At 34.4% G+C, this 71786-nt stretch overlaps 1 long non-coding RNA gene across 3 annotated transcripts; it reads left to right on the top strand.

Annotated features, from left to right (window-relative positions):
* Window positions 1-21786: 21786 nt before the first annotated feature.
* LOC149774063 (uncharacterized) lies at window positions 21787-48737 on the top strand. Of its 3 annotated transcripts, none has more exons than XR_016417042.1 (4): window positions 21787-22548; window positions 39110-39146; window positions 45312-45388; window positions 46711-48737. It is a non-coding gene; the product is annotated as an uncharacterized LOC149774063 (long non-coding RNA). The 3 variants fall into 3 exon arrangements; XR_016417041.1 differs by lacking the exon at window positions 21787-22548 and adding an exon at window positions 32591-34097; XR_016417040.1 differs by lacking the exons at window positions 21787-22548; window positions 39110-39146 and having other exon boundaries at window positions 45220-45388.
* Window positions 48738-71786: the final 23049 nt, after the last annotated feature.

Raw genomic sequence — 71786 nt, 5'->3', positions numbered from 1 at the left:
ATCGAACTGTTATGATAAAACGCACGTGCTCATCGAGTATACTTCTCCAGGTGTATACGCTAACAGTACCCCTCGAAAGCTTTACTGCATGCAACTCAATAACATTGTTATGCTGTGCCCAGCGGGTCTATATCAGCGTCACGAGTTGTCGAAAGCTTCCCATTTTCGCCAAAACTAACGCGAATTCCGCCCTGTCAATAGTTTTGTCTGTAATGACCATCCGCTATGGTGTACTTTTTTATATTTTTTCTGCTTTGCCCCTCCCCGAGAACTCCGGAATAAACACATATTAATTGATGCGATAGTAAGGAACATACTTTGCTGGCATTGCTTTCTATCGATTTAGCTCCCGCGGTAAATCTGATTGGTGTGACTCCAAATTAGGCTTGTTTGTGATTCGCGCGATGCAAAGGTAAACGGCATATGCGACGACACGCATACACGTATGTATTTAGCGATTACTGTGAGTTTTGGTAATTTCATCTTGCAACTTGTATTCCGCTTGAATTATTTTTCTCTGTTCACAAATGTGACGGTCCATCACGCTTCTTCTATTAACGATTCCAAACTGGCATTGAGTTGTTATTATCACAAATGAGCAATCGGTACTATCGGTTTCTATCTGACCAAACCGTAGATTATAGTTTAGTGTATATGAGGGTTGATCAATGCCCTTCTCAAGGAATTATTCATTGACATGCGGCACAAAAACACTTTCCATATTATCATGCTTTCCCAGTTGATCTAAGGAACCGTCAATGAATCTGCAACATCGTCAGCGAGTGGCTCTTCAGTATTCATCACACACATATAATGGTAAATCCTAAAAATACACCACGCGGATGGCTAAGTACCCGACGTTAAGTACTCCACACATGTTAATCGCTGTCTATCAATTGTATTGATGTTGTAAGTGTAAAAAAAGTTCTGGAACATTGCATTTTCATTCTAAACGCAACATTGATGCATGAAGACGCTATAGACAATTGACTTACCGGCATCTATATTCGGTTAAGATGAAGCAGCAGAGAGGGTGAACAGACCACTTAGGGGAATGGTCACCCTTGTGTTTGACCAAAAAAAAATAGTGACCCTTCATAGAGGTCAATTACCACGTCTACGATTATTGTTTGTCCCAAACAGAATTGTAGACGCCCCTCTCTGCTGCTATCAATATTGGGAATCATCATCTGAATCATGGGAATCTTCATCTGTTTCATCTTCATCTGAATCTTCGGAATTTGTTCTATGTTTCAAGTAATATTCAAGTTCTGATGGTGGTTTTTCTATTTTTGGATTTATGTTCTTTCTGTGTTTATAATATATCATCAAACTTCTGTATTCCTCTTCTGCTGATATTAATTAAATTATTATGTTATAATAAAATGGTACATCCAGAATCTCATACTGCAAGAACAGCTCGAGAACGATTAGAAGCAATTAAAAAATTTCTTCCTGTCAAAGACTCATTTAGAAAAAATCTACAAGCGCAGCAAGAAGCAAAAGTTGAGTATGAAGAGGACACTAAAAAACTGTTTAAGCCCGTCACTGCAGCTACTGAGAAAGTTGCAACTGTCATCAAAGAAGATCTTCTTCCGGTATCAGAAAAAATAGCAAGAAGAACTAAACAGGCAAAGAAGATTTTACGAGACCTTCCAATTGACATAGCCGCAGCTCAACCTCCACCTGTTGGTGAGGAAATACTTGAAGGTATTGAAGAACTTCGTACTGAAGTCGCCGATGTGAGAAAAAAACTTGCATCTAAATCCAAACCAGCAGGAGAAAACGTAGAATTAATTGCAAAATTTAACGAAGGAGTTGTTGAGGAAATTAGAAAAACTGAAAGAGAGAGATTACCTGAAGCAATATTAAATAGTATATCTAATAAATCTAGTATTTTAAAACCCCGTTATGAAAAAAACAAATGATGATAATTTCATTAAATGGATATATCGCGTATATTACAACAAAAAACAAGCTAGAGGTCTAGAATACGAAAGACTTAAAGAAGAAGTAAAAAGACTTTATAGAGAGAGACGGGAACAACTAGAACAAGGAGAGTCCTCCCAGTATCAGCTTCCTCCACCTCTGCAACAAATAGAACAACAACAATCTTCTTCGCCACAGCAAAGGTTGATGTCGGAAATTAAAAAGGCTAAAGAGTCACTTAAATCACCCTCCTCGAAGAAAATTCCTGCACCGAAAATGACATTTACACCGACAGGTTCACCACATGGATTTCGAGAAAGTGACTCACCCCCGGACACCACTGAAGTACTTACTCCGGTAATGCAACCACCACCCCAAGATGAACCTAAAACAGGACGTGGTTTATGTCCTGATAATATCATCAATGACGTGTCACGGTTAGAAGTTCTCATAGGAGGAAAACGTGCCGGAAATAATTCACCAGAAATAACCAATGAAGCAGCTGATATTTGCCAGCGATTATTTCGCGGCGGCATCATGGATATCGGCGTTTACCGAGAACTTATTGTTGAGCTCGTTGATGACTAGTTGTTAGATAAATGGTAAATAAAATAAGATGATTGTGCATGATAATCATCGTAAACCCACACAGGTTAGAGCGGTAAACTCACGATTACCAATCTATAGTGTTATTTACGGAAATGGACTTGGTGATGTCATTCGGGGATTATTCACGAGGATAGCTCCAAAAGTAGCACCTGCTGCAAAACAATTATCGATGAAGGCTATTGATATTGTTCGTGATAAAGCTCCTGGTGCAATTGTCAATGTTGCTGGTAAGGCGTTCTCGGCGATCAAGGAAAGACTAGCACGATTATTGCGACGAAAACAACAACCACCGGTGAAACTGGCAAGTACTGAGGTGATGCCCGCAGATGTTAGTAAAATAATAAATCAGGCTGCAAATCAAAAACTAGCGGCGATATCTGAAGAAGCAGAAAAAAATATAACAGCAAATTTAATAGCAGGAAGTGGTCTTCGTCGACGATGATCATCATTTGAAAAATGGTAACTATAATAAAAATGTTCAGGCGCGAATCAGACCCAGCATTTGATATGGAGGCACCTGTCCTTAAGTACGAGTCGGTACGTGATTATCAATTTTATTCTTATGACGCAAGACTACCAAATCAGCGAGGGAGAATCGAATTACAGGTTCATGATACAAGTAGATATTTCTTGCCAGCTGAGGCGTTTATTGAAGTAGAAGGTAGACTTGTAACGAATGTTGTAGCTAATACGCCATATGCTGCTAATTTGCGTGTTGGTTTTGTCAACAACGGGATCATGGCATTATTTAGTGGCGCCACATATATGATTGATGGAAAAAATATTGAATCAGTTCAGAATGATGTCGACGTTGCTACAACAATAATTGGTCTGGCGAGATATTCTGACGACTTTACAAGATCAGCTGGTCCAACAATGATGTTTGCTAAGGATATTACCAACAACGCTGATCATGTTCAGTATATTAAGTTACGAGCAGAACAAGTTACTGCAGTTAATCCACAACCGATTGATTTTGAACACGAAGACAGACCGGGTGCTGCTTTTGATATTATAAAAAGTGTTAGTGCGACTTACAACCTAGGATTTGCAACACGCCGATCAGCTCTGTCGGGAGATAATAGAAATTTTTCGTGTGCAATTCCATTATCACACATCTTTGGATTCTGCAGAAATGTTAGAAAGGTCATCTTTGGAGCTAAACACACAATTGTGCTCGTAAGAAAAAGTGATGATAATGATGCAATCTGGAGAGGTGCTGGTGTTGCCGAGGGTAAAGTAAATATATCAAAACTTTCACTATGGATGCCAGTAATGACTCCATCTATTACTGAGGAACAAAAATTACTATCTTTTATGGATCAAGGCGGTAAATCATTGCTATCATGGTTAACAGTAACCACAGATGCTGCTCAAAGCAATATTAATGGTTTATTTACATGGCATATAGCATCACAACAGGGTGTTTCTGCACCACGACATATTTTTATTGCATTGCAAAATATTAACCGGATAAATAATCAAGAACAATCACATATGGTATTTGATAACCTTGGAGTTAGTGAAGTATCCTTACGGATAAATGGACATCAAGAACCATCCGAGGATATATTGTTAAATTATGCACAAAATCATGTAGCGCGCGCATATCATCGTTTAATGTCATTCATGGGACGTGATCAAAATATAGATACTGGTTTGCAAATATCACAACTAGATTTTACAGGTCTATATCCGATTTATTATTTTTCACTAGAACATCTTGATTTATCCAAACAATCTGTTGTTGATATACACTTTCGAGCTCATGTTACTAACCCACCAGCTGGTGGTGCCTTTTACAGAGCGATCGCGGTCATACTTAGCGACAAGGCCATGTTACTTGAAGGTGGTAGTGGTCGAATGAGAGTTGTTGATGCACCGGTGGAAAATCTTTAATCGTGTTATTTAGAAAAATATTATTTATATAAAAATGTCGTATAGTCATGTTAATGTTACTCTGACCCCGGGTCAGGTAAAAAAGCTTCAATCAAAAACCGCCAACAAATGAGGAACTAAAATATCACTAAAACGAGATCATATTAGTGGTGGTCCAAACAAATTATCGTTGACAAATAATCAGATTAAACATTTCAATAAAGCCCTAGAATCAAAAACTGGAGTTCAATTCCATCTCTCCCCGAGCGCCATCAAAGACATGGCTAAAACGGGTGGTATATTTCCACTACTTGCGGCCATTCCGGCATTAATAGCTGCAGCTGCTCCAGCCGTAGCAAAAGCGGCCGCGTTAGGTGCTGTTGGAACAGCCGCTGGAATGGCACTAAAGAAAGCAACAGGGCGAGGATACAAAAAAAAAGGGACGCGGTCTAAGATTACCGGGATCTCGTTGGGGGAGAGGCCTAAGGCTTCCAGGGTCATTTCGTTAGACGTTCCATCATCAAATTTCGATTTACTTGATGCTGCTAAAAAATTAAAAATATCTGCATTTAGAGGTGTTTTTATGCGAGATCAATTACCGAAACAACCAAACAAACTAGAAACAGGTATTATTAATCTTGACAAACGTTCCGGACCCGGTACTCATTGGGTATCATACGCGGTTGATCCGCGTGGAATTGTTTATTTTGATTCGTACGGGTTAGCTCCACCTGTTGAATTTATCAAATATGTCGCACCACTCCACGCAACAACCAGAGGTTCCAAAGTTTGGTACTCAACGCTACCCACACAAACAATGACAGATCCACCAATATGTGGCCGTGAAGTAATTAATGTACTCGACGCTATATCAAAATCATCCAGGCCGCCACATAAAGTCGTGCACGATTATACAAGCAACCGATTTGTTGCGCGTAAAGCATTTTAAACAACGGATCTTATTATAATGGTTGACATTTACGGAAGATCTTCTACTAGTAAGAAAATAAAATCCGACGTTGATCTGTCAAAGTATGCGACTAAAGATGACCTCGCTGATATCATGAACCTGGCTGGAGTTGACCCAGATGAAGTTGTTATTTTTCAAGATCGATATGGTAAACTAAAAACCAGCAATATCAAATGGAATGATATAGTCCGGCGAGTACTTGGTGCAGTTACGGATAATATTCCCGTGTTTACTGACGGTGGTAGAATCAGAGATTCAAGTATGTCACTTAAAACCATCAGAGATGAAATTGCAAAAAGTGTTGCTAATCGCGTGAGAAACACCGGTGACACGATGACAGGTGAACTTAGCATGAACGGGAACAAAATAGTAGCTGTAACAGCTCCAAAATCTGACAACGACGTCGCAAACAAACTATACGTCGACGACGTGGATGGAAAACTATCCACGCTGCGGGCCGAGTATGACGTTCACGTAACCGGTTTTACAAGGCTTCGAAGAAATTTTCAGAAAACCGATGATGCCATAAATAAGTTCTTTGGAACTCCTTCTGTCTTCGATATAAAACTCGTTGATATCAAAAGTAACCTAGACACGATCAAACGAACACAACTAGACATCGTAGCGGGAATTCCTGAGATTATCAATAAAACCAATCTGATTAAAATTCCAGCTGAAATAACTCCCGGGCATATCACAAACATCGTATGCACGGTATCATCGGGATTTGCAACATGGTCGCAGCAAAATAATACTATCAAATATACCGCAACAGTCACTGGCGTGTACAGGTTGTCTGTGTTTAGTGCTGCAAAATTTGAAATATTTACAACGTTTTTATGGCGTCATTCCACAGACAGGTTTTCCGGGGTTGTATCTGTTATATTAAATATCGGAGCCGAGGAAATATTTATTCTGGAAGCAGCTGATAGGACATTAACCGCAACATCTTACTGGTGGTGTTTGGAATTTGTAGCTGAAGCACATCAATTGGTTACTGTATAAAAATATATATGGACGGTGCACAATACAGATACAATCAAGCGCGTGAATGGCAGGCGGCGCTAAAAGATCAAGTCGATCAATATACAGTAAAAGTAAAAAAATATCGACGACGATTGGTTATCGTTGATGTGATTGTTTATTCAGTTTCCGCTGTTGTTGCTGGAACCGGTGTAATATTATCAGCGTTGACAACGATGGCACCAGTAGCTGTAACTATCTGTATATCAGCAGCAACAACTATTGCAGGTGTGCTTGGTATCATCACAAAAAAAATATGTACTTGCACGAACGAAAAATTATCCGATTACACAATAAAATTACATACAGCGACGGTAGCATACTCGAAATTATCCTCGTTGTTATCAGCGAGTCTCAGTGATGGAATTATATCTGATTTCAAATTTTCAATGATGACCAAAATATACGATGAAGGTATTAAAGATACAAGTATCAATAATGACAGAATTACTCCAGCAGATCGTGACCAACACAACTCCGCCAAAGATAACGATGATCTCGGTAAGTTCAATTAATCCTGAATTTAGTGTTAATTTTCCTACTGCAATTCCAGTAAAAGAAATAGCACTAGCTCAATTACGGGTATATTACAGCTGGCCAAATATCAGATCAAAATCATTTCATGATACACCAGCAAATAATTCGCTTGTATTTACTAACAACAACAAACCCGATGGAACACCTGACTGGGTTGTTGTTGGAATACCAACCGGCAGTTACCAGATTGAAGAGATCAGTGAGGAATTTGCGCGTAGAATAAAATCAATAACGGGAAAAGAATCAAAAATATCAATTAATGTTCATGAGCCGACGTTGTCCTCGACGGTTGAAATAAACTCGCCTGATTATGCCGTTGATATTTATCAATCTTCAATCAGATCAGTGCTAGGATGGCCTGAAATTCCCCCGGTGCATGAAGGACCACCAGAACCGAAAAAGTCTGATTATGTCACGGATAGACAATCATATCATGAAATTAATCCATCATACGGGGAAAAACTACGTATTTTTAAAAATAAATTAATATTTAGCCATTTTCTCTTTCACGACGATATGGAGGCATGGACTTTTCTAAGTCGGGAGGGGGAAACAGGACATGTTTTGGGTTTTGATCGGAGTGATATTATTAAATATTTTCAGGAAATCAATCAAGAATGTAAAAAACAACTAGATCAACTGAATCAATATTTTAACGAACATATGTTTGACATATCAGCGTCATCGCGTGAAAAAATCATCACGCGTGTGGAAATATTAAATCAGCTTATATCAGATATGGAATATTTTAATAGCCGAATAGTTCAAGCGATGGTTAGTTTAGAATCATTTAAAAAATTTGAGGCATATAAATGGTTAGAAAAATATAAATTAACAGAAGCCGATGTACCAAATTTTAAATTTCCCGGGTATAGTGTAACCGAGTTAAGAAAATCTGTCAGTGATGTCATTGATGAGGTTTTTCCTAAAATACTCCATGCATGGAGAAAACTAGCACCATATCCAACTGTTCTCAGATATGATAATGATCCACACGGCGGCGGAAGACACGTATCCCCGCGGATCGTTAATATAACACCGACGGTCGCGGTCAATCTGGTTTGTGACGTAATCGATGGCAGCTATCAAATAGATCTCGGAAGATCAAATCAGGCTCAACAAGGATACATCCTATACACGTTCACACCACAAGTTCCCCCTGGAAATTTAATCGTGCAAGAACCAACTAATCCCGTGTATTTGCGGTGTCACAATAATATGTTAACACGAATCAATTTTAAACTCACAGACCACCTTAATCGCTTGATTGACATACGTGAAGAAGAGCTTGTAATAAATCTGTATGTAAAGTCGTAAGACTTCCGTCGTAAGGACTTTTGTCGTAGATCTTCATGTAATGGAGGGTTTTTACACGCGAGGATTTCTTAACAGTTAGAAAAACATTTGTAACAGAGATCAGACTCAAATTCGATCAATTTAAAAAAATATTTTATTATTACTGGCACAAATTTGTGTTTGGTACAAATTAATCGGCCCAGGCAACTAAAAAAGCTAGTCGATGAAAGTAAAATTAAAATGTCTATCACAAAAAAAATAATATTTATTAATTTTCCTGATTTTTACTGAAATTGTACAAATTACTTGATTTTGACTACCAACTACCCCCTCAGAAACATAAAAATGCACGAACTACTTGATTTTGACTACCAACTACCCCCTCAGAAACATAAAAATGCACGAACTACTTGATTTTGGCTACCAACTACCCCGTCAAAGTCAAGAAAGTTCTAACCTTGTCAAATTGTTCCTAACAAATTTTGTTTATTATAAATTAATTTTATTTATTAATAATATTATTTTTACTGAGATTTTTTTTTTTTTTTTTACTAAAATACAACGAAATTGCTCAATTTTCCTGATTTTGACTACCAACTACCCCGTCAGAAATCAAGTAATTCGTGCATTTTTCTTTGATTTTGACTACCAACTACCCCGTCAGAATCAAGTAATTCGTGCATTTTTCTTGATTTTAGTAAAAAAAAAATAAATTCATTCAGTAAATAAATAAATTAATTCAGAAATAAATAATTTGTAAAATTAAGAAATTTGTACAATTTTACGTTTTTGATGGGGTAAATGGTAGTCAAATTAAGAAATTTGTACAATTTTATGTTTTTGATGGGGTAAATGGTAGTCAAATTAAGAAATTTGTACAATTTTATGTTTTTGATGGGGTAAATGGTAGTCAAAATTAAGAAATTTGTACAAATTTGTTAAATTTCAGTAAAAAAAAAACAAACTACTAACCCATCAAATTCAGAAATAATATTTCTGATCAAAGATCTCAGTCATCTTCAAAATTACTACTTTGGATCGTTTCACCAGTAACGAGGTTACCTTGGATCGTTTCACCAGTAACGAAGTTACCTTGGATCGTTTCACGATCTAACATTATTTTTCTTAATAGTCTTATGCGAGTACTAATCGTTTTCTTTGCCTCATACTCGTGGGATAATAACGACTTAATTCTTTCTACGGCGGTAGAAAGAGGAACGAACTCCTTCACATGATCATCTTCTATGGTAGCTAGCGACTGAAACATTGCCGATTGAATCCGTTTCATGGCCTGTATTCAGATGATAGTGTGTGTGTACCCATGGTTTTACGTTCTTGTAAAATCTCAAAGTCAGAAACTATTTTTTCAGGATTAAGTTCATCAGATATATTAATTCCATCTTTTTTCAATTTTTTAATAGCGACAATTACATCATTGATATTTTCATGGTTCATTATATAATATATAAATCTTTAAAATAAAAAAAATATCCCTAGAACACCTATCGAGTGTATTAGCGAGTTCGTCGGGATGTTTCAGGGACAGCACAACCAAGAACTCGTAGCTTGCCACCGCAATCTACCAAGTTCATTAGACAAATATTCCCTCTACGAGAGCCCCTAACCCGCCAAACAACGGTCTAGAGGCCCAAGAGGGAGGACAGCACAACCCTCATTAAACTCGTAGCTTGCCACCGCAATCTACCAAGTTTATAGGATATACATATAACATATAACTAACTAAGGACAGCACAAGGACAGTAAACTCGTAGCTTGCCACCGCAATCTACCAAGTTTAGAGGATATACACATAACATATAACTAACTAAGGACAGCATAAACTCGTAGCTTGCCACCGCAATCTACCAAGTTTATCGGATATACATATAACTAACTAAGGACAGCACAAGGACAGCACAGTCCTCATTAAACTCGTAGCTTGCCACCGCAATCTACCAAGTTTAGAGGATATACATATAACATATATACAATGAATGGATATATACAATGAATGAAGAGCCCCTATCGAGTGTATTAGCGAGCTCAGATAATGAATGAAACGACACTAACTAAGGACAGCACAAGGACAGCACAGTCCTCGTTAAACTCGTAGCTTGCCACCGCAATCTACCAAGTTTAGAGGATATACATATAACATATATACAATGAATGAAGAGCCCCTATCGAGTGTATTAGCGAGCTCAGATTATGAATGAAACGGCACTAACTAAGGACAGCACAAACATGTACGCTCAGCAAAATCCCACCCACAATAATTAATCCAGTGGGTGATACGAAAATATGTATCAACCACAAGTCAATATTGTGGTTGGGAATTTGCTGAGCGGGGAGGTTCTTGCGGTTCCCCCCACTATTATAAAAATCGCAATTATGCGCACCACCGACAAATTGTCAGCCATGGGGATTCGATCCTGGAGCGTCACAGTCCAATACCATACTGATCGAGCTATCAAACATTGTTACGAACATATGTTTCGGAAGTTAATATATAGCTAAGAAACCAATATTTACACTAAACAGCGGTTTCTGAATAATAACAGTTTCTGTATTTATAACAGTTTCTGTATTTATAACAGTTTCTGAATAATAACAGTTTCTGTATTTGTAGCGGTTTCTGAATAATAACAGTTTCTGTATTTATAACAGTTTCTGAATAACAGTTTCTGTATTTGTGGCGGTTTTCCTAAGTAGACTGAGAATCAATAAACAACAGTTTCTGTATTTGTAGCGGTTTTCCTAAGTAGACTGAGAATCAATAATAACAGTGGCATTAATGCACCAGTCAAAGAACTTTCCAGAATGTAAGTTCAGTGAACACACAACTGCAGGTCGATTACAATGAGCAACGGTTTCTGTTTCACACACAGCTTCCTACGGATCAATAACATTATCATGTGTTGTATGATGGGGAAATATTTAAAAAACATAAATAATACTTCTACGAGTAATTAGTTACGATGTAATTAGTTACGATGTAATTAGTTAAACTGACTAATTACGATCATAAAAAACCAACCATCTACGAAGAAAACAATATATTACAAAGTAATCTCCCCTTATATAATCAAAAATTCAGTAGTGTATGGAGGACCTACTGTGACATAAATTAAAAAATTAATTCAATGTGGTGATGATAGTTAATAATGTGGTGATGATAGTTAATAATGTGGTGATGATAGTTCATAATGTGGTGATGATAGTTATTGATACTTAAAGATAATTTTCTGTTTATATTTTTTCGAGAAAGTAGATCTGGTTATATTTTCTGCGACGTATTTTACCACACGCGAGTCAATATCAAAATATGTCGCAGCCGCGTTCATAGACTGAAACATAATTTCTTTGCCGGTTTCTATGTTTGTGGAAATTACCGCCCTCTTTCCGATTGTCTTACATCTTCCTGTATTACCACATGCAGAGTTCACGCTTCGAGTGACAACTCGAAGGTTGTGTAGGGAGTTATTTTGAGTGTCCCCGTCAATATGATCAATAACAAGACCGTCTTTGATCATCCCATTATGACACTCATACACAAATCTATGACAGAAATAACCCTTTCCCCCCCCTCGCATGTGAATGTGAACGCTTGATAACCATGATTATTAATATGACCAACTTGTCTCTTCAACTTGCAGTGTCTGATGATACCATTAATATTTGATTCATAGTTTGTTATGACAGGATGTGGGACAAATATATTTTGCTCCATTATAATAATATTATATGTTTAAATCATTGTTTGTCTGAAATCTTGATATATAATCCCTCACGGATTTTATAGCGTTTTCACCGCTATTATTTTTTTTGTCATAATATCTTTTAAGTTCTCTGAACCGTTTCCCGCCGCACTTCCCACATAATTCTGTCTTTCCTCGCACTCCAATACCACACCGTAGACATGGTATTGGTCCTAGACTTCCTCGTCGTATGTTTTGTGAGTGCATCCAACAAAATTCCTTTCTACAGGATTTGTTGCATCGATTTACTGAGCCGATCATCAACCATCTGCATTGGGACATTGTATATATATATAATTTTCTTTATTTAAATATTTGTTTTAATTATATGAACGAGTTTGAGAGATTATCCCAAACTAGGCCTGTTAAGTATAAATTCAACCTTGACAGATTATCTTCTGACTTGCCAGTACGAGATCTGGTTGATCCGAAAAATAAAAGTTTGATCTCGAAAATTCACGACGCCAAGAAAGAATTTTACACGGATGGTGCATCTCATACATGGTCAACGTTCAAGATTATACGAAACACTGACTTTGTCACGGACGCTACAATGCATGACAAGCGAGCGGCAACTATCATTAACTGCATCGCTGAATACGAGGGCAATCAAAAATATTTCTTCAGAGTAAAATTTATTGTATTAACAGAAACAGGTAGTTGGATTATCCGTGACAAATATGATCCTGTCCTTGGCAATAATAAAACTATCATATTAAGTAAAAATTCCAGACCGGGTCTACTGACAGGTATTGATAAACCGTATTATGAACGAGCGTATCCTGTAACAGCGGTTATTTATGGAATCTATGAGATAAATAAAAAACCTAACGTTGATAAACTAGCGCCGATGAAATTTTCAAGGTTAAATTGTGTAGCTGAACGAGTAATAGAACACTTTACAAACGCGATGCGTGGAAATGGATTAACTGATTTAAGGCGTGAAAAAATAAACTCGTGGGCTGATTCAGTTAAGGATACCGGTGCTACAATAAAAGATGTTGCTGAGTTAGGAAAAATATTAAAATTTCCAATAACTGTGGCGACAATAACGGGAGAAGTACTGTATCAGTCGAAATATAAATCGAAAGGAGCTCCAATAAATATTATCGATCATAACGCGCACGCATGGACTAACGCGGTAACAATATTTCCACGTGATCGAACTGTTAGATTTTACTCCCCAGATAATTCTGGGGCAGATAGTATGTTTGATTTTATCAACGAAATAAGTAAAACCGATCCTGTATCGGTATGGTTATTTAAAAGTAATGAGGAGGGTGAATTTGATCAGTTTGTCAAACCGAACGGTGAAATATATCGCACAGAATCCCTCCATGACGAGATGAAAAATCTTGCGACGTTTTTACAGTGCAAGCACGCGGAAAATACTGACAAATTACTAACTAATTGTTTTACCGTTCCATCTGTTGAGGCTCATTTCGCCAGAGGACGAAATTCATGGAAACCAACACGATTTGATTTACTCGAGGACGTACGCGCAAGTTGCGTCGAATATGGACATGGCGGATTATGGAATACCAAATACAATTACAATGATGTTATTTCGGTTGATATGGTTGCATGTTATCCAGGAAGTTTTCTGGGATACGGAGATTGTTCTACGTACTTTGAAAGATTTGGTCACCCTACAAACGAGATGACGCGAGTGGCAATTAATGGACCATTACCTGATTTTGATCTGACTGGATTCGCCTGTATTGAGTCGTTCGAGTTTAACGAAAATCTTCACAAGATTTGTTATGTTTGGTTTGGCAGACATTTTTGTGAAAAACGTTGGGCACCTATAGTTTTGTTGCGATATATGCTAGATTGTATGATACTGACATCGTTGGTGGTCAGTGAGGCAATTATATCATATCATGCACAGACCAAAGTTTGGTTGCCCATGTCAGATTCTGAAGTTATTAGCGAGTTTAAGGAAAAATATCCTGATATTTCCGAAGATGATATTCCTAATAAACTCAAAACCGCAGAAGATCTCGGTAGAAAAATTATAGGTAAATTTACTCAAGGTGGTGCATATGATTATAAAAGACATCACGCACGATTAATTCTAGATGATGCCGAGTACGATTTTATAATCGCTGATACAATGGCGAAAAATACGTTTGTAAATCGAGAGAGTGTTTATTTATCCGACGGAACAAAATTAGGTACGATCGTTAGTTACATAAATGACGTATCCCCGCAATATACTCATCTAAGATCTTCCATGTTGGCTTATGTTTCTATAAATTTATTATCGATGATTAATAGATTTCCTGAGACCGCAGTCAGAGTCGCAACGGACTCGTTTATATTTCAAGTAAATATTTAGAACCTGTTATGAAATTTACAAGTAATGATGAACGATGGGGTTCGTGGAGAATAAAAAAGGAACTATTACACAATTACACAGAATCAGCAGATGTTCCAATGAGAGATGTTTATCGTGAGGGTAATAAAATATCAGAAACGTCAAAGGCGCCATCGTTGAGTGATCCAATAACCAGATATAAGACAGTATATCTCAATGGACCTGGTGGATGCGGCAAAACAACTCGAACGATTAATGTTTTTAGAAATTCAGATATAATCGTGCTGACACCCACACATAGACTTGCACGTGAGATGAAACAGCGGCAAGTACAATCGTGTACGTATCATAGTTTCTTCCGATGGCGCGGAGATACATGGACTCCTGAACGGATGGGAGAAAAATATATACCTAAAATAATTATTTGGGATGAGATATGCACGGTGTCATTGGATACATTAAAAATGTTTCTTTATTGGTTGTTGACGAAAAATACCGCCATAATAATGTGTGGCGATCATGGTCAACCGCCGCCCTTTGTTGGACCATCTCCACATGATTGGTTAAAAAATTTCGTTGATTATTACGAAGAAATAGATGATGATCATAGAGCTCTTGATGCAAATTTGAAGGAGTTTAAAAAATTAATCAGATTACAATCAAACAAAATTCAGTGTGAAATATTACGTGGAGTGATCTCAGAGACATCAATGAGTGATTTTTTGAACTCATGGAGACCCACCGATTTGATCGTAGCAAGTAGAAAAATAATCAGAGACGCTTTACAACAACAGTTATTTCAACTACATAAAGAACAATATTCAGAACTACCCGTTCCGTTATGTTATAGACCATCAGATACACGAAAACAGAATATTAATGTTGATATTCCAGGACCCTTGACAGAGTCAAGGAAACAGAATCTCGTATTAAATGATATTGTCGCCGTTGATATCAGTGTGGTCGAAGATGCATTACGCGCTGACAAATCTCCATGGGTGTTGGGATACGCTATGACAATCCACTCGTCTCAGGGATTAACTATTTCTGACACACGAGTCTGGATTGTAGACGATCGCATCGAGTGGTCAAATTTAGTTTATTTGGCGGTATCGAGGGTCAGAAATATATCTCAATTACGTAGAATCATAATTCCTGAAATCGTTGATAAATTTAACATCATCGATGATGATATAATAAGAAAAAAATTAATCGGATACAAACAATCTGACAAAAAAAATAAACGTGACTTTGATCTTGATGTTGAATTTATTATTGAGTTAAAACAGCAGCAGAACAATCATTGCATCAGTTGTAATTGTATAATGTTATGGCGGTATTCGAGTAATGATTCAAGACAATTTACCGTAGATAGAAAAGATAATAGTCGCGGTCATACACGAGAAAATACCATGTTAACCTGTCTTGAGTGTAATCGACGTAGAGGCGCTGGCACCCTTGGCGCTAGTGCTAGTTAAGTGATCGAAATCACCGAAGTGATCGCGGCGGTAGTTGTGTATCCGCGGAAATTATTTGTAGTTGTTCACGTGTAAATCCACGTTGAGGAGCGGCCGAATCTAATCTGTAGATTGCAGGTCTGGAAACGCCTACATTTCTTCCAGTGGATCTTGTCACGGTAGATATTTTGTGTGTGGTAACACTCCAAATAGGATCAGTCGCTCTCGCTTTACCACCTTCAAGTTCACCAGGCTCATATAAATATCTGACTGTGACATCACCTAATATTTTTTGTTTTCCAGCATCTTTTCGTTGTGTTGGTATATTTATTTTTGTGACCGCGCTAATGGGTTTCATGTTGGTTGTTCGTGTGATCTCATTATTTAATGCAGCTATCACACCTGGTAATCTTGCCACCCATTCGCGAGATCTCTTATCCTGAATAAATTCCCTCGCGTATTGATATCCAAATAACCGTTCAGCAAGTGTTCGATTAAATCGCTCAACAATTGCTTGATCACGATGAATTGCAGTATGACCTCGTCGTATTTTGGTATTATGTTGTTTCATCAACGATGATACTGGACCAAGAAATTCCTTACCAGGATCAACCTGTAGTAGCTGCGGCCATCGCAGACCACCTCGTGGTCCGAGTCCTCGTTGATAAATTCGTTCAAACGCATCGGCTAATTCAGATGATGTTTTCGCTGATAGCGGCTCTGCTTCTTTATATCTACTTGCAACATCAACTACGGTTAGCGCGTATTTGTACGTTTTTCCACGCACAGTATCATGCGGTAAAAACAGAATATCTGCTTGATGAACTTCATTAGGAACACTGACATCGAAATACGCGTACTGAATTTGTTTAGGACGTGGTAGATAAATTTGCCATATTGCTTGTTTAGATAACCACGTTTTAGCAGTAGAATGTTTAACCGCCGCTGCATCAGCGAGTTTACCAATTGCTGCTTTGCCTCTCCAATATCCTCTCGGTGAATAATAAATTGATTCCATTATTAATTACCAGCCCCAATCGCTAATTTACCTTTCATCGAGGATCTTACTAACCAATTAGCTAATGATTCTCTAATATTTTTATTTTTTATAGAATTTAATGAATGAATTAATTTTACATCTGCAATATGCCTATCTTGTAGATTTTGACTTTTATAAGCTACATCATGAGCATGACAAGCTCGATCAATAGCGTTTATTGGTTCCTCGCCTGGTTTTGGTTGATCTTGATCATCGAGCCTGATATCGAGTCGAGTACCAGGACCGCAATAATTATATCCTGGTAGATGTTTTTCTCCGCTGTATTTAGCCCATGGAGCACCTGGAAACTTTGACATCAAATTAGCAATATCACCACCGCGCTTATTAGGTAAAAATGAAAATTTCTTTCTACCGCATATAGAACATTTTCCACCGTACGCTATTTTTTTATTTTTTGTTGTAACCGTGGCTAAATCAGTAGTTGGAGTTTTAACTCTACAGCGTAAACAATATAAATTCATGTTATAACATATATGGATATAATTGATTTCTCAGCAACTCGGCAACGAGAGCCAGTTAAGCATCATCCTGCGCTACCGAATTCCATCAGAATGATTATCATAGGACCATCTGGATCGGGTAAGACGCAATTATTACTTAATCTGATAATGAGATGGTTGAAATGGGATAAGTTGTATTTAGTAGCACCATCCGTTGATGATCAACAATGTTATGATGTACTTAAATATTTCAATGAAAACGCGCGATCACTGGATGAAGATAATGATGTTATAGAGTTTATAACCGATATTGATGAAGCACCATCCGTAGATTCCATAGACGGATTTATTAATAATTTAGTTGTATACGACGATGTGATGCTAGATAAACAATCAAATCCAGCCAGAATATTTTCCCGAGGTAGACATAAAAATACAGACGTGATCTATGTTACTCAACGATATACACAAATACCAAAAGTGATCAGAGACAACTGCAACATTTTAGTTGTGTTTAATGGCGTAGACACACACACGTTGCGAAATATTCATCAAACTTGGTGTGGTGGTGACATGGATATAATTAAATTCAAAAATTTCTTCTCACGAGCGCAAGCTACTCCGCATGGATTTATAACAATAAATTTACATGATCCAAGAACAAGATATCGTGTGGGTATTGATAAAATATTTGGGTAACAGGGGTGATGATAAAATTAAATTGAATTAAACAGATATCATTAATATAATGAACAACTGTGCGTGGCTGCGTCAAGGAACAACAGATAAATGCAACAAAAGGTGCCGTGGAGAATATTGCAAGAAACATAATTATCTTATAAAGAAAAACCCTTATGCTGGTCCACGAAGATGTGTTGGATGTAACAACGGCGTTAGAGGATTATATCAGATTTGCAAAAATTGCGGTGGAGATCGATACAGAAGTTTGATGATATATTATAAACACAGAAAGAACATAAATCCCAAAATAGAAAAACCACCATCAGAACTTGAATATTACTTGAAACATAGAACAAATTCCGAAGATTCAGATGAAGATGAAACAGATGAAGATTCCCATGATTCAGATGATGATTCCCAATATTGATAGCAGCAGAGAGGGGCGTCTACAATTCTGTTTGGGACAAACAATAATCGTAGACGTGGTAATTGACCTCTATGAAGGGTCACTACTTTTTTTGGTCAAACACAAGGGTGACCATTCCCCTAAGTGGTCTGTTCACCCTCTCTGCTGCTGATGAATAGTACGATCCGGAATTGTGCACCTTTTGCATGTGAGGTTTATTTTCATCAAACCCATTCCAGACAGGATAAACATGTCCGTTCTTTTGTATGTCATCGGTTCGTTCATTTGCTTGGTCAGTCAGTGCTTGTATGGGTCTTCCCATTAAATTCAATACTCGTACTAGTGAGGGTAGGGACACTAAAACGTTGGATTTGCCGGATTTTCTAACTTTAGGTCTGTTTTTTTTTTCGATATTTCTATTGATAAACACAAACGACAAACCACAGTCTCTGCTTCATTCGTTCTCAGCTATTTCAGTTAGGTTTTTTCGGGAGGCACCTAGCGGCTTCAGACAACGCTGTCGACGTTTTGAGGTTTACCGATTTCCCTTGAAATACCACAAACGCTGACTGGTCGACGCCAGTAAAAACTCACTTTTCTGCGCTGATTTAAAAACCTGCCTAGATCCATACTAGCGCCACGTCAGGTCGCTCAGTTCGACCGTTCCTAAATGTCAACAAGCAGTGCATACTATTGCAACAAGGAATTATTCCATACGGACTTTTGTTAATCTATTGCTCAAGTTCACCTCTTCTTTTTCAAAAGAAGAACGTCCACTTCATTGCAAGAGAAAATTATTTGTGTATTTGTTTGTGTATATGTTATGTATGTATGTATGCTATGCATGCATGCATGTATGTATGTATGTATGTATGTATGTATGTATGTATGTATGTATGTATGTATGTATGTATGTATGTATGTATGTATGTTTGTATGTACGTATGTATCTATGACTGGCTTTATTTCCTCTTCAACATAGGTTACATCAGATTAATCAAATTCCGAATAATACAAAATCATGAAATACAACCGAAAAGTGAAAAAATACAACGGTACTGTGTCTGCTACCGGATTGACAAAACAAAATATCTCAATACCTGCAATCATGCAAAATTTTAATCAGATTTAAGTAGCTTGCCACTGATCTTTTAATATTTGGTTGATCATGATAATACTTAAAAACTGTATGTATGTCAATATTGTTGTGTGCATACCATTAACTTTCAAATAGTAAAGAAAATGAAATGGAAAACTTATGCATGGGTAAATACATATTTAGTTTTTTCTACATGAGACATGTTTGCATATATATCTATCTATCTATCTATATATATATATATGTATATATATATATATATATATATATATATATATATATATATATATATATATATATATATATATATATATATATATATATATATATATATATATATATATATATATATATATATATATATATATATATACTTCCTCGACTCCATCACGTTTTTTTCACGTAGAGGTCTAAGCGGCAGCACTAATATATTCAGGACGTGCCCTTGTGTTATGTCTGTATGATTAGGATTTGGTCAAAGGATGTTATAATCTAACAGAGTAACAATGCTATTATATATCCGAACGTCATATCCTTTGTAAGACTCAATTACATCCTAAACAAATCATGCCCCATTAACACACGGTTATCACATGTGTATGACTTATAAACTAATATTGTTTAAGTACATAAGGTTAGGGAAGGACGGACGAAAAATCGTAAATAGTGTTAAATTATCCCATATATCGAAAAGATAACATTACTGTATGTGTTACTGTTTGATTGGGTAGTAACAATTTCCCAGTTAATTCTAAAATTCTTGTGCAGGGTGTAGTGTATGTTTTGAAATACATTTTGTTGTGTCAAGTTATTTAATAAGAAAACAAGACAAGATTGTTTCATTGGTCTGCTACTATAATGTTAAGCAATAACACAGAATAGCACACACAACATACAAGTTCAATTTCGTTTCGGAGGACGTTTACCCATTGTTTGCATTACGTGTTTATTGCAAATATTCTACAGCTGAAACTGACAAACACAAAACCAGCAACGTGCAAAAGAAATAAACATCTATAAAAGCTCCCACTCAGTATTGTACAGTTAGGGACTGATATTACATTTCTCAATTATATTGGCTTTAATTTATATTTCAACCACACGTTTACAAACAAAGTTAAGAAAATACTATTTGACTACATTTCCTCTACTGATGTACACAAAAATACGGAAATATGCCAGGAACAAGAGATGGATTGTTTATGAGTATGCAAAATAAGATTTAAAAAAAAAACGGTATTTAGTCCAAAAACGTAGGGAACATCAGCTGAAATCAGCATGCACCTGGATGGAGATAAGTCAGCTAGAGAAAACCATTGTCCTAACATTATATAGAGTGTTGAATCAGCATCTGCTTACATTATCCACCTTCATCTTTCTAGCCACGTCAGTTATAAACCTTCTCTTTCATCAATAGAGTTGTTAATCTTCATAACTATATGCTCTAGGATTTTTTGTTTCCATGTTAGTGGACTACATCATCCACGTTAGTCAATACAGTATAGATTCACATGATGTTCAGGCCTACTGCATTTTACGTACAGGTTTATGATATATAATCTTGTACCTTCTGGTACATTAGGTCGTTATACATTTAATCTGACATATTTCAGAGTTATCTCATATTCCGAATCTCCATGATACGTAAATAAATACAAAGTTAAATATTATAACACTTGCATGTTTTCATGGCTTGAAGTCAGATATTATCAGATTAACATCAGATACACGCACTCTTAAGTACTTAAAATAACACTGCTCCACTCCTCTTACATATCACATTCATCGACTCCATCACGCTGTGTTTCACTTAGAGGCCAAAAATCCAAGACCAACACGTTCAGGACGTGTCCTTGTGCTATGTCTGTACGATTGGGATTTGGTCAAAGGATGAAATAAGCGAAACGGGTAACAGTAATATTTTATATATGAACGTTATTTCCGTTATCGGAGACTCGGTTACATCTTCAATAACCATGTCTCATTAACACATGGTTATCACATGTGTATGGTATTTAAACTAATTTTGATTACGCATATAAAGGTTTGGGAGGAAATGCGGTTTTCTAGAGAAACGGACTAACAACCAGACAGATTGTTTGATTATTCTTATAGATTGCAAAGATGAAAGTGGTGATCTCTACTGTTTGAGATAGGGTCACTGATATTTTTTCAGTTAATAGTTAAAATTTCGAGTATGGCTGAGTGTAGTTCTGAAATACATTGTCAAGGTTTTTAATAAGACAATACAGATTCAGTATCATTTGTCTACTACTATAAATGTAATCAATAACACAAAAGAGGACAATCAACATACAAGTTCAACAGTTCTGGAGGACATATACTCGTTGTTTACATTACGTACTTACGGTGAATGATCGACAGCAAGATCAACAAGCACAGCAATGAAAAATCAAACAACGCACCCACTTAGTCTTTTCCAACTAAGGATTCAAATTACCTTTCTCCAGTACATTATCTAAAAGTTATATTTCGACCACAAACAACGTTAAGACAAAAAATGTATGAATACATTTCAGCTACATAGGTACGTTAACAAACAAATAAAAATATGGAAATATGCCAAGAATAAGAGATGGATTTTGTATATATACGCAAAATATGATTTGCAAATAAATCAGCTAAATAATACCCATGTCCTCTCATTCCATATAGTGTTGAATCAACAGCTGATTACAGTATCAAATATATCGGAAAACCTTCTCCCTAGGGAAAAGGCCAATATGAAAACGTTTGACAACGTTGCATGTTTGTGCTATCGTGCGAATATTTCATTGCTTTACAGAGGGCATTCTCCAGGGTGGATGAATAAATGCATAGTACATAGTGAATTATGTGATATGCCGAAGCAAGAGAAGGAAAACTTAAACTATAATAACGGAAAATAACTTGCTTGTAAAAACAGCACGTATTCAAATTTATATTGTCAAATATGCTTTGTCGGATATATATCTTGTTGGATATATATCTTTTGAAACGAAATAAAACATAAAACAATGTTATTTCAAAGTTTATAATGCCAAGTTTCATATATTCTTTGCAGGACGATTACATCAAGCGATTCGTAAGTACTAATATATCTGAAAGAATTATTCTGATCTGAGTAATTAATTATACATTATATATTATTTAACCCTTTTAGTATTGTTCTATGACATGAACGTGTATTACATAAAATATTATTGGAATTTATATTATATTTTACCACTAGTCCTACTCTTATCTCTTCACGCCTTGTCTACTTTATTTATTGTTTAGAATTAAAGGGCATTAACGTCGTTTCAACTCTATTTAGGTAATCTCAGTGGACTTTGGGGCATAACGATGCGGTAATCTTAACTTTGACTCAAATTATACATGAAGATTATTATAACACATGTATATATTGGCTACAGATAAAGGAATGCTTAGTTGACTATTACAGATAGGAAACGATAGCAGAAAATGCATTCAACATTTTGGGCTTTTACCATTGGCAAAAGTAACGTTCAAGCTGTCGCCTGTTCTCCACGCTGAATGAGAAATAAGTTAAAATGTTATTTCCACTAAAGTTTAATAGTCAGGTCACCAAATTCAGAAGCAGTCGCTTTACTCTTAATTTAGCTTTCTCATAGGCATATTAACTATATATCCTGAATACTATTCACAGTTTGTTGATGTTCCTTTGAAGGTAACACGACGTTAACGTTCGTGTTCCTGGGAACTTTAACCCTAAGTAATGCAATAAGATGGCACAGGCAATATGAGATTGAACGAGGTATTATATCTATGTATAATACATTATATACAACGGCTGGTTTGACCTTATTACTCGGGTTCAATTTGAAAATGTAAGATTTAATAAGAGAAAATAAAACCAAACTGTTTTAAATAGAGATAAAAATGAAACGAAAGTAAATGCATGGTATTGAATTCGTAATTAGTTTTCTTCCATATTAGTTTTGGAACAACATGTTTTACCGAATTAATAATAAGACAGAAGTTAGGTATACTTAGGTCAATAACTGCAATAATGATAGCAGTTGGTATTTAGTTGTGTTTAAATGTCAGTATTACTTTACTTGATGCAACGGAGGGCATTTTTGTGAACTCCTTCTCAACTTTATTTATAGTATGTTTAATGCAGCCCGGTCTAGTATATTTCTCCATCATTTCATGACGGTTATCTATTTGTGCTTATTCTGTATCACCTTAGTTTTCTTGTGGCCCATTTTGAATTTTGAATGGGTGAAGTTTAGAATCGATAACATCTGCAGTGTCTTCATAATTTTCGGATTTCTTAAGCTCTTCGTGTATGCCACGGACAGATTGTATCTTCCACTGTTGTGGTTTCTCTATATTCCTCGTGTACATCTGGAAATGAGTCGTTGTTTATCTAGGTTGTTAATGTTTGTGTTAAATCGTCTTTATCCGTCACTGACATGCTTTCTCTAAAACGGTCCTATAAGCTTTGATAACTTATTTATCCATTACTGTTATGGTTCCTCTAGAATGTTCATGTATGTGTTGAAAAGGTTGCATCCATTACTGTTATGGTGTCTCTAGAATGTTTATGTATGTGTTGCTTGATCCATTAATGCCATGGTACCTCTAGAATGTTCATGTTGGTGTTGAAAAGGCTTTATCCATTAATGTCATGGTTCTTCTAGAATGTTCATGTATGTGTCGAAAAGGCTTTATCCATTGCTGTCATTGTTTATTCATTACTGTCATGGTTCCTCTACAATATTCATGTATGTGTTAAAAAGGCTCTCTCCATTATTGTCATTTTTCCTCTAGAATGTTCATGTATGTGTTGAAAAGGCTTTATCCATTACTGTCATAGTCTTCTATAATGTTCATGTATCTGATGAAAAGGCTTTATCCATTGCTTTCATGGTTCCTCAGGAATGTTCATGTATGTGTTGAAAAGGCTCTGTCCATTAATAGCATGATTCCTCTAGAATGTTCATGTATGTGTTCAAAAAAGACTCTTTCCCTTAATATCATGTTTCCTCTAGACTCTTCATGTATGTGTTGAAAAGGCTGCATCCTTTACTGTCATGGTTCCATTAGAATGTTCATGTATGCTTTGAAAAGGCTTTATCCATTACTGTCATGGTTCCTCTAGAATGTTCATGTATGTGTTGAAAAGGCTTTATCTAATACCATCATAGTTCCTCTAGAATGTTCACGTATGTGTTAAAAAGGCATTAACCATACTGCCATTGTTCCAGTAGAACGTTCATGTATGTTACGAGAAGGCTTCATCCGTTACTGTCATAGTTCCAATAGAATGTTCATGTATGTGTTGAAAAGGCTCTGTCCATTAATAGCATGATTCCTCTAGAATGTTCATGTATGTGTTCAAAAAAGACTCTTTCCCTTAATATCATGTTTCCTCTAGACTCTTCATGTATGTGTTGAAAAGGCTGCATCCTTTACTGTCATGGTTCCATTAGAATGTTCATGTATGCTTTGAAAAGGCTTTATCCATTACTGTCATGGTTCCTCTAGAATGTTCATGTATGTGTTGAAAATGCCCTGTCCATTAATGTCATGGTTCCTCTAGAATGTTCATGTATGCATTCAGAAAGTATCTATTCTTTAATATCATGGTCCCTCTAGAATGTTCATGTATGTGTTGAAAAGGCTTTTTCCATTACCGTCATGTTCTTCTAAAATGTTCATGTATGTGTTGAAAAGGCTTTATCCATTACTGGCAATGGTTCCTCTAGAATGTTCATGCACGTATTTTAAAGGATTTGTCGTCAATGACTATCATATTTTCTGTACATTTTTTCTGTACTTGCAAAAACGTGTGTGTCTGTGTGTGTGTGTGTGTTCTGTTTATGATTTTCAAAGAAGCTTTAACAAATTTTAAATCATAACGCTACGAGGTCTGCAATGTGGCAATTTATAATGATGTATAGAACTGGGGCATCAAGCAACAAGACTTGCTCCTACCCGATCACATTATTCTGACACCAGGCCGACAAACTCTGATGTCAAAAGCTTAATGCTGAGCACGAAGCGAGGTAGATGCCAGTACCATTTTTATAAGTCTTTTGTATTACTCGGCCGCGGTCCGAACCCGCATCCTTCCTTGTCCGGGACGGACGATCTAACCACCTAGCCACCGTAGCGGTCTGTGTATAAAATGCTGAATCCATTACTGTCAAGTTTTCTCTTGATTCTTTCTCAGATAATATATCGGTGTTAAAAGCTTGTAGGTCACTTTTTTACAAATGGCGGTCTTATGTAAACTTTGTGATTTTTCATAAATTCATGTTGTGTTTATACTGATACAAATGTTTATGTCTTGATACTTTTAAGTACACTGTTTAAACTGTTGTTCAGTTATATTGTTGTTGTTGTTGTAGGGTTTAACGCCATTTTTCAGTACACGATAGGCTATACATGGCGGCCAGTATTAATTGTGGAGGAAGAACCTTGAAAAACCCCAGAAAAAAAACACAGACCAACGAGAAGCTACTGGCAAGCTTTCTCACATACCCACATTGGCCGAATCCGAGACTCGAACCCACGCAGACAGAGGTGAGATGGCATTGATCCGTAACGGAGAACGCTTTTAGACCACTCGGCCCCTCGGGGCCCCGTTCAGTTTTATTGTATTCTCTCATAATATATATATATATATATATATATATATATATATATATATATATATATATATATATATATATCCAGTTATATTGTACTCACTCCTAATATATATATATATATATATATATATATATATATATATATATATATATATATATATATATATGTATATATATATAATTGGTTATCCATTATCTCTTATTGAGAATTACTTCAATTACTTCAAATCATGCATATTTTGTTCGTATTTAGAGGTTAAGATTTTACATTAACGTGCTTGATTGAGGGTCGATGTTTTATGATAATTGGCAATATCAATGCAGAGATATTATTTTATGTCAATATCGACATACAGGCTGTGTGAAAACAAAGCCAACTGGCAGGTTTAGATGCTAGCAATACTGGTAACATAGAAACATACGAGTCTTATACAATACAACTATGGCTGATTTACACGTTCGGAATTGAATTAATGCGGTATTTACGACTGTTCATTTCACTTTTTCCACCATTGTATAACCGTCTTGTAGATTAATATGTGGGTATAGTATATATGTTACCTTCGCTAATGTGATTTCTCTGTAAAAGGTTATTTCATTTAGATTCCCTTGTTACGTAATGAAGACTATACTATTATGAATTCATCCCATTTTGTTGGCTATCAGTCAAACTCAAACGTTTAGGCTAACTAGCAGTTACTGAAACAAGCATTACTGGAAGTGAATAAGATTAAATAAGCACATTTGTCCAGCAAAATGAGCAGTTGTTAGTAATTTCAAGCACTTTAAAGGTAAATAAAAATGAAGTAGAAGTCAAACAATGTTAACATTAGTAATTATTCAGCAAAATAAAATAAAATACTTCTTACAAATTGCTTGGCAAACTATTACTTAAAAGTTATCTTTAGTTAGAAAAATAATATGATAATGTTTCAATCTTGCTGATTAAACCAGTTTTTAGATAGCCTCGATGTTTCTAATTAATTTTAATTAACCAAGATATAAGGTTTTTTAGAGCAAATATATAACTTGTGACTAGGTAAGCATATCAATTACGTAATTATTACCAGCTTAAGAAATTCAAATATTTTACTTGTCGACATATAAATACAGGTGTAGATTCCGTTTAGCTCATTCTCTCAGATAATTGCAATATCGATCATATACATAAATAAAAAGGTGAACAATAAGTGATACAAGTTCTAAAGATAAATCACATTGGAGCGTCAGACTCGTAACCTAACGTTTGCTGTTTCTCTTCCTGACCATGCTTGTTGTTTACATCAACAGTCTCTCATCTAGAAGGCGCGTTCCTCAAATAAAATTGTTATGATATAGCCCGTAATGTGTGATAAAAGTGTTTAATCATAAACAAAGCTGCTGATCTATGCCTTTACAAAATTAATTAGTTTCTCATTCACGGATGCAGTTTATATGCCGCATTCTTTAAGTATATAAATCATTATATTTCTGACAGTTATATTGCTAGATATATCTTGAATTGAAATTTGAGCCATGATCTATCCATAACTGCACTACGGACCATTAACCTTATTTACTGAAATAATGAATGCTAAATACTATGAATACTATTGACTTGCCTGACGACTAGAGATGCAGTGAAATAGACAGACAGACAGACAGACAGACAGACAGACAGACAGATAGATAGACAGACAGATAGATAGATAGATAGATAGATAGATAGATAGATAGATAGATAGATAGATAAATAGATAGATAGATAGATAGATAGATAGATAGATAGATAGATAGACATATAGATAGATAGATAGATAGATAGATAGATAGATAGATGGGAAGATATATAGATAGGAAGGTAAGTAGGTAGGATCATGTATCTATAAATATAGTTAGGTAAATAAATAGATCCCCGTATCTTACTTTGCATGCCAATGTCATGCATCTGAAAGAGGAAACGTAGCGTCTGTAAAAAATGTTTAGCTTTATACCAGTTTTGGGGCAGACTGTGCGGTTCCCGTACATATGAGGTGTGAAGAAGATAACCATGTTTACGATCGATCGAAAAGACACAAGTTAAACTGACTGTAACTGAAAGAAGAAAGTTAACTTCTTGAAAAGAAGATACGGTAATCAACAAAACTTAATCAACATAACTAAGTATCCAAAAAGGGTCCGGCGCCAATGTGATATTTACGGTACTCTGTGGGAGTTTAGAAATAGGTTCGAACGCCGAGCACTTCACAGATAAAGCGATAAGGAACAATAGCGCCTTATATGTTTAAACATGATTAAACTGATAGGCGTAACTGTATCTAAGAAGTGCAATAATATACTTAAACTATTAATAGTGCAGAAAAACATTTACGGATGTTTATAACGTTAGTGCGAGATTATACAAGTTTGTTTTATATGTCTGGACTACAGAGAGAATGTTTGATATGATATAGGCTCACAATCACATCGAATATGTAAAGTATGCAGAGGTAAAGCTGACACAAAATGGTTTATGTATTATGACTTGTTATATTAACGATCAAGACGCAAAGTATCCACGACATTGTTTACAAACAAAATGCCACCTATTTTTCCTATAAAGTAGTTAAGCCGGGCTTGAGCGATAAGCTGTCCGCCATGCAAAAAAGCCAGAAATAATAATTTATGTTTCAAAATGGATGTTCTAAATGTATATATGAACTATTTATACCCAATCCTTTTGTCGTGTATTTCACTGCTACTGATTTATTCACTCTGAGTTGAATATAGCTTGTCCAGTATGGAGCTAAATGCAATGTTATAAATCACGCATATGTTCTAAACTACTTATGTGTTTTTATGTTAATTCCCACCACTAAACCGTTTCATGCTTTTGAGGATTTGTTATCTTTTAATCATTTTATTTCCTATCTCATTATATTTGTCCACCTATCCCATCCAGAGCTTTCAAAGGAAGTTCAAGAAAGTCACGTCAGTGAGTGGGTTGGAATATAGATAGTGATGTGTACATGGCTACACCCTACAAGGTATATCAGAGTAGCAGTAACCTTCACATTGTGAACATATTCTCTTCGTTAAACCATAATCTCGGAAATCAACATTACCGTGCTTTATTTGTTTTGATGGGGGGGGGGGGGGGCTAAGACAGGTCATCGGATACATGGCGTGCTGCAGGAAAGTCATCTACTATATTGTCTCTGATGATAGGATACATATAATGTGTAATATGCATATTTTCAATCTCTGAAGACAATCAAATTGTCTTGTTCAATTAGCTTCATTTTAGATCATCAGGTGTCCATTTTAAAATGATGCTTTTCTCGTAGCTTCTTTTGGTATGAAAAAGTATGTCCATGCCGTCTGTTTTAAACCTGGTGAATATCGACAAATAAAATCACAATGAACTGCTAAAGCAAATTATATTGATTGTGGCTTAATCAGTATGTGTAATTCAATGTCAATAATAGGAATTTGCTTACGACATATGTAAATAGGTCAGATGACATATATTTCATAATTGTGCGAAAATATAGAGATTTTGCTTTCTCTGTGTTAATTATAATGTTTTGAATATGCGTCATCAATTATGGAAAGTGTGGCCTAGCCTTCCAGGCATGTACTGACCATTTATTTTGTAGCGTCTATCCTCTATAAAAAAATGCTTAATGAAGTAGCTCATTGAATAATAACTGTTGCAAAAAGCAACAGAGGCATAACAACCATTTATATGTAAGCCAATGTAGTCAACCGTACTCAGCAAAGGAGTTAAACTCACATGCCGTTCCTACTCTTGAATTACCTCTCGTGCCAATATAAGTTTTATGATTTGGATTAAACATTTTATATTTTCACTTCATATTTTAAAACAATTATACCGTTGTAACCATTTTTGCAGTACATCTATCGTAAATATACAGTAGATACAAAACTTTTATTATTTTTGGATACAGTTTCTTTTCAAATTGTTGCAAAACCTTTCTTATTACGCCTCCTTTTTAAAGAATATTTTATTTATATTTGCTTTCTCAATAGCATGAAAGCCAAGGGCTCTACTTATTGATACTAATTTTAAATTTATTACATTAACAACACGGACATTTTGTTTTCATTCTCTTTGTTCTTACAAAGTAACACGCTGTCTTAGATGGATCATTAACAACTCATTCATGGACTAAATCTCTTAAAGTATATGCTTCTTTAACTTGCTGTATAAACATCTTGCAGTTCTGTTTCATTAGCTCGTGTTCGTTAATTGACTCTGGATCAGTGCTGTTCAACCTTTTCGTCACCATGGACCACTGCCAATTTTTTATTGAAGCAGAGAGCCACAGATGAAATCTTAAAACCAACGACTTTAACAATTATTCACAAATGTTTATCTTTATTAAAATAGTTTAATAATGTAGGCATGATTTGCAATAGTTTAGCGCACAATCGTATAGCAATAAAACTTGAAGCACTTATTTAGTGAGACATTTGGCTTGTACTTGTAATTTTATTTATTTGGGGTTGATTTTGAATAACTGCTGCCCTCATTAGATTTTTGAAATGTTAGTCAGTCAAAGATCATTGTTTTCGTTGTTGGCTTGATATTGGTCATTGCAGAAAATCCAGCTTCCTAACATTGTCAATATTTTTTATAACCATTTCCATATGTATGGAAATTCATCAGAAGAAACACATGTCATCCAAAACTCAGTTGATGGCGTGTCCTTTTGTGTCTCGAAGATCCATATTATGTTGCAGTTTAACTATTTCAAGCTGCGCGGCACCTTCATCTCCTCCCAATGACTGCATTTTTGTGGCTACGATATAAATATCACATGTGAATGGATTTTCAACAAAAAGTAGCAGAGGAGTCAGGCTGCGAAAGTCTTTGAATCGAGGACAGAAATCGAGTTTTAACTTGTCTAATGATATGTAGAACTGCTCACTTTTGACTAGATCTGGACATTCTCTTGCTGTCTTGAAAAGTGTAATAAAATGTACAAAATTATATTGATTCAATTGACTGATGAATAAGCCAAGCTTTGTTTCAAAAACACTAACGTCCATCACAGTTAGCAGCATTTAAAGATGCCCTTCCAATTTCAAATTAAATTTATTCAGGTGATCTGTGATGTCAGTATGAAATGCTAGTATAACAATGACACACACACTGGCGTTTCCAGATAATTCAACAATTTGTCGTTGAATTTCACTATAAAGATTTTGATTTCTTCAATTAGATCCCATAATCTTGATAATAACTTGTCTTTGCTCAGAGAACGAACAGCAGTATGAAGATCAAAATCACCATAATTGCTTTCGTACTCCTCTAACAATGTTTAAAACTGCCGTAGATTTAAAGGATTTGTTCGTATAAAGTTTACATTTGTAACAAAACTATGCCTTACATTTTGGAGCGCATCGTTTTTTCAGTTTTAAACAAATGGCTTGCTGGTGAATGATAACATGATTAGCTTATAAACCTGGAAAGTCGTCATCAGGTATCAGCAATTCGATTAGGCCTACTCTCGGTCCCACCATTGATCCGGTTCCATCCGTGGTAACCTATGCGAGTTGTTTCATATCAAAGCCATTTCGTAATAAACACACCTTCAATGCATTGTATATATTCTCACCTCTTGTTGTGTTTTGCAGTGGAACCAGTGCCAGCAGTTCTCCTTAAAATGTAGGTTCCATTTCATTATCTAACCCAAATTATAAGTTCTTCTGTATCAGTGACATCACATGACATCCAATGCTAGACTGAAACCGGTAGCATTCTTCAAATCAAAAAGCAACTGCTCATTCTATCACGCGATTTAATTTCATCACGTCTTGCTAACGTTTGGTGAAACAGCTGAAGATTTGATATATGTTTCTTGATCTCATCTTTGTTCTTAAAATTAGCAAATAAAGCATCCCCACTTTTTTGAAAACATAGTTTCACCATCTGAATATGGTCTCTAGTTTTTAGCTAAAACCCAGCTTATCTATGTAGATGCCTCAGTAGCACAGTCACTTGAGCTCAACAGTCGACGAAAAACACTCTGCTGGCCATTAAGATTTTTTTGTTTGTTTACGGAAGTAACATTGTCTTTCTTAACTTCGTATCAACTGGATAATATTTGTCGAAATTATTATACATGGACGTTGTAGTGCCTCTGTATTTTTTTCTTTTCAAAACAGAGATAGAACTTTGACATTTCAGGAGCACAGGCTTATCATTTGACAGTATAAACACAAAATCCAGTTCATATGATTTATAAAACGTACGGTTCTCTTCCGTAACTTTCCAAATGTTTGCTTCGTTCGATCTACTTGAAATTGTTTTAGATTTTTAGAAACAAATATATTTATGAATGGTTGTAGTTATTACTATTTACAAAAATTGTCACTTTAGCGTGTTCTATATATCTGTTTCCGGTAAAATTAATTTTAGCGATATGTTTTTATTTTAATTACTCACGTGTCGAACTACTTGTCATTTTATTTGATTTTTAGAAATAAATATATCTATGAATGTTGGTAGTCGCTACAATTTACAAAAATGACGCTCTAGCGTGTTCTAGATATTCGTTTCCGGTTGTATTAAATTTTGCGGGATGTGTTCAATTGAATTATGTACGGCTCGCTTCCTCTGCATGACAGGATTAATTAATATACGTTCTTTCTGGTTATTTTTCAATACCATTCGATATATGAAGTTAAGTGTACTACTCTATGTCTGATTTTGTTGATCCCAGCTCACGTGATTACCTGGTTAAATAGATATACTATGAAAGTAGGCAGCATAATGTCTTTAACACAAATGCACAAAAAATTGCTCGAGCTCAGGCAGGCCATTTCAAATCAACCTGCGAGCAGCAGGTTTGACTACACTGTTCTGGATTATACGTTTATATACATTTGAAACGGTTGATGTGATCGTGTAGGGTCGTCTATATTTTCGTCTGTATGATACCTGCTATTTCCCTTTTTTGTGTACATCCAAACGATTTCAAAACACTCCTCCACTATTCTCGCAGTTACATATTTAGTGAACTTCAAAGAATTTCTTTGATTTTTGCTATGCTGAGATTTCAATATTTCCTCTGCTCCATTAATTTATGTAGAAAATTACTAGCAGCACAACTACTGCAAATTGAACATACGTGGATACAGCTGCATATACATTACGGACAGGATACAAGATTCATAACAAACCCATCTTTATTTGGCACTGCCATAGGGGGCGTCTGAATCAAACATCTGGGAAACAGCGTGGATCTTCTTCGGCTGGAACTTCATTTTACAGCACACCAGCGAGTGGTCGGTGTCACAGTCAGCACTGTGGAAGGTACGGGTAAGAAACACACCCTTCAAGGCTGACCGTCTTGTAATGTTCAAGTCCAGCTGGTGCCAGTGTTTAGACCGGGAATGCCTCCAAGACGCTTTGTGCTGTGACCTTATCTGAAAAAATGAATTGGTCTTGCTGAGGTCGTGGTACGAGCACATCTCTAGAAGGCGATGCCCATTTTCATTCATCTTCGCAGCGCCAAAGTTGCCAAGACAGGAGAGCCAAGAGTCATGGTCGGCACCCACCTTAGCATTAAAGTCACCTTGCAAAATAAAGTTCTCTTCCTTCGGAATTTTGTCGATGAGCGATTTTAACTCATCGTAAATCTCATCCTTGATATATGTGGAAGCGCTTAGTGTGGGAGCGTAAACGCTGATCAGGTTGACAGGCCCGTTTGTGATGTGGAGGTAGAGGGATATCAGTCTTCCATTTCCTTGTTGTTAGGGTTCTATCATCCACAGCATAGTGTTCCCGACAGCGAATCCAACACCAAACCCTCTGGCTTCGTCGGCGCTCTTTCCTTGCCAGAAGAATGTGAAGTTATTTTCTCTGAGGGACCCATAATCTGGTAGTCGTGTCTCCTGTAGCGAGGTGATGTAGACCTGGAGTCTTGCAAGTTCGTCGTTGATGACTGAAGTCTTTCCAACATCACCAATTGTCTGGAGATCATTTGAAAGCCCAGTCAGCATGGTCCGAACATTCCAGGTACCTAACTTAAAGATTGAAGGTTTCTTTGTTGGTTTTCTTTTGTTATGTCTTGGTGCAGTAGTTGCAGTCCGCTTGTCAGTTACTCGCGTACCTTAAGTTTTACGCATCCAGCAAGGCAAGCGAACTGTGGCGAGTAGAATATTGAAATAATATTTTACGAAAGACGATATGATGCATTTAACATCGGGCAATACGTAAACCAAAATTATATGACGGTAACAATTATTTCTTAGTAGAAGGAAACAGACAGGTCATGTGCACAAATTGTATATTATACCAATTAAACAAATTATACCATACATCTCTTATAAAACATAGGCGGTCTCTTGATGGAATGGCGCAAGGCAGAGTACACGCAACGTAAATATTGCGCTAATTTAATGAAATGAGAATGGCATTAAAAGTAAGGCATAATAAAATCAACCATTACAAGAAAACTATAAACTACATGTGGAGAACTGTAAAATGTCCAATGTTTTATCATAAAAAGCTGATTCACACTGGTTTGAGAATATAAAATTAACTCTATACAATTTCATCCGAAATTTTGAACAGAAAATTCCATGAAAATAATTTTCTACTTTCTAAGCATGATACATTATGTTCGATGCATTATTTGAAATTATAGCTGATGGAATTTACAAAAGGTAATACAATACTAAGATTATGTGTTTAGTATAGACATAGAAGCAATGGCGTTGTTTAATACTTAATTGACTTCACCTTCTTATTACTACAGATAATAACTGCATATACGTGACGACGGGTATAACTGCTTTATTTCCTACTCTGTTTAGAAAGAAATTTTAGATGAAACATTGAAAATAACTATTTCATAATATATATAATACTCATGGATTAAATTCTTAAATCAATATGGATTTATGCCTGAGAAAATGAAGACGGCAACAACGTAATTTGATTGAGTTGTTTGGTGGTATTGTGAAGTATTACTTCATATAATAATATTTACAACATTTAGAGATTGTGGACCAGTTAGAGCCTATTTTGATGTGTATATTTTATGATGCCGGATGGTCAATAAATGCATCTTATGTAGTTTCTTATACGAGTACTCAATCTAATTCAATTTTAGGAAACTAATTTCTGATTAGTAACTGATCTGAAATCCTTAATTCTTCCCCGTGCCTTCATTGTACAAAGAAAGGGTACGTCGTTTATGTTTGATACAGGTTGATAAACAAGCACCGTAATAAAGGCAGAGCTATTCTATATGCTCATATTACTAAGAGGTTAACGTCACGATCATGCATTGAAAGCAATACGTTTCTTGATCTAAGAAAAGCCCAATCTGATTGTATTACGGACATGTATAAACCATTCATGTCTGAAATTTATATATCTCTTGTTGGTGTTTTTCCAAGTATCGGTTAACTAGCTACCAGATCAATCGCGTTTTCCTCACATGCTAAATATCATGTTAATTCTTGCCTTCTTGATTAGCGGAACAATAATATGTGTCATAGCAAACACTGATTTATATTTTACAGTCTGTTTTATATTCTGAAACATGTTCTGCGAAAATATTCTCCATATATGAATTACATTCTTCGCGGAAAATAAACGTCATCGATATTACTACCAACTACAACGAGCAAGATCTATTTGGGAGTAATGAATAGATAAATATGTGTTGGAGTGGTGGTATGTTTGGGTCTGGTGGTGCCACAGTAATTGTATCCGGTTACTTATAACAAAGCATCATCCAATAGTGTCGGTCGTTTCCTTTCCCTTTCAAATCAAACAAGTCAGCGTATCATATTATATCTTTTTTAGCTGCGGAATTTAAGAATGACTCTCACGAACTCTATATATCTCTCTCATCCACTCACATGCAAACATGTATACCAAATATACAAAATAAGCTAAGAATAATTTTGTTGCTTGTGATAAGACTTCAAACGTTGCTTCTACAGTAACCTTGACCCCTCAAACTCTCCACACGTGCTGATTTAGATTTAATAATATCACACTGTCCCATTATACCTCCTTAATATATTATCGATAGGAGATACTGATTAACTTAAGTCTTTCCATGTGAATCATACTGATGTTTTACAAGATGCGGAATCTACGTGATCTTATAAAAAACGCGATAGTTAATTGGCCGATTCGTATTTTAAAGAACTTTTTGCAGCAGGAGTCTTACCTACCACGGCTAGCAGCAATTGTATGTTGTCTTTATCTCAGTTACTTCGTCAAGCATCTCTTTGTATGGAATGTACAGTATATTGTATTGAATACACTGGCTGTCTTTTATGTTAATATGATATCATTGTATTTAGTTTAAGCAACCGATTGTAAATAAAATCATTATTCACAATTGCAAGTTCTTGTCCTAGTATGTGTTCTTTAAGCTCAATAAAAAGAGTGGATAGATGGGGAGGGAACTAGTGGAGAAGAAGAGATCTCTCGAGTTACCTGTTTTAATTACAGTAAATGGGCACCGTTGGCTTGTCAGGTCCATGAACTTAATTTTGGAACAGTCCACTTTAGATCAGCAGTTTGGTAAATTATGCTAAACTCAGGTGAATGAAACAAAACGTCTCTGTTGTTCTTCTTATCTTGTCTGCGTCCTGACTATATCGATGTAATGTGAAGTGATGTCAATTTAAAGGGTGGAAATAATATAATTATCGACACATTTATGCCATATGTAGAAAGAAACTTCAATACCTGTGTGATATTATATTTGCAGACCATTCGACATTTTAGTAGAAACAATGAAGATAATTGAATTTTGTTTAATTTTCGGACAGACCAGACACGTGATAAAATAAGTGGGTTTTCGATAATCATGTAAAAAGACGCATGCAAATTGCCGAGTTCAAATTTATTGAAATTGTGCATTATACGTGGACATATCAATGGCTGAAAAAGATAAACCTTTGATTTAAAATCGTGTTGTTGCACCTCTGGTTAGCAGATTGAATCAATGCACGTGATTTCAAAACTGAAAAAAAAATATATGAAGCATAGAGTGAACCGAGAGCATGAGGTGAAGTTGTTTATGCTGAGGATCAAATTATATAAATTAATATTTATTAAGTGCTGGCAGAACACAAACAAATAGGGGATTTCGAACTTAAACAAGGACGATGGATGATAGAAGCTAGATATCCATACCATAATCATAACTAGGAAATTATCTTAGATCTTATTACACATTTTTAAACCACACGAAACATCTCATCAACGGCCTCAATCGATGGCAAGTAGTTATCAATTATTAACGCTGCTAAAACAGTACATATTGATACGTGTAAATACAATTGTCCTGATGTTTGTACTGTACATTATGAGCTATTGTTAATTATTTATCTTATGTATAAAACACCCACATCTCTCTTTATTTATGTGTACTCTTACAAAACAAGAGGTCGCAAGTACTAAAGTGGCGGCATACGACTTAATTTTAATGCATTGTTATTACTCTTTGATTTGCATTTATAGTTTTTCAAATATTTTGATGCTGAAATTTTATTTACTAAATCCCGGCTTGCATCCAATACTTTTAGTTGCATTTCATTTTTGTTTATTTTCATGGTGAAACTTCCTTTTCTACTCTACCATCCCAAATGTTTAAAAATTGTTCTTACTTCTCTTATATTGCTATGGTGAAACTTTCTTTAAGTTATGGATATCCCACTTGCCAAACAAAGAGTCGCGAGTTCGAAATTCGTGGTATCACAATTGTGTTTCCATTGTATTTTACATGTTTTCTTTATCTTCAAACCTTCTGGTCAACTCGCGCGAACCAATTTTTATTTTTCTTTTGATTTTTGATTGTTATGTGCAAACTTTTGTTTATGACTCTAGGCTGCCAAACAGGAGGTCGCGAGTTCGAAATGCACTGCATCACGATTTATTCTAATTTCATTCTTATATTTCCTATTTGTTATTGAATATATTTTTCGTGATTCACATCCTAGAACGGGTAATTAAGACAGGAGACAAACAAGTCTTGACAAATATTTTAATGAGCTACAAACTTATCTTGTTTTAAAATGTTTGCTAATCTCTTATATAAATACGCTGGTAACTTGTTCTAGGCTCCCTTGTAGGCTTGACTGTTTTTATACACGTTAAAAAATTATTGTGAATACGTAAAGGTTGAAGATTTTCCTTCCATAAAAGACTTTGCTAGAAAGTAAGTTTGATTTCAGTTTTGTCCTAGATAAAGTCATTTAAAAGTTAGATTTTAACACCTTGTACATGTGTATTATTTAGCAGATAGGTTTCTGGTGGATCTAAAGGCACAATATGAATTACAATAAGGATTTCTACAACCTTTTACTTACTTTTATGTAATGAATTTGTTTTTGATTTTTTTTTACTTCCAAATTTCGGCATATAACGTAGGTGCTCTGACTCACAGCAAATATTATTATTCAGTTTGTAATTATTTATGTTTACTTTTACATATGAAATAAATATAACTGAAATATTGTCTTTTTACCCGAACATATGTCTTATAAAGGTGAAATAACGCAGCTGTAATGATTTTCAATTTCGTTTTAATTTCACACTTTGTATTAAATTTGTTGGTCAGTGCTTTTGCATGTATAATCCGTATATGTGTGTGCCAGTATATGTATGCTTATGTGTTGAAGCGATCTAGTATGGTTAATAAAGGTATCATTCTCTTGTTGTGGTTGTTGCATTCCGTTCGGACATCACTGAGTTGGCTTTGTTGGAATAATTCCCACTAGTCACTGATCGGCACACAAACTGACTGAATGTAGGTCTTCTTTCAGAACAATCATAGCAAGGTTTGTGTTTGCCAACGTAAATAATACTGTATCATTAGCATATAGTCCTTTAGTGTACGGAATATCAATTTTAATCAGAATATATAATATCCACTCTATGTAAAGATTCGTGGGAATGATGATAAAACATCACTAATTTTATGTCTTCGTTCATTTAAGATGGTAAGTACCTACATTCATTATACAAAACTAAAATCATGATTTCATTCATTTCAGATGGTAAGTTCATGATAAACATTCATCCTGACATTAAGTAAGTAAATGTACCTGATCATCTCATTTATTATGTAAGCGCTGAAACATGACAAGTAAGTAACTATAACAGATCATCTCAGGCATTATTCCAGCATTTGAACAAAACGTTCAAGCATCGCTAAGACCTGGTTAAAGCTAGGCCTGTGCAATACAATGAGAATATGCAAATATAATATATACAAATATGTAGGGTATGGTGAAGAAAAACGAAGCTTCTTGAAATAATTTGTCCTCTTTATTTATGATGAATATCACAGCGGAATATGTGGAATCAAATGGCTGTTGTGAAACACATAGTACATATTAAAACTTTCTTCCAGTTCTGTGCGGTATTTATTCACTTAAACTGTTTTCAGTTTAACTAAGTTGTTTTGTCATGATGAAATCATCAATAATTTGAAGAGACTGGTGCCTTGCAATCCATGGAGGAGAAAAATAATCTATAAAAAACATTGTATATTATAAATTGCATGTACAAGATCAACATCAAATTAGTAATCAGGAACTGATTGACGTAGCATTTTCATTCAACCATATTCGTTGACAGTACTGTATAATATAGAAAACTGGTACGCTACGAAATCACTATAAATTTAAAGATATATGGACGCTTAAACTCATCTAGCAAAAGTATGATCACTCGAGCCTTAAATGACCTCTGTATTTATGGCAAAAAAATCGTGATATATTTGGCGAAAATATTGACATCTGATAATGTAATCATCAGTACAAATATATTATATCACAAAATTTGAAACTCCTTATTGCAAATCATTATTGAAATTCTATATAAATATCACGTTGCAAGCCGTGATAAAAAAGCTTCGCATTAGTCCCATAATTATAACGACAACTGTACAAATGATAACCTGTAGTTTAACGTTAATTAATAATGATGGAAATGGTTCATTTCAACTAAAACACCGTATACGCGATTACTTATGCATGTATAAGATTACACGCCTTATTTTAAAAAGCAGATACATTCGTTGTAAATACGATTAACAATAACGCGCATAAATAAAAGCACACTTGAGCCGCACAGCTGTTACAATTAAAAGTAATAACTGAATTAGTTGGCATATAAATAAAAGTAATAATTGGAATACAGAGATGCTGTATATTTGGCATGCAAGTAAAGGCAATACCTGGAATACGGAGATGCTGTACATTTGGCATACAATAAAGGACAATAACTGGAATAAAGAGATGTATATTTGGCATACAATTAAAGACAATAACCGGAATACAATGATGTTGTATATTTGCATTATACTGTCAGGCAATAACTCGAATACAGAGATGCTGTTTGTTTGGCATAAAATCAAAGACAATAACTGGAATACAAAGATGTTGTATATTTGCATTATACTGTCAGGCAATAACTCGAATACAGAGATGCTGTTTGTTTGGCATACAATCAAAGACAATAACTGGATATGGGGTGTTTTTGGATGGATATAATGAACTTGACATTAGAGAAAGGTATAAGTAAAATTCTGAGGAGAAACACCTCTAATGACAAGTATAAAATTTAGATATGACAATGTTCAGATTGACAAAGATGCAACATATTAGGTCTAGCGTATGCACGAGAGAGAGAGAGAGAAAGATGGAGATTATACTAAATATGTGAAATCAAAATTGAAATAAATGCTATAGCAACTAGTTTTGCTTCAGTTTGGTAAATGCTGCCAAATAACACAGGTATCGATTCAGCTGAATAAAATAAATCGTAAGGATCCTTTAACAGACTGATATACATTGGTTGGCTGGGTAACAGGAAAATACTAATTCTTAGACCTAATAAGATTTAGTTCTAAACTTCGTTTGAGTAAAGAAACACATTACTAATAAGACTTGCTTATACAAAATCGTCATCATACATCCCAAAATTATAACTAATGAAAACTATTGAATTTGGAAATTATCTTAATTACTCGTTCTGCTAGTAATTATACCATAACTGCCTCTACCATACTGAAACAAGATCAAACAGCACAATCAATAAATGCAATATCAAGGTCCTTAAGATAGAACTTGTTCTCACTGGGAATGTTATATTACTTTTAGGGTTTCATTTTCAAGTTATGACACATTTGTTATTAATTTTAGCTTTATTATAACACAGTATGTCCCCAAAAATGGGACCAAACTAATCAGAAGGACTCATAGATCGTATTAAACGAAATTCGAAATATGGATTTATGTCTTGATAAATATAACCTTCCTTCCAATCATTTATCTACCGATTCATCCATTCATGCCTACATATGTATATGCACGTGTACATTCATGCAAAAATAAAAACATCCATGCATATATTCATCCATTACTACCTACCTACCTACCTTCCTACCTACCTACATACATACATGCATATATATCTATATAAATATCATTCGTAACTGTAACGTTTGCGTCTGTATGTCACCTGAAGATGTAAATTTGTGAAGACGTATTTATTAGTCTCGCCTCATTGATCTCATGGATGAAATTACCTTCATCGGTTGTAGAGCATAAGCACTTTTTGAACTAAAATATAGGAATGGGAATAGTAAACAACAGTCTAAAGTGCACAAGAGCACCCTATTTTAAAGTTAGTATTTTTCCTAAAGCAAAACATTTTGAAATAAAAATTGAGATATGTTGATGCATTAAGGCTCTAACTGCATATTACAAAATGTTTACATAAAAGGACATATTTAAATACACTCTCATTCATGAAGGTGAGATCTCAAGCACATTGGATAATTGCACATTCGAACAAATGGGATGGTAATTAGCATTAATAATCCGATAATCAGCTTGCCCGGAAATATACGCTGCATCTTCCAAATTAAAATCTAAACAACTTTTGTTATATATATATATATATATATATATATATATATATATATATATATATATATATATATATATATATATATATATGTATATGTCTATGTGTGCGGGTATTTATGCACGCCTTCCTCTTTCATTTATGTGAATATGTATGGACAGCAAGTTGTCAAACCTACCGTTTGTTTGAAACCAACCTGCTTTGCAAACATCACTATAGAGCAACAATGTTCATCAGCGGTAACATTGATATCAGTAAAGAAACAAATACTTAAATAGCCTAATTTGATAAAAATAATGGAATATTCAAAAATAAGCGTGTATATCATATGTTTTGATAGCATTAAATACTAATTCATGCTTATTAAATTGATAGCATTAAATACTAATAAATATTTAACAAAATATACCAATACATGCTACTTCAAAATATATGTAAATGGTGTTACCAACTAGGTGAAATGATTGTGGCAAGGGGCTTTAACTTCTGTTGGATCGACCACCATAAAAGGGATCTTAACAAGGCGAATATATATATATATATATATATATATATATATATATATATATATATATATATATATATATATATATATATATATATAATTGAAATAGGCATACATTAAGTGATGAAATTAGATACCTGGGGAGTATGATGCTATAATGATAGGGGCTGTTATGTTTTCCCTAGAAGAAGTTAGAGCTGTTAATTTAAACGAAAATGTTTGCCTGAGGCAGTGATGCTAGGAGTGATAACCGTAATTGGCCTTCCTGTTTCAAGTACTAGTTTTAACTAGATTGAATTATAGACTGAGAAAGTGGTTTTAATGAATTAATTGAATTTTCTATCTCTGTTCCGGGGAATAAATATGCTTTAATCCCACATGGAAGTAGGGGTTTTCTTGTGTAATGCAACACAAGAGAAATGGAATGTATATAGTGTAAATTGTAAATAAACATGTAAAGAGCAGAGTTATTTTATTTTATGGATTTATTTATGAAACCATCACGTTGCAATATATATATATATATATATATATATATATATATATATATATATATATATATATATATATATATATATATATATATATATATATATATATGCCTGTATTGTTTTCACATAATATGCATGTCAATATATAGTTTCATCAAGATTTAAGACCGAGTGAATTTCTCTAGATGTTGTCATTTATATGGTTTTGAGATAACACTATTATGGCGTGTTACGACTCTATGGTCTTGATCTAAGCAATATAAAACAAATAAACCATCAAGATCAGTAAAATTTCACAAACAATTATTCAACTAGGATGCAAAGTGAACACTTCTAAATACCTTTCGGTGTTGTACGAATATATTGTCCTTATGTACGTAATAGAAAATTAGTAAAAGTTAGCAATTTTTTATTTCACTACAATGCAAAATGAAAATTAACTTACAGTATTGTGAATAAAATCCCAAATAATCTTACAAGTCCTATACAAGTCCAAAAGTATAGTGTTCCGAATGAATTAAAATATCGGAAGTGTTGATTTGTCAAACGTCCTTAAATGAATTCACAATAATCCTACATTATTGATTTAGTCGAATGCATCAACGGGAACATTGCAATTTGAATTGATATTCTTTTAAATAATTGATTCGTTTATTTATGTTTCTACAACTGAATATCAGTAGAAATGAACAGTGAATTTCCTTCAGAACACTACAGACAAGCCTAAAATGCATTCAGATGACCAGGAGGGATGGAACATTTTCACATAGATTCTGTATATAAGTAAGCTTATATAACAGTGCACGGCTAGACTTTGAACTCAAATATCAGCAAGCAACTTAGTTATAATTATTAATCATAACAAAAAGCAGGTGCGCAATTTAGATTCGTCTAAGGTCAAAAGACCAAATCAACATGTTTCGATGGCCATTTACTTAAAACTCATTCAGAAATGTACTATGTCCTTGAAACAAGTATACTAGCATATATAAAGTCTAAATGCTCAAACGTCAATATGTGCATTTCTCAGCTGAACTGTGCTTAGAAAATAATTGATACTTACATGTTAGGGCTAGATTGAAATATAATTTTCTATTCTATTTTCAAAGAGGATAAACAAAAGTCAGTATATTGTATACACAAATTGAAAACATGAATCAACATATTTCATTTATGATCATCGTCTAAAAAAAATATTGAATCCCATTTATGTCACGTAAGTTTAATTTCATCGATACACCGGGGGTTTCAATATTCGGCATATGAAATTTGATTACATACTTTATTTGTTGTGGAGACAATGCAATCTTCATAGCCAATGCCAATTTAATTCTTGTATACTTCATCAGTTGATACAAGTTACAATTGTACAATGCAGATACTGATCTAGTAGTCTCTTAGCTATCAAAAGAAAGTCTCCATATCCGGTCTTAATACAGTATGTTCAATTAGTTTTTTGTTTATAATGGCGATATGATTCATTAATGTAATAGTGTTGTCGATGATTAGACGTATTCATATATAACGGAATATATCCCAACTATTAACTTAAACTATGAGTTCAATTCATGTCTGTAATGTTTGTGGAAAATATAGTTTTATCATAATATCACTATGCATATTAATGAAGTACATTTGCAGAAATAGACTGAGTATACAAAAATTTCATAGATTATTATTGTAAACAGCTTCATATCGTGAATAGTGTATATGTTTACATTATCTAGCGTTTTAAACAACTCTGATTGTCAGCTAGTTTAGTTAAGATTCATGGGTCTTGTTCTCATATGAATGCATAAGACTCCTACCACATCGCAGGATGTAATGGTTTAATAGGCGTTGATTTGCTTTGGATACTGGCTTACACAACTTCAGAATAGTATGATTATGTTAAAGTACTTCATGGCTATCTGATTAGTATAATTCAATATTATGAAGATTGTATAGACGATATACATAATGAATAATTACGAAGAAGCAAATGAAAATGATGTTTGTGTGAGACTTAGACGTAAGCTATTTTCAAATAAGCTTTACACCAGATATATATATATATATATATATATATATATATATATATATATATATATATATATATATATATATATATATATATATATATATATATATATATATATATATATATATATATATATATATATATAGTGTGTGAAATATGTATAGTTGATGGATGGATGGATACAATTGACTATGTTAATTGAGTCAGTGATGGTATAAGTCACATAACCAATACTGGACCTATCATAGATTTGTTTTTGGAACTGTTCATTTGCAATATTTCTACTCTTTTTCGTTCTATTCCAGTGTACTACTTGTCAGGGATGGATTGATGAAGAATGTTATGGTTTCAATTGCATGTGTAGTGGTAGGAAGAATTGAACGTAAGCACTGCTAATGGTAATACAAATCGTTTCATGATTGAATATAACAAAACTATACATTGAAAAGCAGATTATGATAGAAAAAGAATATTATCTGTGCAGATGAAATAGTTATGCATTTATTTATTTTAGTTAAACAATTTTTTCATTATTTTCTATGGTCTATTAGTGACCTTGCGATAAACATCTTATGATATCATTCATTACAAAAATAACAACAATGCTTCCCACGCAAATATCAGAAGCTGCCAATATTAGTAGTTTATATTTTCTTGTTAATATTCATTAAGTCATTAGCCGTATTAATGTAGGTCTAAAGTGCATAAATAAAAGCAACAGTTGCATTTCCTCATAAAATGTGATGACTGAAAGACATGACATAAGTTTGCTCTATGTCTGTGAAAAGATAATTAGAATCGTTCTTTTGTAAACTAACCTTTATCAAAAACAGCTTACCCATATATGTGGATAGAGATGGGGACCGTTTAGTGAGGCAGCTTTCATGGCATGCATATGAGCTAAGTTAATACCAAATCACTGATTATTTATGTACGCTGTTCACGATGCTAGAGAGCCAATAAAGGGATAAGCATGGCGCATGCACCTTAAATACAAAGTCCTCTACTCAATACCCCGATAGTTGATGAAATAAAGTTTATAGTACGAGAATCACCACCAAAATATCGTCCAACAATGATCTGCATGATTATCATGCTAGAAGAGAAACATGTTCTAACTATACGAAACTTGATTTCATTTTCACAAACGCCACGCCCATAAGCGTATTCAACTATATTTATAATCTGCAACACTGTGAATTAAAAAGATGTTTATTGACTGAGAATCATCGTAAACAATCAAAATATTTTTTTAAAACGGTACTGTTGCTTCAAACCTTACTGAGGAAATATTAATATAATTTTTCTAATTTTTTTCTGAAGACATATCAGATACATTTTGCTACCTGACAAACCCATGTTTTGAGATATGTTTTTAGCAATTATTGCACAATAAGCAGAGACAAGGAATTCAAACAAGAAAAGGAGATCAGATCAAGTTCGTCTCCAAAACGTACAAAAATAAACTAAATACGTCTTAACCATAACAAACTCATATGATTAGCTTTGAAGTGCATTGTCCCTGGTCTATATAACCAAACATATTTTGTACGTAAAATATAACTACATCGGCTGTATAATCTAACATGATATTTTTAAAATCATGAATCAAAATGACGTTATTATAAATTAGGTAAAGTTTAAAACAATAATAAGCTATTTTTGTTTCATCATAATCTGGAATATGTATTATTTCTTTTCAAGTTTGCTGGGTGGTTTCCACATAGCGAAGATATCATCAAAATGGGGGAGTGGCAGTTCCCAAATGAAGCTATGTGTGTGTGTTTGTGATGTAACTAAAATCAATGAAACAATAAACTGTTTCTTTGAGAAGCTGAACTTTTTTCAAAATGATGTTTGTTAATGATTTTTTTCGTTTATTGAATTCATAAGTATTGTTTGAATTTGATCACTAATAATTACGCGCTTAGTTGTCTTGCATTATTAATTATGGGTTTAATTGTGTTATTTTATTAATTAACTGCTTGATTGTGTTGAAAAAGATATTCTTCCAGAAACTGAAAATTGAAAGATAACAGCTTGATAATTTCGGATTTGAGAATATTCATAGTATATTGTACAATTTCAAATTTATTTCAAAAGCGCGTTGGGTGCCCAATGAATTAATCAGTTTCGACAATACACCCAAGTAGAAGATTCTCAAATCCTTAAATAAAAAAGAGATTATTGCCATACTAAGACACTACATACATTTTCTCCAAATGTAAAGTATATAATTCACGATGGCACAAAGACAAACACATGCATCAGTATGGACTCAAATTTAGATGATTTTCATGGTGGAATTTACTGCCATATAGTGTAACGTTCCCCCAATCAGAAATCTCGGCTTTTCAATAGATGGTTTCCGAGAACAACTATTTGCGTTCATTTAATGCAGACAGCTTAATACAGTTAAAATTGTCCATACGTGATATAATTCACGATGGCACAAAGACAGGCATATGCATCAGTAAGGAATCAGATTTATGGGATAATTACGGTGGATTTTACTGCATTCATTTTATGTAAACAGTTTAATGCTGTTAATATTATCCATACGTGATATACCTTATTGCATTTTAGACGACCGCTTACATGGGAAGTTGTCATCTTTTTCTTATATTGGAAAATTTACCAAATTTCAGTTTCATTTATAATGAGCAAATACACTTATTCGGAAAATTTGTTAAACAATGTGAATTATGTATGTTAAATTGTATATAAAAGAGAACCAATTCATGTTACATTATTTGAATCTGGATAAGAGGTTTTATAGTCATGGTGGCTCAGCTACGAGGGAGTGCTATACAACATATGTTGAAGAACACTCATCACCCCATGCCGGAATAGCTGTCATATCCTCCGGCAACGGACCTAACCTGGTTGGATCTCTCGAAGCCAAGCGGACTTATGATGTGAGGTGATGTCCATGTACAGTGGAAGTTTGTCACTGGCATAAACCTCATTTCCTCCATTACCTTGCTCATTTGAAAACGGTTTTTATAAAATCCATAAAAAATGGAGGTTTTGTCCTTGATCTAACAAAGGCATATGACACGATATGACTTGCACTGCTGTTGTTGAAAATGGATAGAGTATTTCAACGCTGGATGGCTGAGACTAAGTATTCTTCACGACAATCACTTCAAAGTAAACATCCGAGAGAGGTACACCTCGTGGAGACTTCAGAATATTAGACTCAGGCAAGGTTCTGTTTTTCGGCAAGTCTGTTCAATGTTTATATCAGTGACTTGCCTGAAACAAATTAATGCTAGTTCATGTATGGTGACGACATTGCTTTCGGGACCCAACGTCGTTAGTTTACTGGGTTTGAGGGAGTACTGCGCAGGAACCTGGATCAAATGGCGAACTTCTATAAGCAATGGCGACTACAGACAAGCACACCAAAGACTAATTCCCATAAGGGCTGCTGATAGTATGATTAAAGGTCTGAAATCTAGATTTGATATACTTTAGTGTGTGTCATCTGCTGTAGGATAAAAAACATATACATTTTATCCTGACACGAGTAAATATGCAATTTATGGAAATATTTTGATTCTATGTAATAGTTTTGATAGCGGAATCTGCATTTTAAGAACACCTATAACAATGTTTTACAGTGAAATGTTTCCCATTTTAGACTTGAAATACCAGTATTTTAACGAATATGTAAATATTTGTCAATCAGAAACTAGAGTTTACACAAAATATAATGTAAAACACAATTGTTTTTTTTTTTCTTCTTTAGTATTTGCAAACATCACACTTTTTTCTTTACTCTTTTGCTATATCTCCCTCCTTTCTTGAATTCATTATGCAGACAAACCCACACAAGTTCATCACAAATATTTCTCCAAATCCTTCACCTTAAGCCAGCACCAAGTGAAATCATATACTGTTATGACCGTTTAAGGTACATGAGCAAGTGTCGTAACGATTGGTGTCAAAAGATGAATACTGGTCAAGATAATTGTAGACATAATCATGATTTAATTTTGTTGATCAGTTTTGAGTATCTTAATTTTCAACTGGTATTGTTGGTAGAAAAATACATAGATATACGTACCAGAAGTGACTATATTGGAAACATTTCTTTGATGATACGAGAGACTTTAAATTAAAAATCATAAGACAAAGTATCCACTAGTTTAGAAAAGATCAGAGTGAATGTAAAGCACAAAGAAATCAAGATCAAGCCCAAGATCAAGGAAATTGGTATGAGCGAGCCATGGAATGGAAACCTGACTCTAACTTGCAAAAGGTCCCTATCAGTAAATGTAGGTTTGGAAAATTTGGAGATTAATGTCTGCTGCCTTGCTCTGCTAACATTAAATTACGCGAAAGATGATAGTATTGTGACATGGACAATTATGCCTTGTTTAGGAAAATCATATTATAATAAAGTTCCACTCCACAAAAAGCGAACCAAGAAAACGATATGTTATATACAGCACTTGAAAAAATAAACAAATTTTAAAATAAGGTGAACATGAACATAACATTAGGAAAAAAACATTAGGACATGCCTTACTCTTTTCATACCTTCGATTATGAGGGATTTGATGAATGGGTTTCAAAATAGGAAGCATAGGATGATGAGCAATGGCTGTGCATATTCCAATAGTAGAAAACCACAGTTGTGTCTTAACAATATACAGGAACAGGTATGCTCATGGGTTGCGAATAAGAAAATTGTTGAGGTTCTTCTATATTCTGAATATATATTGTTCAGTAAAGCACATGGTTCTGCATGGGAAGTCCCCCAAGGAGTTTTTAACGATTCTATGTTTTAAATTATTAAGCAAAATGGCGAAAACAACTATGTAAGTAAAATCAACATATAAGTTATTTCCCAATAACACAAAATTAAAATTCAGTACACACTTACTATATTAAATTAAATTCCAAATAATCCTCAATGTCATATTACAAATCTCAATATATATAATATTCAGAGCAAAGTTAAATAGTCACAAATGTCCTGATATAACACTGATGTAATCTATAATATCTCTGAATTATTTTACAAAATTCCAAAGTAATGATCTATTCAAAAGTCGATAGTAATTGCTATGAACATTTTAAGTAAATAATTGCTCCCGAATTATATCTTTATTCAGCAACACAACTGTAAACTCGATTTCCCACAGACTGACCTAAAACAGGAATGAGTGATTTGTGTATAAAACTTCATAGAGCTTCCAGTGGAAACAAAATTTAGCATAATTGGAAACAAGGAGTAACATTGATCTCAAATTCTATGTAAACATTATGTTTAATATTTACAATAATGGTCAAATGTTTGACACACAATATAAATTAAATATTAGTAACGAGTTGTTGAATTTAGACAAATTAGTTGTCATTTGTCTAGACATGCTTGAAATGAAACATGTATAGACGGTGTATTGTAATTCGAACTGAGTTACTAGCTATATCAATGTTAAATGATATGAAGTACTTTCTGGATATATTGTGTGATTGTAAGTGCTACTGACAAGATAATCGCCTAGAAGGTTCTAATATATGCTACCAAAGTTAGGAAAAACACGATAAAGATAATACAAATGATGAAGAATTGTCAAAAGAATCATCCTATGACACAGTCTGTAACTATTCTGATAGAGAATTCTGAAAGATTCAATGTAACGGTCAGCAATAAAAAGGCATAAAAACCTGTTAGTGTTAACGTTAGAAATTAGAAACTGATGAAATGTGTAATGTTGAAACTATATTTAATATATCATGTGGTATGAGTGATAATCCAATCTTAGAAAATGTATAATAAGTGACACATGTGAGCCGTTAGATGAGCCGATGTGACAAAATGAAAAAATCTCTCATGAAACCTTCTCTGTGTGATGATGCTGGTTGTGCTTTCACATCTCTGTGTTGCATCATATATGATGGCTACAGACGCTTCTGTATCCTTATTTTGTTTACTCCAACGCATATTTGGTGGAAAACATGTGCAAAATAAGTTATTAGAACAAAAATAATTATCAACGTCTTATCTACGATTTATCCTAATTCCGAACTAAGCATCCACCCTAAAGTATTATTCTCGTCCGTATTTTGAAGACATACTTATCAACAACATGTACATATTATATGCAACGACCTTAAAGGCCTATAATGATGTATGCTTAAAAGCCTTCAATTTAAACTAAGCATTATGTATGACCCCAACACAGGTGTGATTCGGTAAATACAGTAGTAACATCATCCACACGTACATCAGCATCGCTTTCCGCTTTATGTATGCTTCTTCAGTACTCTGGTGCGGTGATAACAGCATTTTTAGTTTTCATTGGCCGCATGTAATTCACATTTTTAGACGTATATTTAATAAATGATTATATCTATCCATTTATTGCAATTAAGCTTAAGCAATTAGCTATGTGATTTTCGCGGGGGATGATATGATCAAAATCGGACGAAGAGTTTTACATTTTCGAGGCAATCTGTAACAGTCTATATTGGTAATGCCACTATTTGTTCCGTTTCTTCTAATGTTATGGATGCCAGGAGGGATGAGAGATTCATATCACACAAACGAAACATCTTGCAGCCATGTATTTCAAGTTTGGTATCTTGTGTGTTTTGTGATGTAATTTGGATTTTTAACGTAGCTTTAACAATTGTTTCAGTCATATCGCTCTGATGTCTGCAGTGAGGCAGTTTATAGTGATGTCTCCACTGGGGCATCATACTGCAGACACCCAGTCACATTATCCTGACACTAGGCCGACCAGCCCTAACACTTACCTCTTAAGGCTGAGCGCCAAGCGAGGAAGTTGTTAGTACCATTTTTTGGTATGACTCGGCCACGACCTTCCGCATCCAAGGCAGACGCTCTAACCACTAGGCTACCGGATCGTTTGTACGTATTTGTTGTTACTCGCTGATGTATTTGTGGCATCTGCTGACACCGCCGTGTGCGTATACAAGCTTAATGCCACTTATTACTTTTGGCTTCTGGCTAATGCTCCAGTAGAAAAAAGCTCTACTAACAATGTTTTGGCCCTTACGAAGTCATACTTATATTTTGGCCCTTACCAAATTGTACAAATGCTGCAGCAAATAAGCTAATTTAGAATGCATGATTTTTTTTGTATAGTATTAATGTCATTCTATATAACTGTACATTATATTTCTATTGTATTTGCTCTAATTTTCATTTTTTTTATTATAAATTATCCCACTACCCCATTATTTATCATGCATTTTACTTTCCTGTCAATAAACCATAATTTTACTGCTGCAATGATATATTTTCAGGGTACATTTGCACTAACAATGTTCATAGCTTACTTACACCTTGCTGAAGTCAAGAGCAAAGTAAAGTGTAATTACGAAATCGCAGGCTCTCAGGTAGACATGCGAATACTGTGTAAACATGTTTTTCTTAATGATAGATTTGCAAAACCCATTTTCACTGGCTGAAGTACAGACAGCTCTGGAAGTTACTGGCTCTGGCAACAAAAGTTTAATATTTTATCAAAAACAACAAAATATGTCAATTCCAAATACAAAGTAACCTGGTGTTTTCAGCAGATTCTGCATTAAATAGTTACTGCTAACCAATAGTGTAACATGTTCACATATGTAAGGTCGTACGTGTAATGATGATAAAACTTTCCGTTGACCACTAGTGTCATGCACTTATGTGTACAATGTTGAATTGATAATAAAAGTGACTGATATTTTGATTTTTAAATGAAACGTTTGGGCAAATGAACCAATTTAAACCAAAATATTAAGGTTTTAAAAGAAACATTTACAGCAATAGGGGCATAATGACAAAGTGTGTGGGTCTGTGTGATACGTATTTTCAATGTAGTTTTAACAAATTTGTTCAGTCATATCACAACCAAGTCTGCAGTGTTACAGTTTATTGTTATGTCTAGCTGCAGGGCTTCATGCCACAGCCATATATTATCATGTCCTACCCAGTCACATTATCCTGACAATATGCCAATCAGTTCTAAAACTAACATCCTAATGTTATGTACCTAGTGAAGCAGTTGCTTGTACAATTTTGGCATGACACGTCTGGGGTTTAAACGCATGACCTCCCACATCGTAGGCAGATTTTCTAATGACTCAGGCCACCGCAATGTTGAAAGATGATTGAAAAAGAAACTTTAGACAAATGTATCAAAACGAAAATGTGGTATGAAATCGTTTATTAAAGATCCAATATTGACATGACCATTCCTTTAATTTTCATATAGAGCAACGCACATGCACATGAAGTATTTTATTAAAGACCCAATATTAATATAACCATTAATTTATTATTGGTCCAGTTTTCATTTAGAGTTATGCTCATATGGTATGAAGTATTTTGTTAAAGACTCTACACTGATATGACCAGACATTTAATATTTGTACAATTTTTATTTAGAGTTATGCTCACATCGTATGAAGTTTTTTGTTAAAGACCCACCATTGATATGACCATTCATTTAATATTGGTACAATTTTCAAGATGACCATTGTGTAGACCATATCAAATGTCTCAGAGGCAGTACACTGTACTTTCATTTTAATACACTCTAACTTCATTCAATGCAATGTACTTTCATTTTAATACTCTGTACTTTCATTTCAAACCATTAGATTTAATATTTTAGAGGAAGTACACTACTTTCCTTTCAATACACTGAACTTTCATATCAATACACTGTACTTTCATTTCATTACATTGTACTTTCGTTTAATACACTGTATTTTCATTTCAATACACTGTAATTTCATTTAAAGCCATTATATTTCATAACAAAACAAAACTGTATGAAAAGGTTGTGTGACGAATCACTCCTTAATAGTGATAAAAACAACTACTAATGTATAATGTATGGTCTGACAGACCTCATGCTAAATCTAAGCTGATCAAGCTGCTACCGATGATGCTCATGAGTTTAGAATGTTCATAAATAATGTGATTCGGGTACGTTTTCTCAGAGGAACATAATTTATTTCAAAATCGGATTTCACTTAATTATATATTATCCTTTGGAAATGCCAGGAAATGCTTGATAGTGCAAACAGGATCTTGCATAGCCGTTGTTCTCGTCCCAACTGCTCATGAAATATGTGGATCAAATAGTATGCATACAGAGTGCTCATGAGGAGGCTATTTTTCTGACACTGGTCAATTCATTTAATGGAGCAAACTGCCCCAAAAGAGACATTAAACATAAGAGACTGCCTGATCTGTGTAAACTCAAAGCAAGATGGATAAAAATTTGTCCTGTTTGTTTTTGGTTCTTGATATGTATATTTTGATCATGGTGGTATTTTCAGCAGACCTTTTGGCACTTAGTTCCAAGCCATCATTTGGTATTTGTATGCAAAATGGATAACTAAAAGAGTCTATTATCTAGTACAATACATTCTCAAGCAATATCATTAACTGATGATGAAGCTGATGAAAAATACTTGATGTCACTCTGATATATGCATTTTTTACTGCACTACTAATCTGTTCATCTTGATTCTTTTTTTTACTATCTCCTTTAGTCTTACTGGTACCAGTGCTTTTAATAAAATTGTAATTTCTATTTTCTTGCAAGCTAAATATTTGTAATGATGTGTTATTGTCAAAAGGTAAAATGTGTTTAGTGTTGTAAAATCTAAAACTATTAATTAGCAAGGGACTAAAGTAAAAAGTGGACATAAATTATTGCCATATTACAGTGCTGTTAGAAACAACAGAATACAAGATCTATTTTGCACAAAGTTATAGGACTTAAATAATTATATCATTATTTCTGTATATTTCTATCAGTATTTTCCCATTGGTAGTAATTTTCTGATCTGATGTTGTTCATTTCTTGCGCAATTTTTACACACCAAGACTTCTTACCGTATCATTAAAAACCAATGTAATCTGCACCAAATTGAGTTGTTTGAGAAGAACTTAATTTTTTAAACCCAAAAATGACTGAAGCTACGAGTTCTTGCATTAAAGTCTCACATTAAATAACATTTGAAATAACCACGATAGTAGTTTAGGACGCAACTGTACCAATTGCACCTTTGATATATTTAAATCTTGAATGTGAAGGAGGAACATAGCTCCAAAATTAACACATCAATTTTAGAATCTGTTTATTGACTATGAATCAAGCATCCGAGTCCAACTGAATTGCTAGAAATGTTTGAATTATTTTGACCACATCATAATTAGCTGTCAAATATGGAGCAAGCCTATAGTCTTTATGGTATCCCAACCAAGACCCCACCACAACCGTGTGACCATGCCAAATGACATCACAATAATAATAGCTATACAACTAGAGATGACGTCTCTTCGAGAATTTTGATTTCAGTAGAGCTGTAACAGAGTGGAACAGTAATAAAGAATGACAGATATTTAAATGTTATGGAGCTATTTAACAATGGCTATTCCCACCACCACCACTCCTCATTGGAGATCACACACACATAAAACTTAGAGTACATCCTGAAATCCTGGCAGCATCCCTGCAGAGGAGATAATTTGCCTATTCAGTTTAATTGGTCTCTGGTTATCCCATGGTGTTTATGTTACTTGAACATTATCTTACAGTGTGTCCATTCAGCATGGTCGAAAAAGGCTTACAACCATTGAGAGTTGTTCAAGGACTCATAATACTACAGATGTGAAAGAACAAGAACCATACTGTAAATCAGTGAAGATAAAATAGAGTATATATGTGTTTGACTGTCCCTGATTGGGTGATAATGAAAGTAAGATTTTAGTTAAAAAATATTTTGAGAGCTTGTCCTACCTGTAACTGAAAAAAGTGAGGGACATTGTTTTACTAACATAATGTCCATCCCTTTACAGACCCAAGTTTGGACGACTCATTACTAAATCAGTACCTGTCTATTTGGTGCAGTATTGAAATCACACATTTCAAATTTGTATAGATCCAGAAAATGGTGCGGCTCTTATGTATTTTTTTTTCACAAAATACATCCAGAAATCTTGGATTTAGCCTCCCCGTTGTGTTTCACACTGATATGGATATTCACAGAATAGTTGTATAGTAGTAGGAATAGTAAGTGAGAAATTTAGATACATATCATAAAGAAGACAAATAGTATCTGGGGGGAGAAGATCATACAAACAGGCTGGAATGGAGAAGTATAATATAAACAATAACGAGTAGAAGTGTGCCTCTTTTTTATGTGAGCAACATTATTTTCTTAGCTTCAGTAAGAAATTTAATCAAAATGAAGACAATAAAGGGTGTACAGTTAACTAAACCAACATGAATTTAGCTACTTAAAAGATGTATCAAATTGATTTTAACCTTCTGGTCTGTTTCTGTCTATTCTGGTGATATTGTCCACTGAATCAGTATGGTTGGAAAAATGTTTGGCAAATTTAAAAAATTAAAACTATGTTGGTAGATTATGATTATACCCTACTTCAGCCTGAGAGATGTGAATAATTTTATTTCTTGGTTTGTTTATTGTGGTTCATGCTCAGTTCAAACGCATCATTGAAGAACATTGATGCATTCTCATACTTTGTTAGAAATATTTATTACAGATGCATATCATCATATATTGGTGAATATAGCTTGAATAAGTTATAACAGTTCTAGTTGGAACAATGAACATTGTTAACATAAAATTTAAGTGAGCTAAAATGTAAACTTTTCGGCAGTGTGGGATACAGGATTGCTCAAGACTTTTCCATCTCATATGCTCACCATGAAAATCCCATTTGCACCAACTGATGATGACTTTTAGGTAAATGTCAGAAAGGTATAATTGACGATATTCTAAGGTCTACACAAATTACTAGATTCAAAAGTTATAAACTCATACAGCTGTGGTAAAAAGGATTGACTAGTACCTTTGCTGCTTTTGCCACAGTTGTTTAGTTGTTTGATTCAGTGTGATTTGATTTGGGTTTTTTTGGTGATTTTATTACAATATATTAGGTGGAGGAAGAACCCCGAAAGACTATATACGGCACCCAGTTTTACTGCTGAAGAAAATCCAAGTCCTTTTGAGACACCAAACACCACTAATGTAGAATCACTGACCTTCCTCAAGTAATTGGCAACATTCTCATTAGCACATTGGAGGCAAGTAATCACATGCCAAGCATCTTGTACCACTGCCATGGAAGCCCCTCAGTTCTGTATCACAATACAAGCATCTTAAACCACTATGCCATAAAAGCCCCTCAGGCCATAGGTATAAGTCTCATATGAAAGACTAGAAGTGGGAGATAAAACCTGTGACAACTGGATTGAAAGTGCAGAATGTTACTGCTAGGCCATCAGTGATGATTATGATGCTGTTGACAATACAGTTAACTGCAATGACATTGATTTTATGAGTGCTCTGGGAAATATGATTCCTTGACTTTCATCCATTTTTTTTAAATCTATGATATAAAAATGTTTGTCTTGCTATATTTCTTTATAACTTTATATTAGTCTTGCAACAAAGCGTAAAAATAAGACATCGGTAACTGAGAAAGATGTTCTTACAAGAAATGATATAGTAAGTTTACCAAAACATTTATTGGAAACAATAATAACAATGAATCGTAGAATCTGACCACACATTTAAAGCAATACAAGATTTAACTATTATTCTAATCAAAAGCAGCATGCCTTAGAACAAAGAAAAATGGCAAGACATATTAATCACTTTAGGAAACAAAGTGTTTAGTAAGGATACAAATATATACAATCTGTATTCATGGATGTTAAATTAGTAAGTATTAAGGGACTGATCAATGACATCTATAAATAATAAGCCACCATGTAAATATGCGATTTCCCAGTATCAGAGACATACTTGGCTGACAGACAGACAAACAAAAGGACAAAAGATTGATTATAATAAATGAATACAAAAAAATATGCAGTAGATTGTATGCTGTATATGAATTCAGTAGATTACCTCCAGCCAGCTGTCATTCAAATGGCTTCTGTCCCCAACCCAATATTAAAATCGTTTCTACCGCCCACTAACCCATAGCCAGAAATTATGTAATTTGACCAAACCAAAATCAGCAGGCGAATATCGGTCAACGCATGACTCCTGTTCTGCACAAATTATGTGCAACAATCCGGAAACATATAAACAAAATGCAGTTTTCATTACACTACAAAGACTGCAGCATTCAATATGAATGTAAAATGTAAACTACATCTTTCAACATTAAACAACTTACAATGTAATTTGCAGTAACTCAAATAAGGACATATCTAAATTGAATAATGACAAGTATTGTCGTGACATCATTTGCAATATATATATATATATATATATATATATATATATATATATATATATATATATATATATATATCAACGGGTAAATGTCACCCATCGCCTTGCCTGCACACACCAGCCGGTATTCCCTCACTACTAAGCACACATAGCCAACAAGCTACTCGATCGGGTTATATACTATATACACTCGTACAAAGCACACACACTCGCATGATGACCTAGTAATTAATTCTCATCTATATAAACAATCATTCCGGATTCTTATGAAAAAAAAGCTATACATAGTTAGTTATAGGGAACTATAAATATACACCAGACAGAACTGGAAGTGCTATCTCTGGATCATATAGAAGAATGCTTGATAACAGTAGGCAGATTTACTATTTTAATACAACTAATATTGTCGTACATGTTAGATAATTTAATTTTTAATATGATATATAGGCTAGTGTGTGCAGGCAAGGCGATGGGTATCATTTATTCATGTACTAGGGTTCGAATCTCCGTAAAGGAGACATTAGCCACTCCTCCACAAGGCCTACTGTGATACATTAATGACACATTAGCCTCTCATCCACTAGGCTTACTGTGATACATTAATGAGACATCAATCACTCCTCCACAAGGCATAATGTGATAAATAAATAAGACATCAGCCACTCCTCTACGCGGCCTACTGTGATAAATAAGACATCAGCTACTCCTCTACAAGGCCTACTGTCATAAATAAATGAGACACAAGTCACTCCTCCACAAGGCCTAATGTGATCAATAAATATGACATCAGCCACTCCTTTACAAGGCCTTCTGTGACATATAAATGAGTGCTCTTTAAGGAATGTGTTGTTGGCTTCTACCCAATAAGGGATGTGCATTCATTAGGAAATGTGTTAGTAATATAGTAAATGTGGTAACAGTGTTTAATACACACAGTAGCATACGTTATTGTTCATGACATACCACAGCAAGACTATAATAAGTAGTACATGAAACACCTGAAACATGATTAATAATCCATGATGTAGGCATGAGAGGCACACCACTGACTCTGAATAGTATTATCCAATGGTCTCAATGACCATGTCATTTGGTCAAGGTATGGCAGACTTGAATTAGACTTACCATCCAAAAACCATTATTTTCTGATTTGACTTACATGACCATGATTTTTGGCTTTTAGACCCGTCCCCAAATCATAGGCGTCTTTAGTATGCTTAGTACAAGATCTCCATAGAGTTTAATCAATGAGCTAATAATCTATAGGAAAACGTTTGTGCAATTTTGAGGCACAAAAACCTTGACCACTGCCATCCCCAAATTAGGCCTTTTCAAAACAATAAATGTGAGCCATTTTCAACATTGGCCATGGTTTGCCATCTAGAACTCATGCTATTATGCAATTTGAAGTTTTTTGTTCTTTTAGTCAAAGTGGCCATGACCTCTGTGCCTTGAAATCAGCTGGCTTCTTTCTAACCCAAAGTGTTATCCATCCACAAACGTCAGGTTAGGCACATGGCTGAAACTGAAATTTTGTATGCAGAAACAATTGCCATATTCAAACTAATCTTTGACCTTTCAACTCCAAAAATCAATTAGCTTCTGAATCACACTGTCAACTGGTCAACGCCATGTAATCCGTGACCATTGGTCCAGAATTGTGATGCAAAACTAAAGTTATTCATATCATTTAAAACCATTCTTTAGCTTTCATTCCCATTGGTCTTCACCTTTAACCTCTGGACCATAAAATCAATAGGCCTCTTTATCACCCCAAATACAAGTTATCTGCAAAATTTGGTAATGGTAGGTACTGGATACCTACTGTATGGAAACGAAAAAGCAGAGTTGTCTCCCCTGAATGTTGAAATGGTGGGGCCATTCTGATTGTAGAGCAAAGCTGGGACTCAAAATAGGGCATAGGAAACAGAACGAAAAAAATGAAAGCAGAACAAAACAATAATTGAGAGCCATAATATATCATGTTCTGTCATTATTTTACGAAGATGACAATGTAAATCCTCATTATCTTTCTTTACCAATAAAACAAGGTCATAATCAGGTTGAATTTCACTCATATGTCCATCTTTAAAGTTTGGAACAGCATTGCATGTCTGACTGTTCCTGTCAAAATAAAGCACATCTGACATGAATAATTTCTATAAACGTATCCAGTACTGGCTTGTTCTTTACAATTGTAACATGAAATAGTGAGTCAACATGTTGCTGAACATGTGTGTGTGTGTGTGTGTGTGTGTGCGTGATTTAGGTCTGTAATGTAGCTTTACAATTATTCTATCATATCATTTCGATGTCTGCAGTGTGGCATTTTATAGTGATGTCTTGCACTGGGACATCATGCAGCAGACATTTGGCATCATACCCACACCCAGTAATATTATCCTGACACCAGGTAGACCAGTCCTAACACTAACCTCATAATGCTCAGTGTCAAGCGATGCAGCTGTTGGCACCATTTTTAAGAGTCTTCGGATTGTCTTGTCTAGGGTTAAAACCCACGACCGCCTCCATCTGAGACAGATGCTCTGACCACATGGCCACCAGAGTGGTTGAACATCATTTTTGATGTTCAACCACTTGTAAAAATAGTGTCTACTTCAATCATTCAAATTCAGCAATATAACCAAATGGCATGGATCAAGATTCGATGGTGTCCCATGTGATGATATTCCTACCATGGCAGTACAACATGGATTCTCTCAGGGATGTCAACCGTGGTATGTATGATTGGGGGGTGTCCTTGACTTACTGTCAGAACAATGATGGAATAATCCATAACTTACAGCCATAGCAATGCTGGGGGAATCTAAGACTTACTGCCATAACAATCAGTGCTATGTAGATCAGTTCCGACTGTGTTCACAGTGTATCTCATACAGACGAAAGCGCATACTGATATTGTTGCACAGCTTAGAGTCAATTAGAATACTGCATGGATATTTCCAACAAGCTGATAAAAAAACTCACATGTTGTTATTGGAACACGCATAACTGTGATGGTGAATGTGTCCATGATTTACTGCCATAATAATGATGGGGGAGTCCATAACATTAAATCCACAGAGGTTTATAAAGGCTTGAATCCATTTATGTGCTGGTGTTGTTCACTGGGTAGGGCACTTTCAATATCTGACAGGATTGGTCTTAAAAAGTCAAGCAAATTGTGTGCAGGGACAGACCTCAAAATACAATCCTACAAAACATTGTCTAGCATCAGAGGTTATCTCTCTTGACACAGTTGAGCTGTGTCTATTTACCAGTCGTGCTCAATTCAAAATGATTTTAATAACTTATGATTATAAAAGATAACTGCTTAATCACTTCTCTGTTAAAATGAATAGAAGAAAGATTCCAAAAAAATATGATTGGGATTATTACATCTTCAGGGATACTGGTTTTGCTCTCGATCATGAACTTGGAACATGAACACAGTGCATTTCCTACTGGTGTAATGCTAAATAAAGAAGTGATATAACACAATACAGAAGTGAGGGAATGCATGTTACTCAGATGTGGTGGGACAATGGGGAGCACAGTAAAGAAAGAAAGCGTGCAAAAAAGAGTAATCAAACACCATTCCCATGGAACGTAATCCCTGGTATCTCCAAATTTGTGTTGATTCTTTTGATCCTGCTTAACGAAACATAACTACTCAAACCATCCAAGCCATCAATATGTTTAATATTTTTAATATAACATATGCATTTCTTTTTAATTTTCACCTTGATGTGATATATTATTTTGAAACCTATAAGATTTATCTTTAAATACTGAAAACAACGTTTTCTTTATTTTGACATATTACAAATAAATATTACTTATATATAAATACTGATATTAATATCATTTATATTTACAAATTCAAAATACTATTATGTATATGTAAATATTTTAAGCCAAATTAAAGTTAGTATGGTAAGGTTATAAACAGTTCTTGACAAAAATTGCAAACTGTTGATTAGATGAAAGCTTCAATGTAGGTATCTGCATATACAAATGATTTTAAACAATGATTAGATTACAGTGCTGTATTCTGTCATGCACTGACCATTACAAGTTACAACAGACATGACTTTGGATCTGTGTATGAAATGAGTAAGTAGGCATATGGCCAATGCTGATATAAAAAGTTAGTACATATTCTGTTACACAATTTACTATATAACCTTTTACGGACCTGTTTACAAGGGGAGTTTAGGTAAATGTATATAACATGTAATTACATCTGGATTCACTGTTTTAAAAGTTAATACTCAAGAAAAGAAAAAACAAAATGTGTATCAAACTTTGTCAGAAGACCAGATGATAAGATGAAAGAATAAACGATTATTTTTCCATACATTAAAATTGTTACCACTAAAATGACATGAAACATAAATGACCAAAAAATACATCAAGTGTTGATATCACTATGACCTTTTGATATCCACTGCACCAGGAATGGATCAGATACATTCTTCCAATTTTAAATGAAACAAAAAAATATAAAAATGTGACTTTTTGTTTTAATTTGCTTCTCAGACTACTGTATTTCAGAAGAAGAAAAAAATGTGCATGACCTTTTTATTTCATATAATTTGATTCAAAGCAACAAGATAAACGTAAGAAGTCTTTTGGTGAAAACCCCATGACAAGATAATTTTCTGTTCAGGAGCAGCTGTGATTTTAAAGATGGACACCATAATGCACTTTAGACTGGCAAAATTGTTTTGGACCATCATCATAAGTCCTTTAGTGAAACCTTCATGTTAAAAATGACCACCCATGTCAGAAGAGTAGTGATAACAATATATCTAAGGTGGCTGTGGTGCTGGCCATATTGGACATAGAGAAACCTTCATGTTAAAAATCACCACCCATGTAGGAAGTCTAGTGATAACAAGATTTGTAAGGTGGCTGTAGTGCTGGCCATATTGTACATCTGATTGAGCAACATTTGCATAAAGGCATAGTTGCCAAACCCAGAGAAAAAGACTGACAACTTATGACAAAACTACTGATTTTCAGGAAGAAATACTGGTTTTTAAAAATGTTATGCATATTTGACTATTTACAACATTTACAACCATCTGTAAAGTAGGACAATAACTTGCTTAATTATTTAATGCCAAAAATGCATGTGTTGCACACTTGCACTTACTGAACAGGCACACAATCCTTTCAGTAATCTATATAGAAGGTTTCAACACACTCACACTCAAACACTGGCTGTTTATTGGAGTCATTTTCTACACCCATTTGTTTCAATTATTGTCAATTCCAATATAACATCATTCACTGATAATCTGAATTCTTCGTCCTCTCTTTTTCTGAACTATATTTGTTCTTCCACATGAGTAATCCTTTACGATTTTACTGTCTGGTAAGAGTTTGGGAAATAAATCACCAACAACACTAGCGAATTAAAAGGTAGATTCATTTCTAAAAGAAATTTAGTCAAATAAACTACACATCATGAGACGTTTCATCAATGAAAACCTCATGGTGATATGACCATCCAATCAGGAGATGTAGTGAAATGAAGATTTTCAATAGCAGCACCATTTTCATCAAGGACTATCAAACTATGGCAGAAATGTGTGTGTAAAGTTTTATGGCAACCCTCCATGTGGTTTAAGAGGAGGAGTGATGACAATCTTGTGCTAATGGATAGATGGATGGTATACAATCACATAAGCTCTACTGATCTATGGGTTCCTAAACAACACCATTGTGACATATTTGGCAATTCATTCATCAAAAAGGTGCCTTTTACCTTTTTGCATATATAACATCATTAGTATTTCATTCATAAAGAGATGGATACTTAACAACACCTAAAGACCCTAACCAACACCTACAGGCCATAACCAACACTTTCAGACCCATTTAACATCATTGGCAATTCAGTCATAAAAAATGGCTAACAAACAACACATACAGGAACATCCAACATCATTAGTATTTAATTGATAAGAGATGGATACTAAACAACATTTACTGGCCCATGTTACATTATTAGTATCACATTAGTGAAACGGTATATACTATAATCTAACCCAAGTTAGAAACTTTTAGAGCCATCGCTTTTGGTATATCTCGATGTAATACTGGGTTGTAGAAATGTTCTCAAAATCAAGTTGATAATCAATCAGTAAATTTTAAAATTATTCATCCATTTAAAGAACACTTCCATATTTTTTCATAGTGAAAAAGGAGTATGAAAGAAATATTAAGCTCTATCAATTATCAGCATCATGTATTGATCTGTGACATAAAATACATTGATATCTGAATTTATCTTACGTTTCATGTAATAAATTCAGTCTGAAAATTGATTTTCTCTCATTCATTATACATAAGATATTTTAAACAATTTCTTGCAATATTTGGTTTTGCTTGCATTGTATTTACTGACCACACTGTGTCAAACACCCTCAGCTCTTTTCTCCAATGTGTATTTTTCATGATCAAATATTTCCATGCATGTATTTTGCTTTGCTCTTTACCAATGTGTTAACTGTCTTTCCTTATAATGGCACGTCTTGCCAATAACCCATTGGTTAAATCTGTAAATGTGGGATACCTGTTTACACTTGCTTTACGATGCAATCATTTGATTTTCATTGGTCTTGAGCTACTGCATTCCCCATCAAAGTCAACGTCAGTTTTTGCCTATTTTATTGACTTTTCATTAAAATTTTGCCATCCTGCCTTAGCTTAACTGTAGGTGAATCTATCAAGATATATTGCTAGGAAAATCATATATCATCATGATTTCCAGTCAAAGTCAATTTCACAGGAAAGCCCTATTCTCCAGCCAATGAAATTCAATTAGTTTGTTACCAACGCAACGTCAACTGGTTTCAATCATGCTGCCCGGTCTATGCAAACAGCAAAGAATGCACCCATGTTGTACTCCATGGCAAATTAGCAAGGCACTTGACTAAACACCAATATGGCAACTACTGTTCTTTCAGGTGACAACCCACAATTTACTTGGCTCCACTAGCAACCTTGCCTAACCTGCTCATCTGTAAGAACACATTTCTGACTGGTAAATACAGACAATAGATTTATGCACTCTTGACAATGGACAATGAATGAATGCACTCCTGAAAATATGTACAATTGATGTATGCAGTCCTGAGAATGTGGACAGTGGACATATGCATGCCTTTAGTTGTAATATGCTATTCTTATCAGATAATAATATTGTAAATACATTTTAGTGACAAATCTTTAAGGTTTATGCATGCTTATATTCTGTGCCATTTGCACAAGGCGACTCATATACAAGTGTATTTGCTGGGATGCACTTTTTCCTACTTATTAATGTTCAATGTAACATGGATTTATTCATTTTTAACTGCCGATCCATGTCCCCCATTCTGCTGTTCTATTGTCCGATGTTTAATAACAAGGTTAACTCAATCGGAATCATTGTCAGCATCTGTCCTCTGACACAAACCCAAATCAGCAGGCAAATATTGGTCAACGCATGACTCCCATTCTTCACACATAATTTGTAGCAATCCTGAAAAATAGAAACGAAAAGCAGCCTTCAATGTACTATGTAAACTGCAGTTTTCAATATGATTGTATGTAAAATGTGAACTGCAACTTTCAAAATTAATCAATTTACAATGTAAATTGCAGCAACAAAAATAAGGACATATCCAGCTTGGAAAACGACAAGTATGTCATGACAATATTTGCCATATTCTAAAATAACCTTTCATATATTCACTACACTGGGGAAATATATCTATATATATATATATATATATATATATATATATATATATATATATATATATATATATATATATATATATATGGCCTTTCATCCGTAGTGGTGCAACCATCCATTCAGCAATCAGTAACCTAGTAAACTCTTTCATGCTATGTGTGTGTGTGTGATGGTGATTTGGATTTTAAATGTAGCTTTAATAAAATTATGTCATATCACTATGAAGTGTGGCACTTTATAGTAATGTCTACCAAGGGGAAATCATGCTGCAGACATGTAGCATCATGTCCCACCCAGTCACATTATCCTGACACCAGGCCGACCTGTCCTAACACTAAGCTGTTAATGCTGAGTGCCAAGTGAGGTAGAATTTACTAACATTTTTAGAAATCTTTTGTAGGACTCTGCCCGGGCTCGAACCTGTAACGTCCCGCATCTAACCAATAGGGCACCGAAGCAGTCTTTCTTTCTTGCTGAGCAAATACCTTCTTCATCCCGTTGTCACATATAAGATACTGGAGAAAAAAATCACTTGTCCGGAGGAAACTGATATATCCATGGATTTAAACAGCAAAAATGTACATCCAATTCTGTTTTAGGATTTCGTTTATTTATTTTGCTTATCTGGTACTCAATTTATTTTTGCAAAGCAGGTTTAATGAATTTTCAGTATAATTTGGACTTGTGCTATAGTTGTACTTTTTCTTGAATATAATGAATAAAAGATGATCAGGTTGGTCATACATCAGTCGTACATATATATATGTATATGTGCATTATATATATATGTATAAATGTGTATGTTGTTAAAAATGTCCTGGCTGCACGTGTAAGATTGTGTCCCAAGGTTTATGTTTTCTTTTTTTATTTTACTGATTGTGTAATGCATAGCTATAAAGCTTGGTGTAACTTCAACTAAAAAGTATAACTAGTATTGGATAACCAGATCAAAAATGTATCAATGAAGTTATTTTCATCCTAAGGGACTCATTATCTACATTCCCAATGAAGAGAAAGTCAGAAAATGCATAAAAATTGATGACCAATTTCATTGCTTAATATAGATTACAAGATTGCTTTGGCATAACTTGCTTCTAGTATCAAGTAAGTCCTTCCTTCTATTGTTAGTGACAGTCAAAAGTGTTTTATGAAAAAGGGATTCATTGGTAAAAATACAAGAATTTTGTATGACCTGAAGCAGTATAATGAGGAAAAAAATTAATTTGGTCTTCTCTTACTGATAAACTTTGAAAATGTTTTGCACTTGGTCAAATGTGACTTTCTGGAGAGTGCCCTGAAATCTTTTAACTGTGGGGAATCTATTTGTCAGTGATTTAGAATATTCTGCAACATGCCAAAAAGATGTGTAATTAATAATGGACATTTCCCCCCATGTTTCAATTTGGCGAGAGGTTGTTACCAGGGAGACTCTTTGGGACTCTATTTATTTATAATGGGAACTGAACTTCTTGCAATAGAACTAAAAAAGCCACTAATAGTACAATATAATAATATATAATATAAAAATGGATTTCAAATTAGAGCTGTACTCTAATGATGCTTTTTCATTATCAGACTGTCACTGTTCTCCTTCGTCCATGTAAACAACCATGCAGATCTTAAATGACTTTGCCTAGTCATTAGGTCTGCACAGTAATGCTTTTAAATCAAAAGCTATTTGGATTGGAAATCAATAAAAACAATTATAATAAAAATATGTCCTGAAAATCATATTAACTAGTCAGGTGCCAACTTTAGATTACTGGAGTAGATTTCTCTCTGGATCTGGAGGTTAAGTTTGAACAAAATTATTTGACAATATTGATGGAAGTTAAAAAATTGCTCAGCTGGTACTGCAGAAGAAATCTGTCCTTCAATGGAATAATCACTTGATAAAATCCTTGATTTTCCGGTCATTTTATCATCATTTTGCTGTTCTACCAAGTCATCCATCAAATATAGAAAATGAACTGAATACATTATTTTCAAGTTTATTTGGGGTGGCAAAAGCAAGATAGTAAACAATATTCTCTTATAGGTCCCTTTAAGGAAGGGGGATTAAGTATGATTCAGTTGCACTCATTTATGTGTTAATATATAACTATCCCAGATAATGCGCCTTATGGCAAAAACTAGTTTCCATAGACATATTTGGGAACGCTGAAGGTATAATGTTATTCAAATTAGGAAAAACCAATTGAAATAAATCTCTAAAATAATTAAAAATATATTTTGGCGTGATGTTAATTATGATTATCACAATGGACATATGAACCATTGACTGTTCAGGAATAGTTGCTTCATGATATTCTTAATCAAGTAACTATAGATAATTTTAAATCACACACAAATTGGAGAATAAATGGTGTTGTGCTTGCTAAACACCTCTCTGATGCACAAGGATCTCTATTAAGTTTTGATGAAATAAAACAAATAACACAAACTAATAATTTGATATGGAAAAGAAATGAGTGGAGTTGAACATGATTTGAAAGTGGAAATACTTTGCATGTACCATATTTGCTGGCCTAGATCTTCGATAACTTTTAACCAGTAAATCTGGCATTCTTAAACTGCGAGTTGTGTATGAAAAAATGTAGGAGTCCACACTGAAAGTGGCTTTAAAATAACTACATAAATGTCATTATTAAAACTTTACGTACATCAGATGTAATTGTGCTAAAGCAGTATGGACTAGTAATATACTTTGCTTAAATTTGATTATATATAATTATGGGCATTACATTTGATAAGTTAGAGGATGAATAACCATGACAAAGACAGGTATTATGTCACACGATCCGTCCTGCACCTCATAATGGAATACAAATTATGCACCAACACCAATATGAGAGAGAGAGAGGCAGAGAAGTATTGTTCACGTACCTACATCTATTGTCCAAGTGCTACGGCTGTAGTCAGATCTAGATGTGGAAAACTAGATCAGGTAAGTGAGGTTACCATGGTAAATTTAGGCTACCCATAAGATATTATAAATATGTACCACATAATGAACGGAAATGGCAAGTGGTACTCATGTAAATTTCTCAGCCAGTGACATATTTTGGTCTCGCGGACAGAATTGTCAGCAATGTAAACTCGCATCTAGCATGAGTGAAGATCCAGTACAGGAAAAGTGCATGCACTTTTAGAAAAATAATCCTATTTGTTGGGAATGGAGAGGTCTTTGTGTTTGCAAAGAAAATTAGACAGCTAGCGAAATGACCACTTGTGGGATTTAACCCAGATATAGTCTATATGGAGTCTATTCCAAATCAACTTATAGGCTGGTCAACTGGCTATTTAAATTTCAATTTATAATGCCTACATACCCTTTCTATGGTAAAGGTATACAGCATACACTGAGCCATGATGGTGATTTGCAAGCATGGTGGGGATAAACTGTACCAATGTGATAGGTGCAATAGCAATTTTTTTACATTATCTGTATGTACCTGAACAAAGCTATTAATTGTTGTTGTAAATTGAATGCCATCTCAATTTTACTAAATCGTGTTTATTAGTTAATGCTGACTGATCTAGGTGCACCTAAGATGAAAACAAACAACATCATATTCCTACAATGGCAGCACAACATGGATTCCCTCAAGGATGTCAACCCTGGTATGTGTGATTGAGTGTGGGGGGGGGGTCCATGACTTACTGCCATAATAATTGGGGAATCCAAGACTTTGCCATAACAATGTTAGAGGAACCCATGACTTACTGTCATAACAATGATGGGATAATTCATGCTTTACGGCCATAACAATGTTGCAGGAAACCATGACTTACTGCTGTTATGTGTTTAGGCTCTTTTAAACAGTAACAATACAAAAGTGAACAGAACAAGCTTTGTAAAATTTAACAAATCATTTATCTCCCGAGAAATCAAGCTAAAAATGAGAAAAAGAACTTACGGTTTTAAGAATAAAATCCAAAATTAATCTAAGAATAACCCAAGAAATAACAAATAGAAGTCTGATAATAAAAAGTCCTAATGAAACTGAGTTCGAATCCTGATAAAATCTAGAATGGATGGCGATGATGTATGCTGTGGTCAGTGGCATCTTGATATATAAACAGGACTTTGCTGAATCACAGAAGATAATACTCCTGTGTTTGAATTCTGTAAATTTAGATAACTGTCTTTGTCCATGAAATAATTCTCAGCACAAGTATTTATAGGAAAAAACAATCTCTTAGAATCCAAATAAATTAAAGAAAAATTAAAAATTAAACTCAAATTGGCCACAACAAAACACACCGGAATGTATCCAGGGCCAAGGCGATAATAATAATTATTTCTCCAAACAGCAATAATACATCTGGCTACTGTGCAAAACAGATGACCAGATGAGGGACAACCTTCCGGTAAAACCAGAGTTTCAAAAAAATTGCTACATATTATTTGTCATGTACTTCAAGTTCGGCCTTGATTTCACTTTATGAAACAACTCTTAGAAAGAATATAATAAAATGTTGTTTACTTCAACTCATGAATCAAAGTCAGGAACTAGGTCAGCATTATATACAAAGTTCTGTTATTAGTGTTTGCGAAAAACTAACTTGAATTTCTGGAAAACGATTTCCTGAAAAATGTCAAATCCAGTAAAATAAACTGGATTACAATAGCATGTAATGGAATTAAAAAAGTTAAAACTAACAGTCAAACAACTAAATTAAATCAAATGTAAATTAAATTAATTATACATGACACTGCCATAAAAAATCAGTACTATGAAGATTAGTTCCGACTTTGCTGACAGGGGGAAAAGGGGTCAAATTTTCAAAAGCATCTCATACAGATGAAAGCGCGTACCGATATTATTGCTCAGCATATACTCAATTATAATATTGCATTACTATTTCCATCAAGCTGAGAAATAACCTCACATGTAGTTGTTGGAACACACAAATGTGATGGGTTTGGTAATTTGCCTCTAGCAGAGTGCAACACATCTTGCAACAGAAAAGGATGACAATAGTGTGTTTCCTAATCTGCTTCTGAATTGTGTCATGTGAAAAAGTAGTTCCAGAAAAAGTTGACAAAGGCAGTGAAGGACTCAAAGTAGTATCAATATGGAAGAATAGGTGAAACATAAAGTTCATCTCTGAAATTATCACCAGACTCTGGTGCAAAATTGAAAGCATCTGTTTCAAATATATAAATAAAACGAACATGCCATGGATCATATGATTTTCTCAACAGAGAAGCTTGCATCAAGCATTTATCTACACTGATAAATAAAGTTTTCAGCATGAGAATTCAAAAATGCAAAAGTTATTGAATTTTTAATATCAATACATTTCCATATGTTAGTCGGAGCTGAATTAATACTACAGGTCCTGACTTACAGATTAGGCTTCTTTTTCAATCAAAATAAAGAAAATGTTCAGATTGAAAGCACACGATACTGTAGATTGGTTCCCTACTTCATATGCTTCTTGTGTTGCATTCTGCTATGATATATATGAGGTCTTTGTACAGTGTGGTACAATGGAATGAACATACAAAGCAGGGAACCATACTAGCGAGAATGCCCCAAATCCACAAAGGTTTATAAAGGTTTGAATTCATTTATGTGCTGGTGCTGTTCACTGGGTAAAGCACTCTCAATATCTGACATTACTGGTTCTAAAAAAAGTCAGTCGAATTCTGTGAAGGGACATAACTCATTATAATCCTACCAAACATTGTGTAGCATCAGTGGTTATCTTTCTTGACACAGTTTATCTGTGTCTTTTTACAGGTAGTGCTTGA

Source organism: Sinohyriopsis cumingii, unplaced genomic scaffold (genome assembly GCF_028554795.1).
Source record: "Sinohyriopsis cumingii isolate HCF-2022 unplaced genomic scaffold, ASM2855479v2 utg000426l, whole genome shotgun sequence".
Classification (NCBI taxonomy): Eukaryota; Metazoa; Mollusca; class Bivalvia; order Unionida; family Unionidae; genus Sinohyriopsis; species Sinohyriopsis cumingii.
Note: the sequence above shows the minus strand (reverse complement) of the source record. Positions and strands in the feature narration are given on the sequence as shown.